Source organism: Euphorbia lathyris, chromosome 2, assembly GCF_963576675.1.
Source record: "Euphorbia lathyris chromosome 2, ddEupLath1.1, whole genome shotgun sequence".
Classification (NCBI taxonomy): Eukaryota; Viridiplantae; Streptophyta; class Magnoliopsida; order Malpighiales; family Euphorbiaceae; genus Euphorbia; species Euphorbia lathyris.
Genome location: NC_088911.1, coordinates 139,938,517 through 140,010,605, shown reverse-complemented (window position 1 = coordinate 140,010,605; position 72,089 = coordinate 139,938,517). Strand labels below are relative to the sequence as shown.

The window sequence follows — 72,089 nt, the reverse complement described above, 5'->3', positions numbered from 1 at the left end:
TTTTCCCATAGTCTATATTTTTCTCATATTCTTTGTTTTCTGTGTTTTTCCTATATTCTTCGTTTTTCTTATATTTTTGCAATTTTTCTTGTATTCTTCGTTTTTCCATATTCTATGTTTTTTTGTCTTTTCCTGCATTATGTGTTTTTTTTTGAAATTTTCCCATTTATTTGAGTTTTCCCTTTTTTTGCGGTTTTCCCATTTTGTCTCTTTTTCCCATATTCTCTATTTTCACCATCTTCCCCGTTTTCCAATATTGGGCATTTTTCCATATTCTACGTTTTTCTTGTATTATGCGTTTTTTTATTCTCCTTTTTTCACATATTTCTGTATTTTTTAATTTTCGCATTTTTTTCTATATTGCTTTTGCTAATTCGAATTGAAGGGTGATATAAAATCGGTCTATTTCCGGCATCATATTTGGTGATTTTCTTATATTTGCATTTTTTCGGTATTCTGCATTTTCCACATTTTCCCGTATCCTCCATTTTTCTCGTATTCTGTGTTATTCCATATTCTGTGTTTTTGTGTTTTCTCCTTTTTTCTCGTTTTTTCACTGTCCCATTTTCTATGTTTTTTTTATCGTATTCTGCATTTTCATTTATAATATGTTTTTCATGTATTTTTGCCTTTTTCCTTTATTCTATATTTCCCCATATTCTGTTTTTTTCTCGTTTTCTGCGTCTTTCATGTTTTCTGCTATTTTTCATCTTTTACGTTTTCTGTTATTTATCGTCTTTCATGTTTTCTGTTATTTTTGCGTTTTTCCTATTATCTGCATTTTTCTACGCTTTTCCGTATTCTACATTTTGTTCTGTTTTTCATATTTTCTACGTTTTCTCGTATTCTGTGTTCCCCTTTTTCAAGGTAATTTCATGACGCTCATAGGGTTTTAAGAAGGAAGAAAAGAATGTTCTGCGATGTTATCTCGTGCAATAAGACGCTCTTTGCTAGAATGAGTGAAAATATGACATTTGTCAAAAAGTTCAAGATGAATTAATACTCCCATCGAATGTGGGAGTTAAGTTGTGTGCCAAAGCATGAAAATGGAGAACATGTTGGGTTGATCCAACGCTATTTAAGAGGATAGCCTAGTTGGAAGTTTACGATATTTGACGGCCATATCTTCTCTTTGAAGTTGGGCTAGTTAGTCGCTTCATATGCATGCAAGCTAGTGTCAGTAGCGGGGAAGCGTCAGCTTAACTAAGACTTTTTTTCCTCCGAGTTATAAGTCTAACTTGATCTTTTTCGGTGTCAAGACTCTTTTCTTATCTAAGTTAGGTTTCTTAGTCTAGTTTTCCAACTTTCGAGGTCTAATTCCCGTTTTTCGTATTTTCTTTTTGTTCTTTTTTTTCGGATTCTTATTTTTGGTGTTTTTCACCCTTTTTCCGTTTTTTTTTGTTTTTGCATTTCTCTCTCATGTTGTTTTGATTTATAGATGAATTGAGTATTTTTAGAATGTAATAAAATATAATTAATAAAATATTTAATTGTTATTATTTAGAGTGAAAATGAAATGAAATTAAATAGATATAAAAGTGTTTCTTTTGAACTATAAGAGTAAAATTAATCTTAAGTTATAAGTAAATTTGATCAAAATACAAGGGTTAAAGATGACATTTTAACGAAAAATCGATATATTATATTAAGGGAAAAGTACGAAAAAAATATCTGTGGTTTGTCCATTTTGCAAAGAGAGGTATGTGATTTAAAAGTTTACAAATAAAAGTTTGTGGTATGTTTTATTTACAAAACAAAGTATTACAATTATACAGTTAAGTTCTGATTACAATTAAAAACATTCTTAAAAAAATTATTCTTACGTATCAGCAAAACATAACCCCCGAAAAAAACAACTTTCTAAATCGAAATAATAAATAATATGGTGGAATTTTACGTTTTTTATTAATCTGACAGTTTATGAACCAAATTGATATTTAAATTCATTTTACACCGTTTCAATTTGATTTTGGGATCTGCGTTTTGTCAATATATAAATATAATTTAAAAAAAATTTAAAAAACGCGCTTATTGTCATCAATGACTTAAAAGTTTAATTTTAAATACTTTGTTTTGTAAAATAAGCATACCTCATACCTCTATTTGCAAACTTTTAAACCACGGACCTCTATTTGCAAATAAGGTAAACCACGAGCATTTTTTTCGTACTTTGCCCTTATATTAATCTCTTCGATTTTGTTCATATATGGTTGGGATAAGGTATAAAAATAGCTCTAATGTAGATAGTCAAGAGAAATTTTACTCCCGACATATAAAATTGTACATTTTTACTTCTAGCGTCAGCAATCAAGAGCAATTTTACCCCTAATATTGACAACTTGGGTCAATTTGAGGAATAATTTATCAAACTATATTCTCAGTCATGAATTTTGTCATCACCGTTATACACGTGCATCTTTTTATCGCTCGTCACTACCAACACACAAGTATATATACACATGTAAAAAAAATCAAAAAATCATATTGGATTTTGTACGAGTTGAGCAAAAAAAAAATTCAAATATTTTGTTAATTTTAAAAATATTAATTTATAATTCTATTATGAAATTACAGTAAAAAACTTTTGTTTTAGTTACAACTGATATATATATATAACTTGTGCATTTTTTCGAACACAATATCTGTGTTTATAATAATGCCTGAAATTGTCCAACTTGTCAATATTACGCGTAAATTTATAGGGGTAAGGTGCAAAACTACCCTTTACGTTTACAGCCAGGAGCAATTTTGCCCCTAACGTTTAAAATTGTGCAATTTTACCCTTAACATTGACAGCCAATAACAATTTTACCCCTAACGTTATCACGTTTGATCAATTTTAGACATTATTGTAAAACACAGATATTTTATATCTTATTCAGCACCAATTGCATATCAGTTCGTTTTAAAAAAAATTCATATTTTCTGTGATTTAATAAGAGAATTGGAGGTTAATATTTATTAATTCGGTGAAATATTTTGATTTTTTTTCCAACTCGTAAAATAGATAGTATATTTTTTAATTTTTTTTACGTCTAATCATATGTTTATGATCTGTCTCTAATGAGTGATAAAATAACTCACATGTGAAGTGTAGATGACAAGATTCATGATTGAAAAGACAACTTGATGAATTATTTCTAAAATCGACCCAATTTGACAATGTTATGGACAAAATTGCTCTTGGCTACCAATGTTAAAAGTAAAATCGTTAGAGATAAAACGTTAGGAATATTTTTGCACCTTATTCATTTTTAGATGATAAAGATAAAATTACTTCTAACAGTCAATGTCTAGAGTGGTTTCTTTCTCAATTAAAATCTAATGTATATGCTAGAATTCGAAGTTGAAATCTCTCCGTCGTCGCGAGTTAATTTTAATTGGTTAATTGTGATTAGGTTATTAATTCTTAAAAAAACCAAAACCGATTGTGATGTGAAGCGTTGAAGTGGACACGTGTACGATAAGTATTCACGGGTTGTCGTTGATGGATGTCACGGGTTATAGTAGAATTAAAGAGACCTTAGATTCTTTTTAATTCCTAATTTATTGAAGTAGACAATGTTGTTTAGTGAAAATAATAAAAAGGGTAATTAATTTATTAGTTCCTATATTTTGACAAAACACACTGTTTAGTCCCTATATTTTCAAAAACATACTGTAAAGTTTCTAACGTTTTTCTCAGTGAACTGTTTAGTCCCTAACGTTTTTCTTGGTGAACTGTTTAGTCCCTGCCCTTAGACTCTCATGAAGATTCCGTTAGTCAATTTGGATTTGCGTTCTTCTTTTCCTTTATTTTTCTTTCATTTAAACTCTAATGCATCTGAAATCAACTTTGAGTGTTCTTTTTCTTGATTTTCTTCTTCATCTTTCAAATTCCTTCTTGTTCTCCATACAAATAACTTCTTCTTCTAAATTAGACTTCCTCTTCTGAAGTTTGAAGGTAAATAGTAAAGGGTAATTTCGTCATTTCCGAATCATAAACGATAAAAAATCTAACAAACAGACGGAAGGACTAAACAGTTCACTGAGAAAAAGATTAGGGACCTTACCATGTGTTTTTGAAAATACAGGGACTAAACAGTATGTTTTTGAAAGATGAAGAAGAAAATCAAGAAGAAGAACACTCAAAGTTGATTTCAGATGCATTAGAGTTTAAATGAAAGAAAAATAAAGGAAAAGAAGAACGCAAATCCAAATTGACTAACGGAATCTTCATGAGAGTCTAAGGGCAGGGACTAAACAGTTCACCAAGAAAAATGTTAGGGACTAAACAGTTCACTGAGAAAAACGTTAGAAACTTTACAGTATGTTTTTGAAAATATAGGGACTAAACAGTGTGTTTTGTCAAAATATAGGGACTAATAAATTAATTACCCTTTTTAAAATTATATAATGATCTTGAACCAACCATAGTTTATCATTTGGATCTATAATATAAATATAAATGTAGAAAGAATAACAATGTTGCTTTCTGATATTGAAAAAATATGCCATTAAATGGGTTGGAATTATTCTGTTTTCATATGTTTTGTTTGATTTTGCATTCTAAATAATAGAAATTATAATTAAAAATAGTTAATTATTGCTATTTAAGGAATTTTTTAGTTAAATTTAATATATAATTATACATCTAAACTTGTAAATTTTATGGTTTGACTTGTATATACTTGGACATATCCCACACCTAAATTTGTCACTTTTTGTCCTCGGTATGGAGTTATCAAATTTGGAGTTAATGGAATCTCTTATCGCCGAGTTTGAAGTTAATGGGATCTCTTATCGTATTGAATATGAAGGTTTGCACATTGCTTGTACGAAGTGGGGTAAGTATGGCCACTCAAGAATCGGGTGTATCTCTCTAGGGATTACAGCAAGGGTACCGATACAGGGTCAACCACTGAATGGCAAGTCTCTTGCAACAGAGGAGGACGATTCGGCTATGAACACAAGAGTTGATGGGGGAAATGCAACATGAAGTGGAGTATGGGCCCTGGATGATGGTTCCGAGGAGAAAGTACTCACTGCGATGAGTCAAGTAGAGTTCAACGATTAGTCATGTACCTACGGTAGAGACCCCTGTAATTGTCTCATAACCCCAACTTCCAACTTCTTCTTCGACCTCGAGAGTAGCAAGTACTTCGACAGTTTTGGGACAGAACCGGGAATTAGTAATGGTAGAAGCTCTCCACACTAGTGTCCGAATTTGAGCAGAAAACCCTCTAGTGTGATATAATGCCAAAATGGTTTTGCAGCTCTAACTGATGGTCCGAGGGAACCCGTGGTAAATGCAGAAACGGATGGGATAATGGTTGGTCACGTGAAGCGTTGCCGTGCGGATTACGGAAAGGAGAACCTCTATTAAGTTCCATTAGTAGTGATAAATTTGTGTTTCAAACACAACCAGGATACTATGGTGTCCAACCAAGGTTCTTAAGCTTCAGACCTCCGATACACACGAATCGCAACATGAATTGAAAGTGCAAGGTGTTAAGACGGTGCCATTGCAAGATAAGGGAAACCCTCGAGTGCGCTAGCTATGGGATCTGCAGTGTTTACCTTCTTTTGATGAACATCATCTCTTGGAACTATTGAGATATAGGAAGTACCAAGTTTTTTCGTTCGATTCGGTATATGAATTCTTTGTATCATCTTGATATTTTGATCTTAATTGAGCCCTGTCTTCCAGGATCGCGGGCCCTTACGATTTGTCAGAAGTTATCCTTTTCTGTAGTGGAAATTGTGGTTTTAGTGGAGGTATTTGGGTGTTTTGGCATTCCCACATCGTATCACTAGTGGTTTGTCATATGGAATCCCAATTTTTGCACTCTCAAATTACTCTAAGTGATGGCCCCTGGTCGGGAAGGGTTTTCAACATCACCTTTGTCTACGTCCATCCCCATATGTCATTTAAGCGCCAGTTTATGGAACAAATGATTTTCCTAAAATTCCAGGTTACCATTCCATGGCTTGTGATTGGGGATTTTAATTGTATTAAGTCTTTGGAGGAGAAACAGAGCAGGTAATTTGGGTGTTCTGCGTCGATGTGCTTCATTTATGAGGTGGATTGAGGATACGGGCTTTGTGGACTTGGGGTTTCAGGGACATGTTTTTACCTGGTATAGAGGTGTGACTGTAAGGACCCGAGTGGCATGTCGATTGGATAAGGCCCTATGCAGTACTAGTTGGAGGACGACCTTACCGAAAGCTTGCATTGGCCACCTTCCCTGTAATAAATCGGATCATGTACATTTGGGTCTCTCCCTCTCTGGCTTGATTCTAGCTCGGTCAGCCCGACCTTTTCATTTTTAGGCAGCCTGGCTCCATTTCGGTCGGCTTGTCTCTAAAAATTAGTAGTCATCCATCAGTATCCGGAACAACCTCTCTTTCCTTAAACCGAGACTATGTGCGTGGAATTCAACTCTTTGGTTATCTTAACTATAGGAAACAACGAGTTTACTGGCTAGCGTTCAGCGGGCGTTGGCAATTCGTATCTCTAATGGTTTACTACGGCTCGAATGGTGTTTGCGGACTGTACTTGATGAAATAATTTGCCAAGAGGATGTCTTCTAACATCAGAAGTCGCGAGTCAGTTGGCTTTTGTATGGGGATCGTAACACACAGTTCTTCCATCTCATTACACTTGTTCGACGACGGCGAAATCGAGTGGAAGGCATTCAGGAGCCTAGGGGAGTGTGGTGCTGGGATAATTTGATGAATTATTTCACAAAATTGACTCAAATTGAATATTAAGGGTAAAATTTCTCTTTGTTGTCAAAATTAAGAGCAAAACTGTATCATTTTAGACGTTAAAATTAAAAATTCTCTTGACTGTTTAGTTTGAGGATATTTTTGCACTTTATCTCCATTGAAAATTTACAACATTTTAAGTAATTTTAGATGACAAATAAATCACTGTATGCAAGTTTAGAGACCAAAAATTCACTTAAAAAAAATTCATGTGATCAATAAATCACTTTTAAAAAATCCAAAACTACCCAAACACTCTGTAAACTCAGAAAACCTTGATGTATTAACCTCTTATGATAAAAAAAAGGATAAGAACTGAATTTTCCCTAACGTTTCAAGAGAATTGCCACTATAACTTACGAAATAATGTAAACTTTTTAACACTAAAGTTTCCAAACAAGATCAATGTTAGGCTTGCGTTACCGAAAATTTGAAAGACTCGTTTGGAATGTCTGAAATGACAATTAAATAACGTTTCCAAGCAAGATTAATTTTAACTTTATATTACGAAAAATTTGAAAATGTTGGTTTGACCGTTATTTAGCTGTCACATCATGACATTCAAAACATCAATTATGTCTAAGATATTTAACGTCTTACTAACATAGTTACAAAATTCCGTTAAAATACTAACAACAAAATTTATCACATTTAAGTTAATAATTTTTTTTTTTTGTAAATATGTCTAAAATATTTACTGTATTATTAATATAGTTATAAAAAAATGAACAAATAGTCAAATTGGCCCTTAAATTTGGCATGCAAAGCCAATCTAGTCCAAACCAATTTTTGGGTATCAACCCAGTCCCTAAATTTATGTTAAGAATCAAATTAACTCATGATCAAATCATCCCTGAAAATATAATATATTTTTTATACCTAAACTTTACTATGTTTACATTTTGATACCTGAAATGTATTTTTATACTTAAAAGGTATTGAAACCGTACTAATAAATGAAATCTCTAAAAATCTCTTGAAATAGGAGTATCAGCCACGAGCAATTAATTCTGATAGAAAGCATAGAAACAGAGGCAAAAATCACTAAATCTTTCAAAATAGTATTCTTTTTAAAACACTTTTAAAATAGTATTAGTATACCGATATAATGTATAGACACATGTTTTACGGAATTTATTCTTTTAAATAATATTTTCCAAATTTCTAGCTAATAAAATAATAATATTAAGTAATAACATATAATACAAATAAATTTCAGATATTTTATTTATAAAGAGGACGTAGTTAATTTTAGATAAAAATTAATTGAATTTATAATTCTATTTTTAATTTAATTTACTAATGAAATAATTCTATTAAGTGATAAAATGTGAGAAAAATAAATAAATGCCAAAATTGCATCAATAAAAGAAATCTCTAAAAATTCATCGAAATGGGAGTATGAGTCACGAACAATTAATTCTGATAGAAACTCATCGAAACGGAGACAAAAACAACTTACTGAACCCCTCAAAATAGTATATTAGTGTATTGATATTTTGCATTGACGCATAAGAAACGTGCCGATGCGAATGCGGCTGTGCAAAATACAATATTTTTATGTATAAAATTAGATTTCAGATATCATAATATAAATATGATAAAGTTTAGGTATAAAATTATATTATACTTTCCGGACTAATTTTATCATGGATTAATTTAACCGTTAACGCAAACTTTAAGAAGTGAGTTGATACCCAAAGATTGATCTAGGCTAAATTGACCATTCATGTCATACCATTTATTTATAAAAAAAACTAATAAAAAATGTACAAAACTGCTTCAATTTATCGATAAATTTATTTTAAAGGTCCGATGTGACAGTTAAATAAACGCAAACCAGTTTTTTTTTAATTTTCGACAATGTAATGCTAAAATTGATATTACTTGAAAACGTTATGTTTAAATCTGCATTATTTGATACTTCTATTGAAATTTTAGGATTAAATTTAGACATTTGCTCCAATCAAACCAGTATTTTTTAAATTTTTAATAGTATATGGTTAAAATTAATCTCATCCGGAAATACTAAGGTCATCAAATTTAAATCATTCCCTATCTTAAAGCTAAATGTAAACTTCACTATAAACTTTGTGTTAAATTTTGCACAAATCCCTAAAAATAAACATTTCTTTTTGCTAATAATGTTTTCTCTAAAGAAATTTGTAAAATTTCAAGTAAAGAAAGGTAAAGAAAATTTTAAGAATTAAAATTATTTAATATCATATTTACTATTAAATCAGATTTTTAATTTTTCAAAATTATTTTTTTAGAATTTTTTCTTTCTAAACATCAATTTTTTTTTTCAAAAAACAACATCTAAATGACTTTAAACCTAAAATATTGAATAATTAAAATTGTTTAAATATTATTTAATTCTTGAAATTTTTTATTTGGAGGCCGTTATCAGCCAAATTTAACAAAGTTAATAAAACATAATTTAAACCATAAGGTTGCGTTGCGTTTGTAATAAAAAAAATATCATAAGTACCAATCTGTAAACCCGTGAAACCATACAGTATCTAGTTGTAATTAACCGTATTTTTTAATATATAAAAAAGTGATGTCGGGTAACAGGTACCAGATATTAGTATTTCCCCGTCACGAATAATGGTTTTGATCTCATACTATACTCTTTTATATAGAGTACATGTAGTCTCATTAGGATCAGATAGTGTGGAACACATGCGGATACAGTACCCATTACCATCCCTACTCCAAATACCTCGTAAGAGTTTCCTGGAGACAGTGGCGGATGTAGGGGGTCCCCCCCCATCATCCCATTAAAAAAAAATTGAAGTCCAAAAAGAAGAGTTAAGTTATAAAAATAACCCTAATGTTTTGGGTCAGGAGCAATTTTACCCCTGACGTCTAAAATGGTACAATTTTATCCCTAATTTTGAAAGCCAAGAGCAGTTTTACTCCTAACATTGATAAATTGGGTCAATTTGAGAAATAATTCATCAAATTGTCTTCTTGGTCATGAATCTTGTCATCTACACTTCACACCATGCGTTATTTTATGAGTAACAAATCACAAACATATGTTGAGATGTGAAAAAGATAAAAAAATATTAAAAATATACTGTCTTTTGTACGAATTAGACAAAAAAAATTCAAAAAATTCACCGAATTTATAAAATATTAATCTCCAATTTTATTATTAAATTACAAAAAACATTAATCTTTTTTAGAATTGCTCTTGGCTACAAACATTAGGGATAAACTTGCACCATTTTAGATGTTAGGGATAAAATTGCTCCTGATCCAAAACGTTAGTGATATTTGATGCATAATAACCCGAGAATCCCCGAAATGGATGATTACGAGTCGGAAACATTAAAATTTATGTTTTTTTATCAAAAAAATCATGAAAATAATGCATGATAATTGAACGATTTTGCATTTTTCGTTACCAAAAATTGAACAATTTTACATTTTTTGTCTAAACTTTTTTTTACGTAGAGTTTTGTCCCCCGCTCCCTCAAATCCTGATTCGTCACTACTGAAGATGTTCTTAAAATCAAAATTTGCACAAATCCGTAAAAAACAAACACTTTTTTTTTGGTTAATAACGTTTCCCCAAAAAGAACGTTGTAAAGTTGCAGAAGTAATAAAAGGGTAAAGAAAGGCCCGTGAATCCTCATAGAAAATTACAAAGTAACTGAAAGTTATCTGTCAGTAACGCCGTCAGAGAATTGGGAATAAGAAAACGTAGAAAAAACGAAGAAAAACAGAATTTGTTTAAAAGGTATGTTTAGTTATTATTGGCGGAAAATATTGGAAAAGAAAGAAGGAGAAAGGTTATAGCTTTTTTGCTAGTGTCACATGAAAATTCTGTAGCTGTAGCTGACAGACTTATCATATACAGATGATCTCTCTCTGGGTGGGTGGTGATGGGGAGTACTGTGGGGCTTGTGGTTCACATGTTTTTTCTAACTTTCTGGAACTACCTTTTTGGCTTAATACATTATTTGCCCCCCAAACTTATCCAAAATGGTTGATTGGCCCCCTGAACTTTCAAAGTGTCTCGATAGCCCTCTGAACTTGCATAAAATGTTCAGTTAACCTCCTAAACTTGCATAAAATTTAATCAATTAATCATTCGGTTGTAAAAAATTAAGTTAAATATGGAAGATATCAAGATCGGGGTATGCGATTACAATATTAGAGAAGAAAATGTTTTAGAGTTGAATAAGTAAGAAATTATTTTTTAACATGTTTTAATCTATTTTGTGAAGTATGTAATAACATTTTAAGGCACGTGTAACATATCTTCCGCTTTTGACTTACTTTTTTACAACTAAATTATTAATTGATTACATTTTACACAAGTTCAGAGGGCTAACTGAATATTTTATGCAAGTTCAGGGGGTTACTTTAAAAGTTCAGGGGGATCAATCAACTATTTTGGACAAGTTCAGGGGTAAATGATGTATTAAGCCTTAATTCTATTTGTAAAAGCTTATTCTTACTTTTTACTGTTCAACAAAACTACTTTTTTAATGGCAAAAAGCATTATTAAGCATGATCTTTCATTTTTTTTTTTTTGTTCATTAAGCCCTTTATCTTTTATTTAGATACATTAAGCCCATGGTCATTTATTTTTGGTATCATTAAGTCCTTAATCACCAAATTAGTAAGTTGTGAATATCTAATTCTGTTAAAAATACGTTATTAACTTCGTCTGTATTTAAAATTATTAAAAAATAATATTTTTTACAGTTTTCCTTTAGTCATATTACACATCCAAAACTGCTATCAAACAGTGAAAAAATACAAATTTCGAATGCAGATGCAATGAATAATAGTCTGTTAACCGAATTTTATGTTCAAAATTACTTTTTTTGGTCATCAAGGGCTTAATAAGACCAAAAATAAATGATCAGGGGTTTAATGCATCCAAATAAAAGATAAAGGGCTTAATGAACCAAAAAATAAAAGATCAGGGGTCTAATGATGCTTTTTGCCTTATTTGGGTAAATTACACTCATGGCAAACTTTACCCATTTTAACATAACCACTGACCTTTACATTTTTTTTTGAACATCGGTAACCACTCAACGCCTCAAAACGAACCTTGATAGTTTCAAAATAAAAATTCGAAGAGTTAATAATATTCTAAGGAACTTCAATTTGTGAAAATTTTGTTAGTGATTTAGGTGTTGTTTGGTTAGGAGAGAGAGTGATTTTTTAAAGAGAGAAAGCTCCAAAAAGGTGATTTTGGAAAATAAAAAATATGGGTTCATGATAAATGTCGTTATGAACAAATATTTTCATTTTGAGGTCATTAACGGTCATTTTGATTAGTTACTTAAAGTTGAGTGATCACTGGTGTTAAAAAGTGTAACGTTCAGTGATCATACCGTTAAGCATTGAAGTTCAGTGGCATGGATGTAATTTATCCTAAAAAGATGGCTTAATACATTTTTAGTCCATTGTACTTATCTAAAATTTCAATTGCTTTCTATACTTTTAAAATATTCAATTTACCATTGAACTTATTTAAAGTGACATATTAACTCTCTAAAATTCACGCGGCGGAGTAAGTATAGATTTTGGAAAACTTGAAATATGTACATTTTAAGCAAGTTTGGAAGATAATGGATCACTTTAAGAAAGTTAATTAGGTTAATAGGTTCATTTCAAAGAGTCAATTGGTCACTTTAAATAAGTTTAAAGGGTTTAACTAAATTTTTTCAAAATATAAAGGCAATTGAGTTTTTTAGACAAATATAGGGGCTAAAGATATATTAAGCCAAGAAAAGTCAAATTTACTTCTATCTAATAGAAAAATATGATAACAGTCAAATTTAACGTATATGTTTTTTTTTTATCATTTAAGAAGAAACATCACAATACAACGCATCAAGCAGCAAATCAGGAAATCTATGTGACCAAATTGAAAGCTCATCCAAAAAATAAGATATACCCGCAAACTAATGGGCAACCTTATTAGCAGAGCGACTAATATAAGTGACTTTAATGTCATTAAAAGAATTAAGCAGACACTTACATTCATCAAGAATAAGGCCATATGGAGATATGAAAGAATGTTGTTGTAAATGTTCAACCACCAAGGCGGAATCAGATTCGACTTTGCAGTTGTCCAAACCAAGCCTCTTTAGCCAACTGAGTGCTTCCTTTACTCCCAACGCTTCCCCGTCCCTAGGTGCAAAGTTACCTCGAATACGTTTGGAAAACGCATGCTGAAAAACTCCATCTATGTCTCAGATAATACCCCCCAAACCGAGCAGACTAGAACCCGCAATAACAGATGCATCGACATTGAGTTTAAACTAAAAAATGGTTGGTTTATTCCAGCGAGACGTGACCCGACCTTCATCCCCCACAGTACCGCCACGATAATTCGAAAGTTGCTGGTTTTTCCTGTGCGCATCCTGGCATTCTTGGATCCCTAGACAACCAAGACTAAACACAATATTAGGCGGTAACCGGACCCCTTCCCAGATAAAACGATTTCGATCAAGCCAAACTCTCCAAACAGTCATAGCCCAAACAACACATTTTTCCAGCGTTAGCCTTTCAAACACGAAGTTCATCTACTCCAAAAAATTATCAAACTGAAAACCGGTGAAATTTATAGCATTTGATTGATTCCAAATAGCCACAGCATGAGGACAATAACACAAAGCATGCATAACAGATTCGACCTCACTATTGCATAGCATACACATAGGATTAATGTTAACTTTTCTCCCTAGAAGTGTAACAGATGCAGGAAGAATACCTTTCGAGGCCCCCCCATATCAGACTACGAACCTTTGGAGGAGCTTTCAACTGCCATAATCGGTTCCAACACCAGCTCAATGCATTAGAGGCCAAACCCTGACAACCACTTATACACACTCTTTACTGTATAAAACCTGTGGTGCTTAGGCCTCCAATACCAGTTATCCAAATCAGACAAGTTAGATATAGGCGTACTGAGGATACTAAGACAGTCCTCCTCATTAAACACATCACAAACAACATCCTCATCCCACCGCCGACGATCAACCTCAAATAACGAAGCAACAGGGGCTTCCGCAATACCAGCATGGACCACAGTAGTAATTTTTCCAGTCGCATTCCCCACCACCCACGGATCAGTCCCAACTCTGATGTTCAAACCACTTCCCACTCACCTTCTGCAGCCTTGCTTTAACAAACTCTGCGTATTACAGATACTCGACCAGACATAACTTGGATTTGAACCCTTGGGCGCGTCAAGAAAGTCACAATTCTTAAAGTAACAGGCTTTAAAGATTCGAGCAACAAGTTACAAAGGCGCTGACATGAAACGCCAACCCTGTTTACCAAGCATTGCGAGATTAAACTCGCGAATGGTCTTAAAACCCATACCACCACATTTCTTTGGCTGACACATCAAATTCCATCTCATCCAACGAATTCCCTTCCCATTAGAGCACCACCAAAATGAGTTAAACATTCGTTCAATGTCCTGACATAGTTGTACAAGTAATAGAAAAACGTTTGTCGCATAGGTTGGGATAGCTTGAAGGGCTGATTTGAGAAGCACTTCTTTACCAGCCCTGGAAAGAAGTTTAGAACACCATGATTGCAATCTAGCCCAGGTCCTATCCTTGATGAATCTCAAAATATCAGTTTTACATCTGCCTACAAACGAAGGTGGACGTTAATGTTTTAGGATTAGGGGAGTGCATATTTAGTCCTTATAATAAAAATAAGTATAAATTTAACCCTAACATTTTCAAGGAACATATTTTAGTCACGTGTTATCGAAAATTTAAAAAGACTGGTTTGACTGTGATTTAACTGTCATATCATACCTTCAAAAACAAAAAACTTGTTAAATGTTAACAACTAAGTTTATCACATACAAGTAAATCACAATTTTTTTTATCAAATTGTCTATTAGCTCATGCACTTTCTAGATCACTTCCAATTCACATAAATAGCTGATTTGCTATATATTTTGATCCTTGTTGTTACAGTTTGTGCCACGAATACTAGTCCGGTGAAATATAATCTATGCCATAATGGTGCACAGGTTCAACTCTTCGAACACAAACAATTTCCACAAGAACAAGAAGCGGCAGGTGTGGAAAAACGTATAATGCCATAGCAGCAGATACTTGATATCTACTGCAAATGGTTGCAGGACAATATGAGGCACTAGAGTGAAGTAAGAGATCTACCACACTTGCTGCTGAGCATGCTGCTGCTAGAATCAGAATTGACAAAACCTGCCATAAATATCAATCAGTTGTTGAAAGTTGAATTGGATTCTCACAAAAGAAATAATTCTGTCAATAACAACTAACTACAAACAAATGTTTATGAAAAACTTCAAATAAGAGCTTTTCGTGAAACGCTCCAAAATGCTGAGTATAATATCTTGATTATTTCATTTTTTCTATTATTGAAGAGCTCTTAGTGTATCAATTATATGTTCATGAACAAACTCGATTATAATGTTTATAAATATAATTAATGAGTTGTTCATGCGCGAAATTTATGAATTGAATTAACGAATTTAAGATATATTTTTTAGGATTTACTATTTATGAATTGAGGGTCCAAAATTTATAAATTATGGTATAAAATCATACATGTATAGAAAATAATGACATATTGAGAATCAAGTTTTGTAATATGATTTAATTATAATTTTATAATTAGATATAATTTTTCATGGAAAAAAACTCAATGTTATAACCCTAGTTTTTTTTTTTTGGATAGAGATGTTATATCCCTAGTTTACCAGGCCTGCTATTGAGTGATTTTACCACTCAACTGCTCAATCAATACAAGAAGCTAACCTCGTGACTCAAAATCTTCATTTTGTGAATCGGAATTCGTGAATCGAACCGAATCATAAAATTCGGATCAAATTCAAAATATTATAAAACCCAAAATCTTAATCATGTTTAACTATAAATATTAGTCTAAAAATACAATTATAATGTCAAAATAGAAATTATATCAAGTTATCAATCAAGCACTTAATATGTTTGCATTGTTGAGACTTGATAACATGACTCTTCATTTAGTGTTTCCTATTTTGTTTTTCTAATGAAGGAGAGTAGGAGGATTTTTTGTTTTTGAAATAAAAAAGAGAAGAAAGAAAAAAAGAATTGGCTGAAAAAAGAAACAAAGAATAAAAGATAGAAACATATACGTGAATCATCAGAATCAATGGACTCGGCCAACTCGGCCGATTCACCACCTATTCAACCGATTCATGTTCAATTCAGCTAATGATTTCAAGTCATATCATAGATACGACTCGAAATCAGGAGGACTTTTTGTTTTTAAAATAAAACAGAGAAGAGAAAGAAAGAAAAAAAACCTTTTGCTCGGGTCCGAGCTTCCTAAGCTCTATGTTGTTGGAGAACTCTGCAAGGGTCTTACCACTACCTTTATTTACTATTTTTTAGTCTTTGGAGTACTTTGGGATTATACTCACCGAGAATTTGTGCTTGTGGGCTAGGGCTGAGAAAGAAACAAAGAACAAAAGATAGAAACACATACATGAATCGCCAGAATCAGTGGACTCGGCCAATTCATCACCTATTCATGTTCGATTCAGGTAATGATTTCAAGTCATATCATAGACATGACTCGAAATCATACAGAATCGATACGAGTCGACTCACACGATTCTAACAACAACGGGCGTGCTTGATTCCTCCCCTACTCCATCTTGAGGGGGGATGGGGAAAATTACACTCTCAATCCTTCAACAATCAACATTTTTTACCTTCTTCCAGAATTCATCTTTGACAGCCAATCAGTTAATTCTGTTAACAAGATTATTTAACTCTTTTTAATTCTACTCTCATCATACTCTCCTGGCTATAACTCGCGACCTCATCTCTCAGATTTTGTTTTCATAATCTGTGTTCTTTCCTTGTCATATAAACAATATCAATAAAACATTACTCATCTTTTCTCAATTCAACTGAAAACAAAAACTCTCATTTGCTTGGAAGAAATGATAAAAGAATATCCGAAAATACATCAACAAAAGTTTCCTATCGGAATCCAGAAACAAACAATACAATCGATCAAGATACACAAGGAGGATCGTACCCAGATGATTTTGCACTTCTCGACAAATATAATCTCTTTCGTAACAGGCATAACATTAAAGACAGATGGGTAACTATTCCAATATACTTCCTAATTGCCAATGACAAGTCTAATTGGGGGCAATCACTTGTAGCTACTATATGTATGTACAGAGGCAACACAGGAATATTCCTTGGTACAAAACTGTAGGAATTTTCTATACAAGATTTAATAATGAAAAAACTCAGATACATAATACTCATTCACATCTTGTAAGTAAGCTTCACGATTCACATGGACAGAATATTTTGAAATCTAGACCTGCACACAACAACAAATGCTCGAGTTTAGCCATCTATTTAGAAAGGGATTAAATCTATGAAGCACCGATACTTCAAAGAGGTCAGCATACGCGTATCCGATATTCCAAGGACGGAGATACGGCTAGGAAGTATCCCTTTTTATCTATTTTAATTAGGCATATGCCGGGGATAGGCTGGGATACGCCGGGGATACTTTTTCATAATTAATTAGCTAAATTGGAGGGGGTTTTTTAAAAAAACTTTAAAAATATAAGGATTATATAACAAATTAAATAAAGTAATATCAACCCACCGCCCATTAACAAACTTTAAAAATATAAGGATTATATGACTTATTAGTTAATATTATAGATGTTATTTGTGGTTTTATAATGACTTTATGAATGTGATTTTTGGTTTATATATTTACGTATCTTTTAAATTTTTTGTAATGATATATATATTATTAATTATATATAAAATTTGTCGTATCCCCGCCGTACCCGTATCTCATATTTTTTTTAGAAATGTCGTTTGCCGTACCGTACGCGTACCTGTATAAGCATTAAACGCATCGTTGTTCACTAAATTTTCATGGTTGTCTCAAAATGGTCACACAACTTCAGTTTCTCATAATAAAATCATTCAACTTTGAATTTTGTCTCAATTAAGCCACTCTGGCACTTTCAAAGCAAAAAGATATCGGAAAAGGTGATGTTCCTTCCTCATCAACACTACTCAACTTTCACCGCTGTCGAAACGAAATGTGGCTGCCATACTGACACGTGTCAGCTAGGTGGCGGACATGTGTCACTTTTAAAGTTGACTAGTGCTGACATGGAAACCACATCATATTTTCGTTGTGTTTTTGCTCTTGAAGTCGCCATAGTGACTTTATTGAGATAAAATTTAAAGTCTGTAGGAGAAAGAAATGGACTAGAAATTAATAAACATCTACCATGTAACTTCTTTACTAGACAAAGTTGACATCTCAAGTTTATTTTGGGCTTAATACATCTGGAGCCCCTAAACTTGGCCGAAAAAGATGATTGGCCTTCTGAACTTACAAAATGTCTCGTTAACCCGCTTGTTTAAAGTGACATGATTAATCCCCTAAGTACATGTGGCAAAACAAAAAAAAATAATTTGGAAAAATTGAAATGTATATCACTTTGAGCAAGTTCCAGAAGCCAATAGATCACCCTAAACAAGTTCAGGGGTATGTTACTTTAAACAAACTCCAGGCTAAGTTTACGGGCTCTTGACGTATTAAGCTTTTATTTTGGTTCATGTACTCTCTTTTGGATTTCCTCACAACAGACGAATGAAGACTATCCTTTTCAGTAGGGTTGCTGGGGATCCGCCAGAATCCACAAAAAGTTCTCCATGGGTCGGGAACAAATTTCTTTTTATCCCGATGTTGAAATTCCCAAAATTATTAATAAAATTATATATGTTTTCTTTAAATATTAATAGTAATTTTACTTCATATTTTATTTTATATAAATTTTGTTTTCAATTAATATTTAAAATAAAATCCCCGCGCAGAGACTTTTTTCCCGATTCATATACTGGGACGAGGATCGGGATTCCCCGAAACATTCGGGACGGAGGAACCATTCCCCGATCCCACCTGTCCCGTTTACAACCCAACAAGTCAAACCAGGACTATTTGCCAAAGACATCAATCTATAACATAAACTTGGGTCTGTAAGATTCCCTCTTTCTTATGCCAGAGGTTGCCGATTGGCATGAAAAAATGGTTTGGAAGCAAGATTTGTTACTTGATTAAGCAAATCAGATGATGAGCACAAGTAAAACAACTAAGAATTTGAGAATTGAGACGTAAACGCTTTACCTGTTCAACAACTATACATTTTCAAGCAGAAATGCTTATGCGTCATCATATATTGGAGCTGCTACCAAAAGTTGAACTGCGAGGAATTGATGCAGGTACCTGTTGTTGAGGAGACCACTCCTCTTTAGACATCAATTCGGTATACGTTCCATCAGTACCAGGTGCATATGGCTTTGTTACCATATTTTTCATAATTTCCTGAATAAGATGACGACCACCAGCAGGCTACAAGTTCAATCATTGAAATTAAAAGTTAAATTCACACTTCAAAGTTTCAAGGAACACAATTAGGTTAGAACATTGTATTTTGGAGATTCCTATATATATGGGGGTAATCGTACCAACGATGATCATTTAAGTTTGGACAATGTCCCAATAAGGTCATTTTGATCAATAAAGAAACTGATCTTTACATTTTGTACCAATAAAGTCACTATGAACATTTTCGGGAAATGCTGCCTAGGATGCTTAGTCAATTCAACTAGGCCACATAGGCACTACATGTATTAATTTACTGCCGCGTGGCACCCATTTACTAGGTTAATTAGGTTAACTGAGGTTAAATAAAGGTTGGGAGGTAATAAAAAATGGATGTCACATAGTGGCCTGGTTAAATCGACGAAGCGTCCTAGTCAGCATTTTCTGCGAAAATCTGGGCTGAACTCTTGTGACTTTATTGAAATATTGTCCAAACTTAAATGCCGTTGGTGAGATTTACCTTTAAAGAAAAATTATAAAAAAGTTAAAAAATGTAAATTTACCAAAAGAAATCATAAGAGAATACTAAAAATAGAATTGCATATTGAATCAGACACTAACCTTTGGTTGGTTTTGTCCAAAAGTGTTCAATGATCGATCAATTGAAGAGAAAACCTCAAGAGCCTGGTCAGTATCACGCTTGCATTTTATTACACGAGCTTGTTCCTTCGCATCCGATGGTTTACTCTTTAAATAAATGATCAGCCGTGAATATGGAGCTTTTGGGTGGTCTTTCTTTCCATGAGTCAATTCCATTGTTATTAAGTCATCCCAAAGCACATCCCACAGCACTGAACATGGATCCCTTGCTGGGCTGAACTTCCTCTGACCAATAATATTTGAGGGTTGCTGAAAATAATAAAAAGGTTTCTCAGTCATACTAAACCCTCTTGAGCATCAAGTGTACTCGACAACTACGGACTTGAAGCTTGTTACAGACAATGGAAATAGAGAGAAATCCATGGGATACCATGTAGGTTAAGAGCCTACATGAATACATTTTACTTAAGAGCAATTAACATATCTACAGGGTTCTCCTTCAATCAAGGAGACATTGTCGGCCCACAGCATCCTACAACAGTCTTATAGCAGCCTAAGCATGCTTACATTTATTACATTGAATTATCATGTAACAAAGCTGTATTTTCATTTCTCATCAAGGAAACTTACTTGCAACAACATTATTCTCCGATGGGTGACCATGACAATTTTTCCTTTAGGAAGCATAAAGTGATCTTCATAAGCATCGGATAAGGCAAATTTCCCACGCACTTTAAAAAGATCAACCTGACCAAAAAATGAACCGGATTCTGCCAACTGCAATATAACCTTCATGACAACAAAAGATGCAGAGCCTCAGAGTGATGATCATGTAAAATAGCCAGAATAAATGCAAATAAGACCACATGAACATGTCTGATGATATGACTTGTCTGCACTTAGAAAGCAAAGTCCAAAAAGAATAATGGGAAAAGAAAGGAACGATGATTTTCTATGAGTCATCCATAAGATGTTGAACTCAAAAAAATGTGGTGATAGTGGTCAGAGATTAATATAAAAGATGCTGTTGGGCCTTCAGAGCCGTCTTGAACATTTTTTGGGGCATGTGCTAAATGAAAAAATTGGTCCCTATTCATTAAAAAAATTTATTATTTTTATATAACAATAATGTTTCTACAAAATGAAACACCAAAATACTTTAACTTGATTTTGAAATAATAAATATAATAAAAATAATTTAATTAGATATCGTATAATAATTAAAAAAAAATGGGCCCCTTAAGACTCTTAAATCGTTAGACTTTAGATATTTGCTCGATAAATTAACATTCACTAATTTAAGACATAATAAAAAATTAGTTAGATATTATGTAATAAAAAAAACTTGGGCCCCTTAAATTTGGGGGCCCTGTGCCAGGGAGCTTTTTGTACTCCCTCCTCCCTTGTGCCTTGACTATCAACTTAAGCTTTTAGTCCAATTGGTTTATTGACATGTTGCAGTTTTCTCTTCTGCAGTACCTCATGACATGAGCATAGAGCGTCTTAGACCAAGTGTTTGAAAGATGGGCCTCTGCTGTACATGCCTCAAGCCCAAGGGGTATTCGCGTGCGGGGGTGTGTCAGATATTAATTTAAAGGCCTAATGCCTCCCCAGCCCCCTTAACTTGTCCAAATTGGTCATTTTACCCCCTCAACTCATCGAATGTCCTATTTACCCCCCTTAACTCCATAAAAGTGGTATTTTTCACCCCTTACAATTCGTTATCGAAACCTAAATTGATAACTTTTTTTAAACGTTAAACCTATATTTATGCTATTTTGTAAGTGGAACCTAAATTGATACTTCCCCAAAAATCATAGGCTTATTTTGGTACATTATCCCTACATATAATGTATTTAACTTGTTTATATTAATGTTCTTGTTATTTGTATTTTTTATTCGTTCTTTCTCTTTTCAACTTTTTTTACTACTATAAAGGGATAAGAAATACCATTTTTATGGAGTTAAGAGGGTAAATATGATCATAAGTGGTGAGAAATACCACTTTTATGGAGTTAATGGGGTAAATAGGATATTCGATGAGTTGAGAATGGGTAAAATGACAAATTTGGACAAGTTAAGGGGTTGAGAAATACCATTTTTATGGAGTTAAGGGGGGTAAATAGGACATTCGATGAGTTGGAGGGGTAAAATGACCAATTTGTACAAGTTAAGGGGGTTGGAGAAGCATTAAGCCTAATTTAAAAGATGTTATTGCTTAAGTTTTTAGTTCAATTGGTTCATTGACAATAGCTAAGCAAAACTATAGTTCTCAGTGGTGTATTTAAATGCAACTACTCCTACTATGAGGAAGCATAGACGAGTAATGTAACAAATTAAGATAAAAGAAAGTGAAAAAATATGAGGAAAATGTACATGCAGATGAAGAAGTACCTGTCCTTGGGATTTGTAGTCACTGTAAGGTCGAAGCAAATTGTCACCGCTAATTACACGAGGCAGTCTCCGGCGAAGAAGTTGCTCCTCAGAAGTTATTGCAGATTGTATTTTCATTCTCATAGCATTGGCACCTTCTGTAGTTTTAGACAAAAGATCCAAAACCCCACTAACAGGTTGGGCAGCTGCACCTATTATTCCTTTTCCAACACCCTGAACAAAACCTTCAACACCAGAGGATTTTGCTCCTTCAAGAGGCTTTGTTAAAATTCCAGTGACTCCTCTAAATAAGCCCTTTGCTAAAGCTCCACCTCCCTCTCTGATAACATCACCTAGGTCCTCCACGCCTTTATTATCCTGATAGGAGAAAAGTAAATAACACGCAAGGGACCGAAACCAGCATATATGAAATGTTCATTTATATGAAGATCAACAGAAAAGTGTCCAAGTCAGGTTTTCTTAAAGAGGAGAAGGAACATTTTCCTGTTCCTTGAAAGCATATATTTGATTATTAAAAGTAAATCTTAATATACAACTTTAATCCATCAACCTAGCCTCCAAACAGGAAAAAATGTGTGGTTTTAATAGAAGGTTTATCAGGAAACCTTGTCTCGTTCAGAATTTCATCATTGTTTTTCGTTTTTCAGTTAAGTTCATCTCAAGTGGCTAATATAATCAGAATACTATGCTCCGGTAATGATTGATGCCTATACATGTGATCCCTAATTCTGCAATCCAAAAATGAGAGATCATGATTTTATAACAAACCTGTCTTTGTCGACCTTGGATGAATTTTTTGTCCATTGATAAGGCTGCTACGCCTTTACTCATATGTCCAAGCGCACTGCTTGCATTACCCAATATATCAACCCCGGAGAGAAGTTGAAGAGGTTGGCCAAGAAGGTCCTTTTTAACATTCGTATAAGCAATGCTGATCATAGCACTCTGCCTCATACAAATGTTCTCATGAAACCTTTGGTTTACCCTCACCTAATTAACATATACCAAAAACAATGAGTTCAGCCTTTTGGAGAAAACCTAACAAAGGCAAATCAGTCTATGCAAAATTATCAATATCTTCGAATTGGGACCATAGGAAAAACTCTAGAATATCAGTCAATTGGCTTCAATTAGAAAATTCAAGTGGGAAATTTGACTGAGCAACGACAATAATTTGGAAAAGAATGGCAGACTCAACATATAGACCAAAGTTTATATTTCAAATGAACCCCGAAAACTAGACCAACACCCAACACCAAGTCGATAATAGTATTGAACTTAACAAGGGCTTCCAAGAAACATGATGTGTATTAAAACATCTGGACAAATTAATTTATAATTGCCTGTAGCTTTCAGCATTCCGATCCTGTTTCCAACTAATAAAACAATACTTAAATGGGCTCCATCAGTTAACTTCAAGATGAAAAACCTAAAAAGGAAATCAAACTTGCAAGGAGAGACGAATCCAAAACTTACTGGCATGTTTTCAGTGTTTCCTAAAGCAGTCATCAAGGATGACCAGAAACCAAGGACTCCTCTAGGCCGTTGACCAGGCGACATAGCCATTGACACTTTGAATCGGACTTCTGAGATGCTCAGAACACTGGTTCCAAGAATATTATATCTATTATTAAGTGACCAAATAGAGAGGGAAAACGCAACAATTTTGGAGATAAGTTGTTGCATACCCGATTTGAATGATTGGATCAACTGAAACAGCTGTAGTTTGAGTATCAGATAATCTACTCAGATTAATCTGCTGGACCATCTCATGAAGACGCCATATAATAGGCTCATGAATGTTGATTAAAAAAGCAGCACTGTCGGGGCCCTGATAAACACCCAAAATCAAAAGGAAAAAAAAAGAAAAAGACAACCATAAAGTAAAAAGATTAAAGGGAAAGAAACTCACATTGAAACCAATATATGGATATACGCACAAGTCTAAAGAACCATTAGATTGCAATGTCATTGAAAACTTCAAGATATAATCAGCCTCATCACCAACTTTCTGTGGTCTGAAGAGAACTGGCATTGGAGTTAATGGCAATTGGTTATCAAGTTGTATTCCGTGCATTCTCAATTTGAACCTATAATTCGAAACAGCAGAAGGTACCAATTTTAGTAGCTGTGAGCAATTAAATCAAGGAAAATGGCAGAGATCCATCAACAGCAATCAACTAATCCAGCCGAAGCAACAAAGCCACTTGATGCAACAGAGTCGCCCAAAGTTGCAATTTCAACTTTCCAATTTATAAAAGTGCGCTTCACACATAGGGAAAAATAAAGGAAAAAGAATAAAAAAGAAAAACCAAGTTTAAAAGGTTCAAATGCCATTAAGACTTCAATTGAGAAGAACAGTTGAGAGATCAGCTTAAAATTCCTCTAGACGCCGGCACTGCGCTTGTTATTTAAGACTGATGAAAATTAAAACATTTTGAAAACACCAAGTAAATACAACTATACCTAAAAATGCCTTCATATGTACAAATTTGTGTACACATGAATAGACAGAAATAGAGAGAAGAGACTTGAGTTTTTAGACCAGTGAAGAAAAAAAAAACATTTAAGATGGGATTCTGCACAATCAAAGGAGAATCAAGGTAAGAACCTCCTATCTTTAATGGAATTGCAATTCCAATCTCTCATAATCTAAGAGAGAGAGAGAGAGAGTTTTAGGTGTTTCATGGCAGTGAAGGTAGCATTTGTGATCAGATAATGTAACAGTTCTATACTTGAGAAGTTGAAGGGAAAAAAATTCAAAAGAACATCCTACCTACTCAACCCAGAACCCAAGCCTGTAGAATATGCTAGAAGAAGATTCTGCACTGAGAAATACAAAATTTCTTCTGGTGTGTGGTCAATAACAGATATTCCAAGCTCTGCAAGCTCAAGAATAACATGGAATTCAGAATTTGTAGTCGATGATAATTGCTGTTGTTCAGAGGCACCGCCACTAAGCTGAGACAACTGCAACGGGACACCAGCATTTGTTCTTTCCGCAGATTCGTTTTCTGGCATCCAATCACTGATCTTCACAATATTTATTTTGTCTTCTTTCACAACAGTAACACGCAAAGCTCTAGCAGGTCCACCACCCATATGAATGGGTAGGTTATCAGAAATATCATCGATATTGTAAATCAATGACCTTGATGAGTCAGTTCCATCTACAAATAATTCTAACAAGTGCCGTCTACCAAGATCTTCCCACAAGAATGAAGCAGCAGCATTAGGAAGAAGCAGCTTCCATGAATCACTGAAACCATCTACTTGTTGATAGCGAATAGGTAAAATCAATGAACGATTTTCAATCCTGTGACATAAACTTGGTCATTACTACCACCTAAAAAATAAAGCACAGCAAGAATTCTTGAATAATGAAATTTTTTGAAAGTCTATTTGTTAATAACAGGGAAAATCTTCATTTGTATAAAATGATTATAGAAACAGAAAATTAAAATGGTAATAGACACATTAGGATATCCCATGCAGTTCACACGCACAAAAGAATATACATAAAGCTGTGGAAGGTTCTAAAATCTTAAATGACTGTCAGAAATAATAATAAAAACTATTCTTGGGCCTAAACTATCAACTTAAGCTTTTAGTTCAATTGGTTCTTTGACCGTAACAGAATCACTAGGGGTTTGATTAAGAGAAATTCGGTGGTATAGAATATATTTTGGACCTGTAAGGACTGGAGGAAGAGTTTGGACGGAAAATAACTTCAAAGCGTGAGCTTTTCGCACCACTTCTAACTTGTACTCTCAGCTGCATTTCATCACCACCAGTTTCGTTCTTCAGAGAAACGCGCATCATACCTTCATTGCGAACACTAAATGGTGTGCTCCAATTGTATCCATCCACCCGCAACTGAAAGGAGAAAGTCAAAAGGTAAAAAAAATATGCATACGATCAATAATAAGAAAACATTAAAATGGACAAACCTTCAGTAGCTCAAGTTTGGTAGATGACTGCCATCTGAATGATTTTGGAGGATCAGTGGGATGAAACCATTCGAACAACTGAGTGTCACACTGCCGTAGACAGATACTGAAACCAACTCTATTGGTAAACTGAGTGTGTGGCTGGAAATGAACAACCTGAATATCATCCATTCCACAAAATTAGCAAATTACCACAGATTTTTTTAGTCTAAAATAAATGCATATTCCTTAGTTCTTTTTGCCTCCATGATCTTCTCAGGTATTAAAATTAAAACAGTAAATAATCATCTTATTATCATAATGTCGGTGGCAAAGCAACACAGCTAAGAGGAGGCGCCTTAACAGATTTTAGTCCTACAGGAAACAGATTCCAGACTGATGAACTCTTAAAGTTTGCCACTATTCTGTCACTACTACAAGATACGTCAACTTTCAGATGTGGACATGCAATTACAAAAACAACATTGGAAACCCTGGTCTCTCTGTAAACCTTTTCAGAAATAGGTCCCTGACCTTAATTACCACAGATGATGCAGCTTGGAGATCATTGTTTGACTACTTAGAAACAAAATAGTCACAAATTCCAATATAATCTTCAGTGTCATACATCTCTAAACAAAAGAAAAATAAGGCCAATGATCGATTCCATATTAATCTAATCCTCAAAAATAAGGAAGTGTTAAAAAGTTATGAGGATCGCTCAATTCCACTTCTAAGACATTGAAGGATACAAGAAACCTTGCATCATGCAGTCACTTATTATTCACTGGTAAGATGAAAGAAGCAAAACCAAAAGGCATACGCCAGAATAATGAGCAAAACCTTTGTCCTTTCTGAGGTCTTGAGGATAGATGAAATATTGTAGTAAGATCCATCAGAACTAAATGCCTTGACATCAACCCTTTCCTGAAAAGATTGTTAAAATACAACCACATAAAAAGATAAAACAAAAGAAAAAAAAAAAAAAATCAGGCCATTGAACAAAAAATGAAGTCTTGCCCACGAAGTTATATGTCCATCCAAATCACCTTCTTTTCCAGATCAAGTAGAGCAATCCCAGGACTGTAGACATCAGAATTATGAATAGCAACAGCAAGTCCAACTCGAGGAGACATATATGCATCTTTCTGTGATGGAAGAGACGTAATCCCGCTCCGTCTAGCCGAGTCTTGTGGAGAAAGCATGCTAGGCAGAGGGCTAGAATCCTCAATTAATTCAATCACTTGAATATTTCGCTTTGAAACAGTATTCCTCGTTTCCATTGAGTTTGTGGGAGTTTTCAAGGCTGATTTTGCAGACTTGACTGCTCTAGAGAGAAATACTGAATCAGTATCTGGACTATCCACTAGCTCAATTTCTACCATTCTATATGCCAATGGTAGAGATGAGTCATTTACAATCCAATATGGAACAAAAAACCTAATTGTTTTAGGTGCAGCCACAGATCCTCCCATGTCTCTATCAATGCTCACCCGCACCCTCCTGCAAGTACAAAGAATGTGGTCAGTACATACTAGAGGTGCGCAAAATGTATATGTATATTCTAAAATTTCTGATGACAAGTTACATCAATTTACTGTCATCCAAGCATTTGTACTCATGTAATAAAAATATTGTGCAAATGTATTCCAGGAATACAAGTCCCCTAATTTTTAACTTTTTGAAACAGGGCAGCAATATGTAAAAATAATATAAACTAGCTAAGGACTGAAACTAGGAGAACCTAAAAGAATCATCTGATTTCTATGTTGAATTATATGATGAGTTAGATCTTGTTTAATAATGCAGTGATTCAATTCATAAGTTCACAAATTATTTTATTAAGTGCAGATTTAACTGTCAAAAGGGTCATGGTAGATTGTTAACCAGATATTCTCTTTGTTGAATATAAATACAAAAGAAATGATTAAATAGAAAGTATTTAAATTTTTATCAATCCACTCTTAGAAAGACAAATCCATTGCAACAGAAAGAGAAAGCAATACCCTAAATTAAAGTGAAGCCTTTGACCAAATATATCGGGATTGCTACACACATATTTTCTTCTCATTATAGAAAATACCAAAGACATAAGTTAATATGCATGTGTTAGATATTTTAAAAGAAATATTTTCAGTACTGCAATTAAATCTTTCAAAACATACTAGCATGGCTTTTATGCTATTGCAACGAGTATTCTGAATGCCTACCAACCTTTTGCTTTGCTGGTGGACTATCCAAAATGATGAGACATGGTCACAGGAAGTAAGATCCAGCACAAGAGCAGGGTCCTGATATTAAAATAATGCTTATTAAAAATCAACATTGCACAAAATTAATTTCAGAAGAAAGAGATACTTGTATAAAAATGAACCCTTTGCTTAAAAAGACTTTTGTAAAGAGTGCACAGTTTCTTACAACAAGTATTACCTTTTCCAAAATCCAACCACCTTGAACAAACAATGTAAGATAGATGGGTTTACGGACATCTACTGAATATATATGTGCCCCCTCACGTGAAGAGATTATACCAACATCTCTCTCTACACAACCCTCATTGTCTGTTTTTTCCCAGACTGTGAATTCAACTGGGCAAGGAAGTTGATTTTCCAACTTCAATGGCGAGTTGATAGATATTCTCCAATCATAAACAGGATCATTCAGTTCAGTGTGAAGAATAGAGGCATCAGCACCTATGCTGAGCCAAAATTGTTTACTAGCAGTACTGGGAGAACAATGAAAAAGAGCATCCTTCTTCTCAAGCTGGTTCAACTTAAAAGCACTGGGTGTTTTACTTCCCTGCTTGAAAGTACCCTGTCTTGTGAGCAAACCTTGATCAATAAAAGGCTGCTCCTTTTCAAGTGTATAGCCTGAACCAAAAGCAACTGGTTGGCCCCACGAATATTCAGGCTGACAAAGGTCACCACATGGGCGAACCTGTAAGCAATTGTCAGAATACTTCGATGTGCTTTTCCATGGTAAAACAGCTGATGATCCAGGATTTACAGAAATCAAATTGCTATTCTTGCTATTTAATCCTTGCCCAGTTGACTGTTGCCTCATACGAATCCATCGCCTTCTACGCACAATGTCACGAGCAGATTTCGTGCTAGATTTTGTTGGAGGCCACTTCAAACTTTGCAAATCAGGTCCATACGTCCAGCCATCTCCATCAACAGGGGATGATTTATCTACAATCCATGCAGAAGTCCATTGCCATCCAGGAGGAAGGGAAGGTTCAAAAAAATCCTTCAACAACACAAGTCAGTACCACATAATATAATTTTAAGATAACTAGAATATGGAGAAAAGGAAGTACTTTCCCAAAAATACTAACTTTTGATGAATTTGAGAAGTCCCTGTTGCTCCATTGCCCTGAAAAACTTCTGGAGCCAGGCAACTTGTTACCCCAACCAGAGACAGGATGATAAGCTTGATTTTCAAAGATTTCATCTATTACAGTGTTAATGTTGCTCGACCCTGAAGAGGAAACTGAAGGTGTATGACAGACGGAAATTTCCAACCTAACATCTGAATCATTAACTATTGTTGCAAGACCCCTAAAAATCACATGCTTCTTGCCATTTTTCATGACAACTTCCATGGCAACATAATCACTCTCGAACAATTTGGGAACAACAGAAAGTGGAAGCAATGAACGGATACCCTCCCATGCACCATCTGGGCCAAATCGAATCCAGAAACCTACGTCTCTATGATGAGAATACTTATTTTCTTTATCTCCATAAAAATTTGGTACAGTATTCTTCTCAAAGTAAGTAGTAGAAACTAAAAGGCATCCATCATCATGTAATTCTTCAACATTTTCTTGCTGAGCCTGCAAGAGTAAATAATATCAGCAGCAAACCAATTCACTACCAGAAACACTATAAATTGTAGGCAGAAACTCCATCACCATGGACACAAAAGTGTACAAGTAGCTGCCCCATGTATGAATGTATTAATAAACATAACTCACCCTTCTTCTCAGAGTATATGAAACAATATTCGGGCCATTATTGTGTTGATGTAGCATCCTTGATGAGGCCACTTTCTTCAGCATAACTGTCCCATGTCCAACAGGCAACGACAGTGAACCAACAACTTCACCTGTATCCAATTCAGGGTACATAAAATCCTCCTGAGTCCAGTTTGGCTACATAAGCTTAGCTATATTGATTACTAATCATATAAAAACCACGCATGAAAGAAAAGAAAAAACAAAGTAAGACCATCAAAGTTGGTCCTTCCAGTCATCTCCCATATCATGTAATACAGTTATCAGAGGCATTAAATATTAAAAAGGGTAAAGTTCAAATAAAACCCATGTGGTTTCACTAATTTTCAGATAAAGGACTGTGGTTTACTTTTTGTCAAAACGAGGATTGAGGTTTTCAACTTTAACAAAATAAGGATTTTTTCGATTGATACTATTAAAATCACATTTGACGACTTCAAAAATGACATATTTTAAGAACTACTAATATTCTAAGCAGCTTTAATTCTTCAACTTTTTTATTTTGAGATTGTTTAGATGATGTTTGGTAAAGAGAGAGAAAGTTAATGTTTAGAGAGAGAGTTCCAAAAAAGATGATTTTCGAAAAATCGAAAATGTAGTTCCATAGAAAATATGATATTGAACAACTTTAATTCTTGAAAATTTTCATTTTCAGGTCGTTAAAGATGGTTTTAGAAGCATTAATCCAAGTTTGAAACCTCAATCCTTGCTTTGACAAAAAGTAAACCACAGTCCTTTATCCTATTAGTGAAACCACAGGGGTTTTATTTGAACTTTACCCTATTAAAAAATATGGATTCACACTGCAGCGGTGGATGGCACCTAAAAACAGAACCACAGATTTATTGACTTCATTGCAACTTTATGCGATGTATATTTGAAGGTTGAACCATTAATATGCATACCCTTTCCAGCTTTTGCTGCAAGATTTGTGACCTCCAGTTCTAACTTAGCCTGCCCCTGCGAAATAAAAAATATTTCACCAAAGCAATGCCATTAATTCATGAAAAAACTGAAAAGGAAATCTAAATATCAACCCATCTCAAATTCAACGTTGATAAAATGCAGAACATAATTTGAAGACAGGTATGGTGAAATGATAATGGAAGTTAATATTGGAAATTTTATACCAATAAAGACAAATAAGAAAGACACTAATTAGAAGAAATTTTAAAACACCCTCAAAATGCAAGGGGGAAAACATCATCAATATTTGCAAAACCCCCACAAAACATGAAGAATAGCAAACTGTACAAACATGTATAATTGCTCATTAAAAGTGAAGGTTTTGTTCCCTTTTTGAAATAAAAAACAATGTAGTGATTTAGAAGAGTATATAACTTAAGTTCCATATTCTGAAATCAGAATGAGAAAAATGAATTGTACATTATATTCAATAGAAAGGGTTGCCTATTTACGAAGGTGTGAAGTTCTAACTAAGGAAAGAACATCAATCTCTCTAATAATTGCTCCTATGATTCTTTCTATATAGTATGTAATAGCTATATACATAATGTAACACACATTAATACCGTCAATTTCTTTTGCAGAACTAGTGCACATAACATGGTGGAAATTTTTGTTTTCAATCAGCAAGTTTGCTAAAAAATACCAAAATTTCTGTATCCATTCATTTTTTTTATCCAACAAATTGGAAATCATTAATCTATTTTTCATATTTTTAGTTGCACAAGATATCTCTCTGCGATCGCACTAAAAAATCAGCACAGTACGAAATACTATGATGATCTGTTCAACCACTTGATGATTAAAAGCTACAAGAATTTGCAGATTCTTATGGAATACCAATAAAAGTGTCTCCCATCCAACAAAGGCTAGTTAAACTCAAGCCTAAGCAGGTCAAATAAAGAGATATATAAAAAAATAAAAATAATAACAACAAAAACCGAAAAGTAGCAAGACTACATGATTTGTTATTGCAACAGAATTCTTGCATCATCAATTCTTGGGGACCAACTAAATAAGATTGCAATGGATACTTATAGCAGTTTCATAATGAAAAGATGGCATCTCAAGCTAAATGACATTGGAATCCCAGCATAATATTTCATGGGGGGAGAGGGCAGGGTATGCAGTCATCAAAATGCAAATTAGACGCAAAACAGGCATAAAAAAAAAAGCCATATCTTATCCCAAATTTTTTGTTATTTGGTAGGCATAAACCAGAAAACGCTGCAACAGTAAAAAGTACCGTGCGAGGAATTTCAAATATGAAAAGTTCATTCCACTTTGCCATGCCAACATTGAGTTCTGAGTTTGAAAGCACTGGCTTCACACATTTTGTCCGTGCACTCTGAGGAAAATGCTTTTGCTGCTCTGTACCCTGACTATCAACAACAAGGCGTAGAGCACAAAAGAAATTATGGCTATTACCATCATCGACAACAGGTAAACCCTGTAGAATGCCAAAATTCACCTTTATTCCAGTTACTGAAAATATTGACTTCTAGCATGACGATCTAAAACATTTAGTAAAAGTTACAACCTTAGCTTCAACAATCTGGAGAACAACATAAGAACGTGCTTCCCTAGATTCATCTGCTACTTTCAACCTGTCTGAAAATCTTGGTGGTGGAATCCATATAGAAGCAGATCCACCATGATGTAATTGGTCAACTACATTCCCATCACCTTCAACCTTTTTCAGATATATATCAGATCCAAGTTCATTCTCTACCATTACAGTCTGAAAATCGTCCTCATCCAATGCAGAAAAAGTTGGATCCTCTTCATGTCTATGGTGACTACAATTCTCCTGCATTTGTAACAAATTTATGAAACATTCAGATGTATGCACAGGATTATAATAAACATATATAAGATATAAAAATAATGCACCTCATTTAGCTTTATCGCTTTATAATCAAGTTCTAGCTGCTTTCTCCAAGAAAGAATTGTCCCCACAAAAATTTCAAGGTTGGCTGCACTGAAGTTTATGTTCACAATACTGGTTGCAGCAATACGAATTTTCTTAGCAAGTCTTGATGGGGAATGTATATTAGTATCATATGTTTCCAACCTTGAAAAGCACAAATCAAACAAGATCAAGAATCAGATTTGCTTAAGGTAAAATGCATACAGAAAAAAGGTGCTCCAAAAATGGAAAAACCAATCATAGTACTTGAATATTCCATCAAACGGTTCCACAAGTGGTTCCCATGCTTCTAGTTGCGTATTAAATGTTGATGCAGCAATGGAGGAAATGAGTACAGCATTCATTGCCTCTATTCGACCATGTGTGGCAAGCTTTATATTGCTTATTGTAGTATCAAATAGAGGTGTCATCTGAAAGAAGTTACCATAAGAACAGAATAATAATGCAAAAAATTAAAAATAACTAAAACATCTTCAACTAAAGCTGTTCCAAAGTCCATATACCATTCCACATAAACTGTCTAAAATGGTCAAGGAGAAGTATCTTAGCTTCAGATCAACAGTTATATTTTCCCGTGACTTTGGCTTCACAGTATCACCAATTGCAAATGCTAACCTACTTGAAGGCTTTTTAAGATCAGAACGGGCGAGAAAAGTACAGGCCTGCAGAAACATAGGATAAATTAAAAAAACTAACTTCCAGAAAAGTTTAGTAAGTTCAGAACCACAAGACAGAATTACATAGATGCTGAACCCTCAATTATACTAAGACAAACATTCAGCAGAAACTATCATAATAATACTAATCGGAAGCAACACCTATAGTGATGAAAAATTATATAAAATCATTGCAGCAAAATACTAATCTCAACCTGATTTTCAACTTTCCAAATACTCCAACTCTGAGAGGCCTTTGAGCTTGAAGATCTTGAAATTGGCACTTCAAGTACACTTGCTTGGTTAACAAGATCCATTCTTGGGCAGCAGAATGAAGCTAGTCTAGGTGCTTCATCTATTCTAGTGACAACACAGCCTAGTGAAGCGTATCCTGGAGGAGAAATTGGATACCAAAAGAAAACTTCATCTACACCTTTCCCCACAATATGTGCAACTTTAGTAAACTGCACAGGCCTCAAAGCGATTTCAGGATTATCTACTGCAAATATTAGGCCCAAAGCAGGTGGTTCCAAGCTGCAAAAGAATCAGTAATCCCACATATAGATCATAGAAAAATTAGAATATAAAGATTCTTTATCAAAGTCAAAAAGCATCAGAAGATTAAACAGATGCACATTTGAATTGTCTAACCCTTCAGTAATGCAATCTCCTAGTATAGCATAACCAGCACGTGCAATAGGTCGCCATATTGAAACTGGTCGCCTTACATCACTGCCTTTGTCCCACCATATCCTCTCAAAATTGGGAGTTGATATGTAAAAATTAGATGCTTTTGCAATTGATCGGATGACATCCCATCCAGATGAATTTCCATCCTCTGTGCCTGTTTTCTGACTGCTATTTCCTTGGTCAGCAGTAAAATCTGATGCAGCTTCTTTAGGGTGCCGGATAGAGTTCCAAAGAAGAATGCGACTCAGGTTGCAACTACTGACTCTGGGAGGATATTCAGTTGAGGAATGGGCATAAAAAGAAGCAATAACATTGTCCACACGCCAAATACTTAACCCAGAAGTAGATGATAGATTTGGTGCCACACTGAATATGCATTCTGAATATGTTGTGGATGCTACAAGGTCGGACCGTAGGCAATAAACAATGTGATTTGGTGGTAGTTGGCTTCCTATATGTGCAACACAACCCATTGCTGTGTAACCAGCTGGTGCAATAGGCAACCATAGAGAACAATCACTACTAGAATCCGTATGGCCTTCAACCCCTAATCCTAGAATTCCAGAGAATGAGGCTATGAGATTGAATCCAATTGGTTTCCTCACACGTCCATATGTATTACTTACAGCCATTACTGCTTGTGAAGGGGGAATTGGCCTACCACATTGGCAAAAAAATCCATAAGGAGAAGGAAAAGTTTAGTGAGAGAGAATGAAATAAAATAAACACATGATAAATATAAAGAGATATAAAGGAATCCTGAAAGAAGGATAAGAGAGTTGGACAAATTACTAATATGAATAGCAGATGAAAGCAAAATCACTAATCAATATTGATTTTTAAAAAAAAAATCAACATAAATCCACACAGTAGTATATTTAACTATCAAATATACTGTGTCTCGCTGGTTTTCACCAGGTCAATGACTGACCAAGTGAATTTGGTCAATCACCATTAGATTTAAGCTTATTAAAATCCTATGGTGAAGATTAAAATCATCGTAAGGTTTAGATTCACACCTCCTAGATCTAATGGTGACCGAGCAAATTCACTTGGTCAGTCACTGACTAGGTGAAAACTACTGTGTCTTCATACAATCCCATTGAAAAGAAAGCAAAAGAACTATTCAAATTGAATTAGAGCAGTATAGAAGAGTTGTTGACAGAAATTAGGTCAAATTAAAATAAACGAACAAGCTCATTTTTCAGCCACGGAGTAATGTTGTGTGCAGCAGCCAATAATAAAATTAATGTGCCCTTAGTTGATAATAATCATTGACAACAGTAACAATGCCTGGCCACTTAATAACTATTCTGGAAGGCAGTTACAAGTGATAATTTGGGTTATCTTGTGATATATATTTATATATGTATATATATATTACATATGATTATATATTAACTAAATGCAAGAAAAATGATATCATGTGCATTAATCGGGTTGTATCTGTAAATTGTTGTCTTGTAAGAAATTACCACCCCCAGTTATAGGCCCTTATGTACTTTTTATTATAAATTATATGAAGGTAAAAGGAAGCAAGTATTTCCGGAAAATTGGTCTAAAGAGATCGGAGGGTTCTATCTAAACGAGCCCTTAACTTCAAGAGATTGAAGGGTCAGAGTAACGAGAACTTAACTTCAAGAGAGCAAAGGGTTCTTCTAAACCAGCCCTTAAACTAACCAGAAAATCAGTCCCTTACAATAACGAGATCCTAGGCCTATAACAGAAAGACCGAAAACTGCTCATTATCAAAGACCGAAAAACTGCTCATTATCCATAAAAGGAAAGAGTAGTATCACTTTTCAATAACCCATTATATGGTTTTGAAGCATTGAAAAAAAAAGAATTGCACAAGAAATTTTAACTACAATAAAATAAAATGTACATTGAACCACATAAATACTAGAAACCATAAAAAAATAAAAAATAAAAATACATACTCTATGTCATCTAAGAGACAAGAATCCCTTAGCCAAAATCCATATATTCAGTTATAAAACTTGGAGATGACTAGTTTACCACGTTGTTCTTCAAACATGTCGATAAAATGTTTCTTCCAAGAACTTGGATCGTCTGAGCAACCAAACACAACTTTTCCATTCGATTTTTCCACTCATCTCCAAAATTGACAAAGGCATAAAGAAACTTCATGAACACTCATATGTATATGGAAATGAATTTGACTCCGTCCAATACAAGGCATCTTTATCTCCCTTAGTTGATGAAGCCAGTGGAAACATCCATTGCAGTATATAGCTAGTCCAGTGATACGTGTCTAAGTAAATTCGATTCTTCTACAAGATTCGTTCTTGAGTGAAAATATGAAACACAATTTTAACTTAGATCTCTGAAGGTGATAATTACAGGGACTAACAGAGGGAGCTAGTAAAATTTTATAATGGCGGGGCTAAGTATTGTGCCCAATTAAGAGTGAAAAGACATAAAACACATAAAACCCATAGATCTTTTCCATGGGCCACACCTCACGATTTTTGACTGTGCACGGATTCTACAACAAATAACATCGAGAACATCATTCGACTCGCAACAATCGAATGTTATTTATTCTAGAATCTGTGCATAAGCAAAAGTCCTGAGTTATGGCCATGGAAAATGACATCTATGGGTTTTATGTGTTTAAACTCTCAATTGGGCTCGATACTTAGTATTAAAGGACTAACTGGCTTCTCAACCAAGGCATGACTATAAATCGTTGAAGATAGTGGCTTTCAGATTCGACTAGGAGGTATTTATGGGGATAAAGATGTCTGGTGTTGGATGGAGTCAAATTCATTTTTATTTACAATTGAATCTTTGTGAAGGTTCTTTATGCCTTGTAAATTTCAAAGATCAGTGGCAAAATCGAATTGGAAAGTTGTGTTTGGTTGCTCAAACGCTACAATGATCCAAGTTCTAGGAAGAAACATGTAATCAATTTGTTTAAACAACGTGAGGTTTCAAGTGGATTTCAAGATATGGATTTTGGCAACCGATTCATGTTCAGATCCACAGTTCACTCTACATGATCTCGAATTGAACGAAGTGGCCACCTTTCATATTAGCAAACACTATCTAGACATAATTGTTTTGTGTTCTCAGTGTCCCCAAATCCAAGCACAACTGCATGTAGCTATAATGGACATTACAATTTGGTGTAAATTTAACAATTCTAGGCAAAGTGGCAATCCAGGCATGCTCTTGCTCAGTTGCTCTTCTATGATTATCAACTATCAATATCTTTTGTCTATGTGAATTTTTGTCATATTTTAACGACGTGTTGTGTTGGAAATTTAACTGGGTTGGCCTTTGTTACAGTATTAATTAGATGTAGTTAGTAGTTGGCATCATAGTTGTTAGAATCGTACGAGTCGACGCGACTCGTACGATTCGATTCATGAAGAATTCGAGTCGTACAACTTCATGAATCGGCCGAGTCACCACCGATTCGGCCGATTCACCGAGTCACCCGAGTCAGTCGATTCAGGCCACCATTTAAAAAAAAAAAATTCAATTTTTAACAACTCAAAAACGTAGAGCAGAAGAAGATGACTATTCACTTTACAAAAACAAAAAAAAAAAACATACAAAAGTTATGAAACACAAATAGTTTCAATCAGATGACTCTTCACTTTACAAATTCCAAAACCTTCCATCTTCTTTTCTATTTTCTATGTTATGTCTGTCTCTACTTTCTTTTATAACTTGATATAATTTCTATTTAGATATTAAAATTGTGTCTTTGGACTAATATTTAAAGTTAAATATGGTTAATATTTTATTTTTTATAGTATTTTGAATTTGATCCGAATCTTACGATTCGATTCTATTCACGAGTCCCGATTCGCAAAATGAGATTTCGAGTCACGAGTCGAATCTCGATTTAACAACTATGGTTGCCATTTAAGGAAGTAGTTGGGGAATAAGTAGTTGGGAATTAATTGTGGTTTGTAGATAAATACTTGTATTACCCTTGAGTTAATTAAGAAAATACACTTTCAAATAACCCTTGTGTGGTTACATGGTATCAGAGCCAAGCATTTTGGCTTAGGAAATTGTTTCTCTGAGTTTGAATTGTTAACGGCGGTCCGGGTTGGAAGTCGATTTTTTCAACACCTCCGTTCATCTCACCGCCCCCTCCATCGGACTCCTATTTCCGGCCACCAGAAATGCCGCGCGTTGGCCCCACGCGCCACCGCCTATTCCGACGCGCCACCCACTCGTCGGCGCGTGACAGCTCCGTTCGGCGTCGTTCTTCTTCTGCCGGTCTCGCCTCTACATTTCCGGCCCATCTATGTCGTCGGTTTCCCTTGGTGATAATTCCGGTCAGCCTTCTTCTTTGTGGTAACTCCTGCTTGTGTTCGGTTAGACCCATATTTCTGATCTGGTTTGTCTTTTCAATTGAGGTTGACAATATTCTGATTCTCTTTGGTCTATTTTATCTTTATCTTGGTTATTTGGTTAAAATATCAGTAGTGCATTTACTGTTCATTGAAATTTTGTGGTAATTGTCATTTGCTTGGATTGACAATGACTGAGGAAAAGGATAAGAAAGTCATGACTGAAATTACTGTTGGTACCACTCGAATTACGGATAGAAAATTGACTGGAGTTAAGGATTACACTCAGTGGAAACGTACTATTACTCGGTACATTAATAGTGTCGATTTGGGGGATCATTTGAGTAATAATCCTACACCTAGAGATGAGCAGGGAAGTAGGAAGAAATGGATGATGGTAGACTATAAACTTTTTAATCTGATTCAGAATACTTTGGACTCTACTATTGATGACATTGTGACTCATTGTGATACTGTCAAAGAAATGTGGGAATACTTAGAGTCTATGTATGCTAGTAAACAAGACTTGACTCATATTCATAACTTACTGTCTTCATATTATCGTCCTTTGTTTTCTACTTCAGTTCTAGCTTTGGATGCATTCTACTGGTTGTGTATGTTGATGATATCATAATTACAGGAAGTGTTGTTGCTCGGATTAAGGAGTTGAAGGAGTTCCTTGGTACTTGCTTCCAGACAAAGGATCTTGGTCCTTTGAAATACTTCTTGGGAATAGAGGTATCTCGCAGTTGTTTAGATATGTTGAAAGATGCAGGTCTAATTGAGGGAAAGACTTGTGATGCTCCAATGGTGCCCAATGTGAAGTTGAAGTCTAATGATGGTGACTTACTCAAAGAACCTGAGAAATACAGGAGAATTGTTGGCAAACTGAATTATCTCACAATTACTCGTCCTGACATTTCATTTCCTGTGCAGATCTGTCAGACAGACGCTCTACTACTGGGTAGAGTGTATTTGTTGGGGGAAATCTTGTTTCATGGAAGAGTAAGAAGCAAAGTGTAGTTTCTAGATCCAGTGTAGAATCTGAATACCGAGCTATGGCACAGGCTACATGTGAACTTGTGTGGTTACGTCGTCTACTTGGCGAAATTGGGTTTGACCAGATAAAACCAATGAAGTTATATTGTGATAATAAAACAGCTATCTATATTGCAAATAACTATGTGTTTAATGAAAGAACAAAGCATATAGAAGTTGACTGTCATTTTACTCAAGAGAAGTTGGAGGATGGTACAATCACAACTCCACATGTCAGAACCAGAAGTCAATTAGCAGATGTGTTCACCAAGGCTTTACCATGAACTCTAGTCAATTACATTTGTAACAAGCTGGGCATGATAAATATCTATGCTCCAGCTTGAGGGGGAGTGTTACAGTATTAATTAGATGTAGTTAGTAGTTGGCATTTAAGGAAGTAGTTGGGAATTAATTGTGGTTTGTATATAAATACTTGTATTACCCTTGAGTTAATTAAGAAAATACACTTTCAAATAACCCTTGCGTGGTTACAGCCTTTAAACAGTCATGTGATGGAAAATATATTCTTCCCTAGATATATTGTATATTGGTTTATCATGGTCGTCGTATTATGGCTCAAATAAAACTTGACACTCAAATACTTAATTCTTTACTAAAGATGATAGGATATAAAACTACATGAATAACTTGCTCTTTACATGTTTGTCTTTACTGCATCGCATTTTAGAACTCAAAGAGTCTTGTTGCTCGTTCTTAGCAACTGTTAACCTTGTACCTCAAAATCTTTTAAGCATCGACTCTAAGCAGTTTTCTAGCCTAACATATCTTGTTGGAAGTGTTAGGGGCTCGTTAAGAGAGAGATCTTATAAACACAAAATTATAGAAAACTGAGATTTTTTTGCTTCTTTATTTTATTCATGTCTTGTCGAGAATATATATTATTTAGCTCAGTAAATCCAATAATGTAAACATAGCACCACTGAATCTAATGAAAATCCAGCCAAACTCAACTAAGAAGAAACCTTTGTACAACTCAAGATAAACTTTACCTTGAAGTCACACAATCGCCCAATATAACATAATTTGCAGGAGCTTGAGGTCTCCAGAAGGTAAGGTTATTGAGAGGCCCACTTCCTGCACCAACATCCAAAATGATGTTAAGAGAGCAAATTATTAATAAGTCTCATAAGCAGTTCTAGGAAATGCAGCCACAATGTGAACAAAACTGAGATATAAGAAAGGTAAATTATAAAATTTCATCCATCTAAATAAAACACAACCTTTTCCGGCGACCCAAATTCGGTCATAGTTAATACAAGGTGCCAAAGGAATAGAGTTTCCCAATTGTAATGCTGCAACTGCCTGATTCTGCAAGTTAAGCAAAAGAGAAATGGCGCTCAAGGAAAGATGGAAGCAAATATCTGTTGATATCAGAGATATATTTGTTTTCTCCTTCACAGAAGTATATCCCCCTGAAATATCGACTGGGTCAAGAATCATGAGACCAGAACCAGCCTCAACAGTCAAATCCTTCACCAGGGCTCGGACCCAGGTATCATTGTCTTTTGATGCATACCTATTTTAGTAAAAGAAAATAGTCATAATTGCATCTATAATTATAAATGAGTATGATGACAACATTCTCAACCCATAAATCAAATGACTAAAAATTACTAGTAATTTTGATAGTAAATATCAGCAACAGAAAAGAAACACATGAAAAGTGAAAGACTGAGTTGAAAGAAAAAAAAAACCATTGCTATAGTAGCTATATGTATATACTTCTAATCTTTGATTCATCAATGCCACTGTGATATTAAGAAGAAACATGGGCAAGTCAAAATAGTAAATACGAGTAACAATGTGGGAACACCACCTCAGGTAATGTTGCCCCCAAAATGGTAATGTCCTCACAAATATAAAAGACAAATAAACCACTAGCAATTGGACGTGCATTCCACAATTTCTTTAAAGTATTTAACTTTAGAATCATCCTTCTTAAAATTTATTTAATCTAAACACCAAAAATTTGAGAAATTGTGTCATTCATTTATATCTTACTTGTTCATATAAACAATGTACATCAGTTAGTGGTTGTAAAAACATCCACGCACTCCCATCATTTTTTTATGCAGAGGAAAATATAAAACCATTATATGAATCATAAAAATAAGTAAAATAAATATAGTGACTCAAATATAAATGAATTAATTTAAGAATACATAATGATATAATTATCAAATAAAAAAAGAAAAGAAAAAAACGCAATGGATGGAAAAGAATCCTCATATAGGACTCGGCAAAAAATGACAACAAAAAAGGGCATATAAAGCACAATTGAGAAGCAATGCAATTCCTTCTGAAATGTCCACTAGCATAAGCCAATATTGAAGCCAAAACCACTTTGCCTTTTGATGTACCCCCCATCATCATAGAGCATCCTGATGTTGGGGAAGATTAAGGAAGTTAAATTAGGGATTTTATCTTTGAATGTTTGTGGTCTCTAGTTGATTTTGATGTTAAATGTACATATGAAAATTTCCCTTAAAGTACCCTCTATCTTACAGATCTATGTTTTCTGGTTTTACTATTTCATTTAGTGTAAAATAAACTTTAAGGATCAAAGCATTTACAAATGTCAACTATTGCATATACTCTTCTGTGGACTTCAGATTTATATGGCCACCATCCAGCAAAGAGAGCAGTACTAGAAACAGTCATCTGAGTGCCAGTATAAAAAATTTACACAACATATTTTAACTTTTTAAGGAGAACCAAGCTGGACTAGAGCATGTACCAAATAGCAAAAGCAGCATTGACAATAGAAAAACCGGGTAAATTATCATGAACAAAAAAAAAAAGCTTTTGTCTTACATGAAACTGAAATCCAATTTAGCACGGAGAAGCTTTTCACCATATAATGAATCATCCAATGAAGATTTTGTGCCATCATAAAAAGTAAACTCAGGAGAAACCACCTGAAAATGGAAACAGTAAGAAGTTCAATCTATTCAGAATGAACACAAATAGAAAACTTAGAAAAAAAGAATCCTACTTTCTATTATAAATCAAACCACTAACTAACGTAGTAAGAATTAGGGTAAATTATTTAAATATCCATGAGGTTTGGTCAAATAAGATAAAACCTTCCAATTTTGAGGGGGGTTTGCCCATTAAATTTTTCTTCCTAACCCCACAAGGTCAAAAAAATTATTTTTTTCCTAAAAATCAACTTCTTACTTTTGAGACTAGCGGAAGTTGTCAAATTTCAATCTTCAATGAAAATTATTAGAAGATTTGCCAACTAAATATAGCCAAGGGTGCTTCTAAAAACTAGAATATTGATTGAAATAAGAATTTTCATTTAATTTAGTCCCAAAAGTAAGAATTGATTTTAAGGGAAAAAATAAAAAAGTATTTGAGCTAGGAAGGTTGCGAAGAACTAGATAATTTGAAGTAATTAATAAGTGTAAAATGTGACACTATGTTGCTTGAACACTCTTCTTTAGTAGCGTTTCTACGTTTCATGTCTGTGTCATGTCTTTTTTACGCCTGTATCTGTTTTCGTTTGAAAGCTATTTTACGAAGGTTACGTTTTAGAAATAATGCTTCCCGGTGTCCGTGTCCGTACAACATAGTGACATTGAATTAATGGACAAAAACCTTCAAAACTAGCTGAAAGGATCCTCCTAATGGACAAACTCAAAATAAAAGGATGTTAATATTTGTTTTTGAAAATATAAGTACTAGTGTATTTGAACAAACCTCAACAAGGATGAAATTATTTACCCTAAATATACTATAATTCTGCCAATAAGACAACACTAACTATTAAACTAACCATCAACTCCAATTGTTAGAATAACTTGGTTGGAATTTTTTCTCAATCTAGATCATCAAAAGTCTGATGAAAGCCCACTTCTTATTGCACGCACTACAGCCACACCACACTCAAGGGATTGGTTTAAGAGTAACTATAAGCCACTCTAATCAGCAGTGGCCAAATGCAGTGGAACATTTTAATTCAGAGAAATAGCTTTTTTCATGCATCTGCATTCTACACTTTATCTTTTGTAATTAATGTAAAGCATGCCTAAGTCTGCTAGAGCAAGCTTAGGCTGCTGGAGGGCTGTTGTAGGCTGTTGTGGGCCTACAATGTCTCCTTTATTGAAGGAAAAACCTGTATATATATATATGTGTGTAACTAATATCAGAATCATAGAGTGAAATACTAATACAGAATGTTACATCTTTTAAGCAGTAAGTTACAAATTTCTGAAAAGGAGGTAGCTCACAAGCTTGTGAATGTTTTCTTGACTTTACATACAGCAGAATAAATGAGAGAATTAAACAATCTAATAGAAAATACTATACATCCAGAAGCACAAAATGTGAAGTATTTAAATATGTAAAGCAGGCAGCATGCCCAATTAATACCGCATCATGCAAAAGTACACAGCTCCCAGAAAATGACAAGACATATACTGAAAAACCATAGCTCGCAACAACAACAACAAAAAAAGGCTCAATAACCTTTACCTGAGCCTCGAAAGTGTAACTTTGCACTCCGCTTGTATCATTTTGAGAGTCAGAAGTACTTGAAATGTCTGATGATTCATGCGTATCATCCAAATTCGTCTTCTCATTACCAGGTGAAGAACTATCCACCAGTATAATGTCCACACCATCTTCTACGGAGGTTGAGTAGCTGCTATCATTACTCAAGTATGCATACTTCCTCAAAAGGAAACCATTCTGATGGAAAAGGTATAACGATGTGTTACAACAGAGTCAGTGTTTCATTCATTTAGAAACCAACAAGCAATACCTTAAGCACATGCCCACAAGTCAACAAGAGACGATTTTAAGAAAGACAACATAAAGAAAAGGTTGTCAATTTTCCCTTTTCTATCCTTGTGCGTTCTCAAGAGGAGAAAAGGTTAATAATTTGATATGCAGGAGTTACAGTTGATGACAGCTAGAAAGTCTCAATACTAAAAACAAATTGCCCAACATTATCACTTCAAGATGTTCAAATAATTCTCTAAACAGAAAATTAGTTTTTCAATATCTGCTTGACAGTTACAGGTTTGAAACAGAAACAAGTATATGAAACATTCTCACAAGTTGATAGAGAAATTCAAAGCCAAAATATAAAAAAATGTAAGCCCACTGGAAGTTAAAATCACCATTTCTCATCAATCTTCCTTTCTAAGCATACTTGTTTCCCACCTCATGCATGTAATACCAGTATAATAGAGAGATAAGAAGCAATCATACAAATTAAATAATCAGCATAAAAAGCAGGGAAACAAACTACCTCAATCTTTACATTAGAAAACCGCAGCCTCTTCCCCCGTCCAACAATTATTATTGGTCGAAACCTCCTTGAATGAAATTCCTTTGCATTGGTTTCTTCACTTAGACATATAACTTTTCCACAACCATCGTAGGTATATTCATCAACTCCATGGGCATCTACAATTAACTGTCTATTTGGAGATAAGTGCACAATTTCTTCACTCTGTTTGTAAACAGCTTCCGAAAGTACTATGCTATTGGTTTTACAAATGGGATCCTTCTTAGGATCCATTGATTCCTCCCTGCCAGTTATTGTCCCCAATGCTGGCACAAAAAACTCTCCCACAGCCAGAAGAAAATCTGGTACAACAAGAACACGAGGCTGCTGAACTCGAACCACACATGATTGGGAGGAAAGACGCCATCTATAGTCCATCAAAAACATCGTTGAATAAGTTACATCCAACTCAATGCTAGAATCGACGTTTACCCTCCTAAGACTACTACTATTCAGCAGTTGCGGGACATTTCCAACAGAACCTTGTTTAGAAGCATCACTAGATGATCCAAGCATTAGGCGCATTTCACTTATCGTATCAGGACGAACATCCAAGATAGAAAACCTAGGGATAGTTATGTACAGATCTGTTTCAGACAATGAAGATGTGCGGTATGATACCCACAGACCTTCCAGCTGCAAGCACATAATCAAGACTTGTGAAGAATAAACCAAGAGTAGATGGAATTATTAGCACAATATTCATGAAGGTATGCATCCATATGCATTGTATGGGCAACATTACATTTATCTTTAATAAACAAAAAGACTTACAGCAAGATGAGCTAGAGGTGACTCATGAACACCATTACAAAGCTCCAACAGTGCATAACTGATATCAACAGCCATTATGTTAACAGTTTGTGACAAAAGGATCTGACTATTCATGTTGACCTTATCTGCCAGCATTCGCATTGTATCTATTGGGCCATCTTTGCTACCATGAAAACTTGGAGGAAGCCTCGGTTCTTCACATAAATTCATGAATGTACAATCTAGAATTACATTGTATTCTTTATCAGACATAACAGCGTGAAGGGAATCCACCTGCTCAAACATGAATGAGAAGAATTACTACACAAGTGCAACACCTCAATTTGAATGATTTTATGATGTTCTAGGCTAAGCATTCCACTGTGTACAACTTTACAGTCCCAACACTTCTTCACTTGTGTACATCCCCATGTATTTCCATGTCCACCCTTCCTAGTTTTTTCATCTTCATTTAAAATAAAAATATAATCATTAGTTTCAAAGAAGACCCTTTCATGTGTGACTGAGTCAACTAGAAGTAAAAAGCATTTGTTCTTTCTTCTCACAAAATTACGGAATCAGCATTTTTCCCTTTTTACAAAGTAGTCAGAAACAAAGTACAAAATGCAATTCCATGAAATGCATACAACTTGCACAAACGAATAAAGAAGGTGAAGAGAATATGAAAAAGCGCTTAACAATTCCAATTTATTTGACCCAAATAACATGAAAAGCTAAGTAAACTTTTTAAGTTAATTTATGAATCACAAGGATTAGGATATGCTCCCTAACCAAAGGAAATAAAATACAACAAAAGGCAGAAAAGAAAAGAAAAGAATGTCTTAGACCGCAGCATGTCCAATTAATATTTACCTTAACTTCAAGCGAAAATGTTGGAACTTTCCTGAAAACATCACGCAAACTGCGACGTACATATATATCTAGTCCTTTGCCTTCCCGTATCATAGGCTTACCTAAAGAACCATCAACTCCAACCGACATGTTGATCCCCAAAATCTGAAATTTAAGACATTGAATTACAATTCAGAAACCGAAACTCTAATTCACAGACAATCAAGTAAAAATACACAAAAACATACCTTAGCATGAAGAACATCAATGTGAACAGCTGAAGGATCTTTCTCTGGGGAGCCATGCCAACTTAATTCATTTGTCACCTCTAACTGACCCAAATCAAGTTGAATGAAACTGCAAGCATGACCAATAAATACATAAGTGATGACTTCGAACAACTTAAAGAACTGAAAGATTCACGGACACACAAGACTTCCAAAGAAAAGCAAACCTATCATCAGGAATTTCAAAAGATTGCAATTCATACTTGGATATAAAGCTTAAACTCAGTCAAATGAGAATAGCACAAAAAAAGATCATTTTTTGGCATATAGGACATGTCAGCATATAGTATCCATCATTATAGTATAGTCAAACTAAGATCCACAAGGTACAAATACAGTCTTATTAAATATTCACAACAGCATTTCTTCTTAGTGAGACACAAAAAAGAAGTATGTTCTTCATCAGATAAAACCTTCACAAAAAATCTCATATCCAGTTTTCTACTCACTACTAATTTCCAAGTACTCATACAAATATCACATAAATAACTTCAACTAGATTACAAATCTGCATACTCTTTGCTCATGGAATTCTTGGGAACAATGATAATTGGAGTGTCAAGAGACAGGTCCAGCTTTAATGCAGTGGCCCCATCGATTTCGTCTTTCTGAATCAACCACTCAAAACCTCCAACTTTATCAACAAGTTTAATCGCTTCTTCAGTATGTGGAGTTGCAAGATCCATAAAGTACACACTTATCTGTCAAGAACAATTTATCCAAAATGTCATCTCTCTCAAAGGATCAGTAAAAAAAATTCTTTCTACTATCCCATGTTAACCGTGATTTAACTCCTAATCTATGCTTGGTATATTTGTAAGACTAAGTCCTCTAACTATTGCCAGGCACTATTTGCTCAGTACACCCAAAAAGGTATATCATCAAGTACCTGATATTGCTCCAATGCAACAGTCTAACATTATTATATCCTAAGTCATAATTGATTATGTGATTCTGAATGAATTAGTGTGTCCACGAGTAGTGACAGAGTGTGCATATGTTAATTGTTCTTATAAGAGAGCATGACCATAGAGTCTTTGGGTCTAAGATAGTCATATTTCCATAAATTCAATGGTTCAACCATTCTTGGATGGTAGAAACAAATTTCATCTTCTGGTAAAATGGACAAACTGAAAACATAGAGTAACTATATAATATGATACACCTATTTCCAAATATACTGCATTGAAGCAACCAAGACTCAATAGTTAAACTAAGATAGGATTCCTTTTTATGGAAACCTTCTTTTGGTGTTCATATGGTGTTCAGCTTATGTAGCTTTTATTGGTGCTTCTTTAGTGGATTTTTGCTACATAAGAAATTTGCTTGGTGGAAAGAAAAAAAACAAATATGCTGAAGTTCTTTTTCTTCATCATTTTATTTTTGTTTTCCTCACACTTAGTTTTATAAACTTTAAAAGGACTCCTTTTCATAAATGCAAGTGGACACTAGCAGAGACAGATGCAATTTATATAACAAAATGCGAAAAACTTGAAAACCTCAAGCGTTATGAGTTTCTAACCATCCAGGAAGGGCAAATTTTATTTCACATCCAGAAAATAAAAAATAAAAAATGAGACACTGAACCCATATAATAATGGATCTATTCCAACATACCTCTTGGACAAACCTATAGAGGAAAATAATGCGCACAGCAGATAGTCGGCCACTCAAACTGTAATCATATCCTTCATAATCATCATCTTCACTACTATAAGAATTAAACTTGAACTGGAAAGGAAAAATAGAACATCAATGCATAATTAGAAGCCACATAATACCAGAGCCACCAGTAAGTCATGTGATTACCTGTATAAGAGATTCAAGCCCTGGATTACGTATATCACAAAGCCAACTCCAACACTGATCTGTTCCCAGTGACTTATCACAGAGTCTGAAATTTCCTAATGTGCCTTCAACAGAAAGAGTGCTTGGATGGACCTTCAAGAAACAATTAAACGAAACCAGACAAAGATACATAGTAGGATGAGTATCTATGATTGAAGGGAAGAAAAGGTACAGTGGCTACATCTAATATTTGAATTTTTATAATCAAAAAAATAAAAAAGGAAAAGAAATGCAGAACTGAGCTATATCCATTATAAAATTCATAAGAGACTCGATTTCATATGTATTGGAAGAGATAAGTACAGAAAGGGATTTCTAAAAGCAATATACTCCTCACCTTAAGTTCCAGCAGGAAACTCTCTTGCACAAGCACAGCAAGTTGAGAACCATCCTCTTTGTTGAGAAAAACAGTCACACTATCAACATTCATGTTTAAATAAAATATAACGCGGTTTTTACCATACCCTAGCAGCCCTTTAACACGCTTACTGTCTTCAATTTTTTCTTTGCTCATCGAAGAAGATTTATTGGAGATTCCATCCATGTCTGTGTTACTTGGAGCAGGAGTTGCGTAAAGTAGATCAAACCCAAAACCAATTAAAGCAACAAGAGTAGGTCTATTACAAAAGAACTCTAGTTTGGACATGCGTATGCTCATCTGGGAATTCAAATATATACATCAGTATAAGTGCTGAGACGGAATTATACATTATAGCTGAAATCTAAATTATTAGTCAAATTACCTGCGTATCTACACCATCATAATCAGAAGAGGTGGAGCTCCTAGTTGAAAAAGTGAAAGATACAAAATCCAAACTATCACCACCCTCTACCTCATAAAATATCTCATTGGAAATGCCCTTTCCTTGTAGCAGGTGCTGTTCATGAATTAATGCTTCAGCAGACTCAAATATCTCAAATCTAGGTGAACAGAGACCAGAATCTGATGCAGATAAAAAATCAGCCAAAGCATCCTTAAAAGCATCATCTTCATCATGAGGTACAGGTACCAGAGACATATCTCTCCCTTGAAAGTCAAGAAAGCTAGGAGATCCAAGTGGCTTTTCGTTCTTCAGCACAGAGCAGGCCAAATACTGTGGATTTGCAGAATGACGACCTTGAAGTTCATCTTTAATCTTCAAAGAGCGCAACTTCACCTTTACTGTCAGGTCATCTTCCGATTGCATCATGTGTACCTGCTTAGCAATATAACTAAATATGCAATAAGAACAAATTACAAAGAAAAAGTATCAAACACGTAAATAGTTCAGTATGTCATATACTTGTAACTGGTAACTTGCAACATGGGGGAAAAGTAAAGGGAAAAAAAGCCTAAGAAACTGCTTCATTAAAGCCCAAAACAATATTAGCCTTCAGATGCAGACATTGACTGAAAGCCTTCAAGATGGCACAGAAACCCATACACACACACGGACATACCATGACATCATATAATAATATACTAAGAGTATAAAGAACCCTTAGATATGTTTGCTCCCACTTTATGAAATACACGGTTATGAATCAGTATTTGTTTAAACAATATGTTTGGTGCAGTCAAAAACTTCTCTTCCATGCTTTTATCATCTCTAGAATGTTTCTGATTTATTTTCTTGTTTGTGATTGCATCTCGGGTAATAGGACCCTCATCCTACAATCATACCCTCTTTCTTGGTTGAATTTCTTTTTATTACCAAAAAGAAAAAGAAAAATTAAACAAAAGATTCCATGCACTGTCTCATGTCACTCAGACATATCAAGTTCAACCCGGAAATCTCTCATAAAAGTAGTTTTGCAGTGAAGCAAACCGGCCAGTCAAATGGCTTGGAGTACTTCTCAGAGAAATATTAACTCCAAACTCTACATTCATAGTCAAGAAACCATCAATAATAAATACAAATTAACAGCACAAACCTTTCCCCCACCGGCAAGAACCTCAATAATTAGAGTCTCCTCAAGTTTGTCAAGGTCATCTGCAATCTGCCCAAATGATCCAATGTTGAAGTGCTCAATTAGCATATACTGAAAGCAATAAGAATCACAACAGGTAATTGCAGCAATGAAGTTAACACTGCCCAACACTTAGCCTATTATATATTCTGGCTGGATGAATTTTTTTCAGATATTTGTACATTTAATTTTTATCTTGTTTTCTGTCTAGAACATGGGTTACATCTAACCTTTCCATACAGACATAACTTTGTCTCCACAAGTGCCCCATTAATGATAAGATCAGCTGTTCTCAGATTTAGCGTCTGGGTTTCCCCAAATTCAGCTTCAATACCACCTCTTTCTCCAAGTAACTCAACCATTGAAGGAATCTATGTAAAGTGAATTTCAATTTCAGTAAAGCGCCTCAATAACAATTAATTTTACTTCCTGAAAAGATAATTTTTGAACAATTGCACTATCATACAGAAGATTCATATGTAGCCTGTATAAGTCCTTTAAACCAAATGCCTTTCTCCTCCTCATCGCAAAACTCTAAAATCATGGTGCTAGAAGATTCCAATGCCTGGGAAAAATAACATTATCAACCAGACTTCTAAAGGAGAACCAATTCCCAAAACCACAGAAGTAGAATGACATCATAGAATTGTAAATCAGATTAAAGCTTAGCTCTCTTGCACACGCGCGCGCAAAAAAAAAAAAAAATAATAATAATAATCAAAGCTAACGTCAAAGGTTGCATAATAGTTAAAACTTGCAACTATAATATCTTCAGAAGTGTACAAAGAGCAAAAAAGAAAAATTCTCAAAGGTGAGATCTCCAAGCAAATTAATTATATTCATCAGCAGCAACACTATATTTCAGGTCAACACCTATATATATTTTAGACTAATATTTAAAGTTAAACATGGTTAATATTTATTTTTTATAATATTTTGAATTTGATCCGAATCGATTCACGAGTCTTGATTCACAAAATGAGGATTTCGAGTCACGAGTCTAATTGTGATTTAACAACTATGCACATAGTCAATAGCAATTGGAGTATTTGATCATCTTGGGATGAACAAAATCAAAGTATCTCTCCCAAGTTTTTTCTGTATGAGGTGAGCCCATGAAAGAACAGGAAAATGGTTGGCAATGTATGTGTATATTGGAAACCAAAATAAAGAAAAACCTCAAGCTAATGTTTTGCAGAATGAGATCCACACCATTCCAAGTGATTTTCCAAGTTCCATACCACATATATGAACATTTTATTACTTGGGCTTTTCGATTCAAATGGTTCAGTTATAAAATATATAACTATATATGTTTTGACAAAACCAAGCACAAAATAAACCTCACAATTCAGTTGATTATAGCAGCAAAACTAAATAACTCACCTGTTGAATGTCCATTCCCCTAAAACATACAGCGATACAGAATGCTGAACCACCGACGTTTGAGGAAGGAACCTCATAGACCTGTCTACCAGCCATGCTGAAAAAGGAAAAAACTATTGTTAAGAGCATAAACGTCAAACTACATCATTGGGGGAAATCATCTGTAGAAAAGCATTGAACAGTATAAAACTCAAACAAAAACATAAAAAAGAAGTTCAATAGAAGTAGAAAAAGAAAATATTCAATGGAAGAAGAACATAATTGACACATCAAATTTACAGTCCCTATATATAATTATATACAACGCAAAAGAATACAGATTGCAAACCTGATGTAACGCTGGTAGTTCTGAGAGCTTTGAGATTCCATTGCATAAAGGTATGATCCAGATAACACTAGAAAACAAGGATTCCATGTAGCCACTGAATTCCCAATCCCCTAAATCAATAAAAATTTATCTAGTAACTATTTGGCAATGTATCAACCAGCATACTTTCCTTTCAGTTGAGAACATAAAAGCCTACCTTCCAAACAAGGATTCTAGCTTCAGTAGTCATTTCTGCAGAACTCCAAGGTGCAAATTGTGTTTGAAAATTATCAACAGCTGACTGACTACAATTATCCATTGTCTCATATAGCATGTTCAGCAACTCCATAAGTTTAGAGTACCTTGTTGGTGAAAGGTGAATCCCAAGATTTGGCACTTGAACCGATATGCGGGTTGATGGATAACTAGGGTGAGGTACTTTGATCTTCATAAAATAGATTCATAAGGATCACAATCAAAGAGTCTCATAGTCACAAGTCTCAATAGCAAAACACGAATAAACTATTTCATAAAGAACTGTCAATCAACATGCAAAAGGTATAAGCAAGTCCAAAAAAATAACAAAAAGTGGTATAAAAATTTCATGAATCTTCAATATATGGTTGATGATAAGTCAAACCATACATGAAGTACATTCAACATGTCAGATATTAATATGAATTGCTATCGATTTAAGATTTTAGTTCAATTGATTCCATGACATGGTATCAGCTCCTCTTTGTAGTATGGGCCTGTATTGTGCACGCTTCAAGCCTAGTGGGCATTCGCGTGCGAGGGTGCGTCAGATATTAATATGAAGTGGGCCTTTAACTATAAGCTTTAGCTTTTAGATCAATTGGTTCCATGACACAACATATGAAATTAGCAATATCTCAATCATTACCTCTCTTGCGCTAAAACTAATATGAGCATCAACATGTTACTTGTCAGATATTAATATGAAGTGGACCTTCAACTATTAGCTTGAGCTTTAGTTCAAACGGTTCCATGACATGGTATCAGAGCCAGCTTGACCAAGTGGTCTAGGGTTCGATTCCTGGCAGCAGGACATGGTAATACGGGCATGTATTGTCCACGCAAGCCCAGTGGGCATTTGCGTGTGGGGGTGTATCAGATATGAATATGAAGTGGACCTTTAACTATCAGCTTAAGCTTTTAGTTCAATTGGTTCCATGACATTACTCAATGAGGTAATTAGTTTTCAATCAATAAAATGAACATCACTAATACGACCATGAATTATGAACTCTAATTAACACCATAATAATTCTCCCAAAAAGTATTTAACATATGAATAAGGAGCAAGGACGATTATGCATAGCATTAATGTCCAAGAGAAGTATTTTACATTAAAGAGACAAATCGGGATATATTGAGGAAAAGAACAAAGATGCCTTACCTGATCAACTATTACCGCCATACCACACCTATCAATGAGAGAATAAAAACTGCCTTTTGTTTCAGGACTGCAAGACGCTATTGCCTGACTATTAACATTTGGTATGACCACAGTGGGCTTCTGATCATCAATAGCATAATTTGTGAAGAATGCAGCGATATCTCTCCCAGATATGTAAAAACGAGAATAAAGGCTCTGCCTCTGTTCATCAGAATGACTTTCCTGCACAAGATATACATATTAAGCAAAAGGTAAAAGTTGCTTAGAGAAGTCTACCAAGAAGCATACCGCGGTGTGCAGCGTAAAATGGCCAAAATCCAAGATGAAATGCATATCACATTCTGAAGAGCCAACTGTCTTTATAGGAATACTGACTTTTGGAGCATCCAAATCAATGTCTAGGGCAAATCTGAAAATACCAAGCACACCCATTTTGTTAAAATAATTACATACACCAAGCTGCACAGAGAACAAGAAAGGGGTAAAAGGAAAACAAACGTAGATCTACCTGCAGCTAATTATGAAAGGCCATTCAACAAATAATTACAATTCAACCATATCAAGATACCTCGAATATAATATATGCCACCATGCATAAGCCGTATCATGATTAGTTAATCTATTTCAAATATTAATATGAATTGGGCCTTCAACTATCAACGTACGCTTTTAGTTCAAATGGTTTCATGACATGGTATCAGACCCTCTTTGACCAAGTGATCAAGAGTTCGAATCCTAGCAACCTCATTTGTTAATTAAATTGCAAGACAGTTAATATGGGTCTGTGTTGTGCACGCTTCAAGCCCGGTGCGCATCCGCATGCGGGGTGCGTCAGATATTGATATGAATTGGGCCTTTAACTATCAACTTAAGCTTTTAGTTCAAATGGTTTCATGACAATCTATAACCAATCAGTTGAGCAATCAGAAGAGTCTGCACTTCCCTCAAAGATAAACCCTTCCAAATAATATTGTGCCCTATACTTGTCAAAAGAAAATATCAACCGCTTCCCATCTTCAAGACTCATCAGTGAAATAATATCAGCAGAGAAACATGAACGTTCTTCCAAAATTTTGCTCAAGTTACTTTCTTGGTATGATAAGAATTTTCAAGAGAAGTAGTGGGGAAACCAACAAACCCATAATTGCTTGTATAAACATGAAATGCTGATCCTTCTGAGTCACTTTAGAATTTTAACAATAATCTTCAAACAAAGGTCACACTGAACATTCAGTAAAAATAGCAATTAAAAAAAATTAGTTAGTTTTTTATGATAAAAATTAAAGATCATTAGCTTGAACCATATTATGTTTAATGGACAACGGATCATTCTAGGCTAGCTCCAGTTACAACGGCCCAAAGGATTGTTAGTTTATTACCTCTTGCTAATGCACAAACACTTAGGACTTACTATTTGTTAATCATCTTTTGGTTTTATACATACCTATATGATATATCCGACTCAATGACTTATTAATTCAGTTGTCAACATCCCAACCTTGAGACCTGTAATGAGAGGTCTTTGAGCCATACAGCTAACTGTTTATCCTCAATTAGTGGACTTTTATTACATTAATAAGTAATTTTAAAATCATTGACAAGCAAATACTCAGTGATTATAGGAATAGAATTGCAAAAACAGACATGAAATGAAAAAAAAAAATATAATAATTACCTGCTTTGTTCCTCTAGAACCATCTGAAATTGCTCTTGTGCTCTGCGAGTGACTTTCTCAATCTTCGTCTGCACATTGTATTGGAATATAAAAGATCAGTTTGTTGACAGTTGTTACAGAATAAAACAATGTAATAAATGTAAGCATGCCTAAGGCTACTGGGACAGCTACATGGCTGCTAGTAGGGTCTCTATTTTCGCTTGATTGTAGGAGTATTTTAGGGAGAACCTTGTATATATATATATATATATATATATATATATATATGTGTGTATTGCTCTTAAGTAAATCATATTCATGTAGGCTCTTAATCTACATGGTATCCCATGGACTTCTCTATATTTTCATGGTCTATAACAACAGTAAAGTCCCTCAATATTTTGACATCAAATACCTGCAAAGCATTTGCAGTTTCCAGAGCAACAATAGGGCTAACTGCATTACTCCTCTTCACAAACTCAAAAAAGCGATCAAAACTTTCCATTAGAACCTGTAAGCAAAGAAGAAATCAGGAAGCTTCACACGAGGAAATTATGAACATTTGAAAGATAACTAGTAAAAAATAAGAAGAAACAAGTAGTAAAAATACATTGTCAAAATTCCAAATGCAGCATGAAGCAGAAAACGGATATTTTTATGAATTTTGGTGGATAACAGGCATGACGTACATTTTCCCTAGAGTCTAATATATGATAAATAGCAGGAAAGGAAGGAGAACAACTATTAGGCCATTTCCTATTCCCACTTCTCTCATTACTCTCCATGCTCACATTCCTGATTCATGAAACCAGTAGGCCAAAAGAAAAATAAAATAAAATATAAACCAACTGATTAGCAAACCTAGATTACCAAAAGAACTTGATCCAAATCAAAAAAGATAATAATGGACAATACAATAAAGGAATTCCCCTTTAAGAATGATCATACTGTCAATACAAATGCAAAATAATATAAATTGACTATTATTTTCATTGATACTTGTTCCCGCCGTCTTTCTTTCAGTTATCTAGCATTCCTTCCGAAAAATAAGACCATATTAACCCATCAAAAATTATCAAGAAAAGTTCGCCACAGCAACAACACAAAGAGCATAACATCCAACAACAGTGCAGCTGCAACCAATGAATCCCACCACTATATCAAGCCACTAGTGTAAGTATAGGTCAGATCAGTTGCCTATTACACACCGATTTAAGTTGCAAGGCACCTGATATTGGTAAAAAATCAAAAACTGGTTCCTAAATCTGGAGGACATTCAAGGTTGGCAAGGTGACTAATAACAATTTACATTCTTCCAAATTGGCCCGTCAAATAATTCAAGCTTCTTAAAGTGGATAATTGCAAGGTAGCAAATATTTCTACCAGTGGAAGAAAGCAACTTTATGGTATGAGCTTCAAGTTCTTATAAAGCATTAATTGGGGGGAAAAACACTTGATATAAGCTTCCAAATAATATACAGAAGCATATGTAAGCACTTGAAATGAACAACAAGCTACATGTTGATTTTAAAAAAAAAGGAACATGAATATTCCATTCACCAATTCCATACCTCTGAGAAAAATGCAATGTTTCAAACAACATAACAAATAGAAGCTTCCCAAAAAGATTAAGAAACTACTCTATGCAGATTGATGCAAAAATAAACCAATCCGCCACCATCCCCCTCAATAATTAAGGAATTACCATAACATGGCAAGGAGAAATAGTTGCTGACAGCCTCCAGTCAACATTCTCCCCAACTGGTGAGCGCACAAAATTAGCAGACAATGCATTCACCTTCTGCTCACTAGATACACTCTGAAAAAGAATTGCAAAAAATAGCATTAGCCCAATAAAAAGTGTGAAACACATGCAGAGCCAAAATCTAAACTGGTTTAAGAAAAAATTCAGTCCAAAATCCAATCAAAATGAACTCAACTAAAATATTAGAAAATATTCATACGTGAGAGGATTTCAAAAAAAAAAAGATAAACCCAAAGAAAAATTAGGATGCCAAAAATCCAAGTCCAAAACCCTCTTTATTATCAACTGAAAGTTTTAACTTAAAAGTGCATTAAAGTCTTGCTATCACAGCCAACAAACCTGAGCAAGTGAACCTCCTGGTGCAGATAAACCATAAAATTTCAATAACACGTCGCAGTGGGTGCTACGGTTTTTAAATTTTGTTTGCACATGTAGTTGCTCAAATCTACCACAAATAATCTCAGACTGACTAATATCAATGATTCTTGCAGCAGCCTGGCCAACAGATACAGTCACCAAATACCGAATCATATTCTGTGTGTCCTTTCCTATATGATGCGTTAACTCCTCATCCGGCTGGTAACTAAGTAAATTATTAATTGCCTGCCATTCTTCATTAGTCAATCTTTCTTCTGTTAACTCTGATCCTTGAGAAGTGTCCACATTACCGGCATTTTCAGAGTCTGTGTACCTAATGCGAAATGCAAATTCTAGACAGATAAGCAAAAACTCAAACTAAAAGTATAGATTTCGCATGTATATGCATCTCAAGAGACGCATGTATATGTACATGTAAGCATAATTGTACAGATACACACACACACACACAAATCAAAGCTGGAGGTGAAATAAAAAGACCAACCAACCATCCAAATGAAAACCAACTATTCTTTCGATGCTTCCTCTTTTCAGCTGCTTCCTTCGATTTTACAGACTCAACCTTGGCATGAGCAAGTAACCTAAATCAAACACAAAAAAGTTAACATATAGATATATAGATAAACTGAGAGCAGATTGAACAATTATGGATGGCCTTCAACAGACTTGAATGGCCTTAAAAATGATGCACAGTGCAAAATACTCCAACAACACTTAATTTATCGCCTTTATAGAAAAATATGTAATAAGAATCTTAGCTGCAGATTAACACTAAAACCAATTTAGTAATATAGTCAGAATAGTAAAAACATATGCTGGCACTATGCCCTATTCTAGAGGGGTGTGGAACATAACATTCCAACTATTCTAATGAATTCTGCAGAGCCAAAGTGATAAAAAAAATGTCAGAAATGGATGTAAGAATGACTGTCAAGAATATGAAATGATTGGTTTACCTAAGATCCCACCGAACTATTATTTGATAGAATGGCATTTGGGGAAGAGAGTACAAGTAAACCCATATTTTCAAACGGAACTGATGAATAAAATTTGGAAAGAAAAGAGAGAGAGAGAAACAGAGAAGAAATTTTAGAACCGTAACTGCAGTTTAAACATTCACCAAACCATCATAAAATAGTTTTGTTTAACATGCAAAACAGGGAAAAAAAAACATAAACAAAACAAAACAAAAAAAGGTATCATAAATCATGATATATTGTTTGATGTGCATCCATCATTATTCAACTTTTAAACTATAATATGGTAATAAAACAACTCAAAAACGCATGCATAATATTAAGATAAAATATGTATTTTGCTTTTCCTGGCTTGTTAATGTAGAGGTATTGTATTAGAAAGAGTTGATTGTATTATGCAGTGTTATTTTTTTATCTTAGCAGTTGAAAACATATTTTTGAGCTTTCATACTGCAAAACTTATTAAAATCAGGAATAATTCTGATAATTCAATTCAGTTCTGTTTATTTTACTGTGTGTGCATCAGAGAGAGAGATTTAATACAAAACAGATATCAGAAGATGCACACTCTAGCATGGCAGATATTTTCGCTGATTCACCAGCAATCAACTTTCTAAAAAGGAAATAAGTTATTTGCACCTCCATAAAAGAATGACTTTGATATCCACATCTTTCTCCATTTCTCTAAGCTCTGAGACATCAGCATTAGCTGCTTGTTGAAGTAAACCAGCATATATCTGAACATAGCGATGACGGAGCCGACAAAAATGCTGGATCCGTTCCCATGACAACCGATAGCTGAAGCAGAACACAATTACAACTTACTTTCAACTTCATAATATGTTTCGAGTGAATTTGAATACGTTTCATTTCATCACATATAAAGAATACATGCAATAGACTCTAATTAAATTCTTCTACTAAATGCTTTGTATCCTTTTTCCAAAATGTAAGTTCATCAGATAAGCATGACTGTAAAATCATTTCCTTCTGCTACAGACAAGCATGACCAATTCAAACATATTGAATGTCTCATTAAAAAAATTGAACTAAAAGAAAAGAGAATTCTACAGAATCCTTAAAAAAAAAAAAATCAAATATCAAATAATCAAATACATTCAGAAATAACATTAGCATACCACATATGCTTCTGCTGCAGAACAGCTTGAGCAGCATAGCGCCACCATGCACGAGGCTCCTTTGAAACAGGCACCTCCGGTCTTAAATGAGAAATTTCAACATACGTCTTGTATCTTGAAATAACTTCCAAAAGTCTTAACCAATCATGATATTGTGTCTGAGAGAAAACCAAATGCAAATGAATTTAGCACAAACCTACTGTTCTAAAAGCAATAAGTTCTACAATTACCTTGCACATAAAACAATAAGAAAAAGAGAATGATAAAACCCCAAGCCAAAGCTAAAGGCTAACATATTCAAACACAAGAAAATAGTCGAATTTGTATGTTTCTCCACATCGAACACCAAGCACTTTAGAGAGGAGATAAAATTACATAATAAACAATTAAACAATGAGATGAAAATGTTTCCACCTCTGTAATTGCTAATGAGACATCACTTAAAACAAGAGAAGCCTTCTCAAATGGAATTTCTGGGTCAGTTCTTTCTTGTTTTCCAAGGCGATGATATTTAAGGACACCATTAATCGGCGAAAGCAAGTAGTTGCGATTCACAGCCCATTTAGACACCATTTCAGAGCCTGTAGAAGGTTCATTTATACCATCTTCAAATATCTGACGGATCAAGAAAATTGAAAAAGTTGTTATGGTATTGTAGTGAATCTTTGATTAAATGTTCTAAGGAAAACCAAGTAACTGCACATATGTGCAGGCTAATATCACATAGAGCACAAACCTCAATCCATTCCTTGGGACTGAGATCTTCCCATCTCTTGTCTATGTTCCAAGGAAGGCTGTTAGAATCATGATAAACAGCAAGTCTTTCAAGCTGCAATGACTGTTTCAATAAAATATATGCATTAGCAAAATAATTTTGACACACTGAAAGATTAACTTCTATAAGAGGAACTAAGAAAATAAACAATCAGCAATAAAAGAAAACAATGAGATCCAAACAGCAAATCAATATAACAATAGTAAGTTTACTTCATTATGCAGGGAATAAACTTCGTGGCCACCACATTACAGAAGTTTAGCAGTGAGTGGAAAACAATATATAACTCAATTCAACTAATACCTCCTGCCTACCCCTTGCTTCAAAATCAAGTGCTGAAGTAGTTTAGTAAATACATTAAGGGTACTTCAGCAAGCATAGGCATTATAAACGCATCAACTTAATAGCATTCCAGCTCCTGATGCCCCCAAAACAACTTCTAATATCATGTTCCTTTAAACAGTTTATCAACTACATATCCAATCTTGCTGCAAATGCATCCCATGGAAATAAATAAAACTACTTTATCCAGTATCCTCCTCATAACAGCAATTCAAGTTTGGATGTAGTTGGGCCGCAGAAGATACCTCCCATATGCATGCGACAACCCAAGAAAATACATTAAAATATGCAAACAAATATATGGATATAAACAAAGCTGAAAACTTGCATTGAGTATCTTTGCATTTGCTCAGAATTATAACAAGATTCGATTGGATGTTGTTAAAATTTAAGCATTCCCATGAGAAACATTCAAATCCACGTTCTACTTCCCTAGCTTTATATTTCAGCTCAATTAAGGAACAAGAACAAGCTAACCTTCCTCAATCTATCCAGTGCACCACTGGTATCAAATGTTTCATTTCCAAGCTCATCCATTGTAACAGCTGCTAGCTTGGCTAGAGTAACACCACAAGAAAATGGATTCCCTAGATTACTGCAAATAATTCACAGATTCTCCAAATAAAAAAGAGCATGTGTGAAACATAAAAGTATTTGATATTGCAACATAAGGACTAAAAAGAGAGCAGTAATAAGTTTAAGAGAAAAACAGACACCAACCTGGCTGCATCCTCGTATCTTACATGCACATTGCTAATTGAAATCTTAAGATTACCAATGATAGTGGAAATCAAAGAACCTAACCATGAATTTCCAGGAGGAGGCTGCAAAAGAGAAGATACCAGGTTTACTGGCTAAGCATGCTAACCATCTTTGTGCATTACTTAATGATTCATAAATAAAGAAATGCACACAATCCCATAAATAGGAAATAGAATACTCTTAGCCAGTTCAAGGGGTAAGGAAAATACTTTTTGTGTTAAACTATTAAATTTCAGAAGATCAAACATGAGTCAACGGAGAACTCAAAACCTCTGTTCTTGAGAGAAAGGAAATGAACAACTGCCACTAAACCTATTGCAAAGGAAGTCCATCAATCTCTTTCAATTGAAAATTTCCACACAAGAGCAGCATCTAAAACAATTAAAATAAATCCTAATTCAAAAGTCAACAGAAACAAAAACAAGGCACAATAAAAAAAAATTAAAAAAAAAAATTGTTTCGACAAAGAGCACCATGATGATAAAAAATACATTATATAAGAGCAACCCCCTGTGTTTTAGATAAGTAACAGAATTGAATCATCCATTGACACATCCAAGAATAAGAAATAGCCATCGGAATCACGAGCTCAAAACGGTTGGCAATAATAGAACGGTTAAATAGAGTCTATAGCAAAAGCAAGTAGAATATAGATGACTAAAAGGTGAATTAAAATGAAAGAACATACTTTTCCCAACTTTGACTTAGATAAAGCTTCAACGATGGCTGATTCAGCTTCCTGTAAAATAAGCAAAAAAAGTAAGAAATACAAGCCCACTAAAAAGAAAAGCTCCAAATTATCTTAATCTATACAAAATGAAATGGACATCCAGAAGACTAACACTATAGCACCAACAGATCCCGACACAGAATCTTAGATCACAACATTTAGGCAGGCGTCACAGAAATGCAAGATTCCATTTATTAATTGGAATCTACTTTGCATGTGCAGTTAAACAAGAAGAAGGTGATGATGAATATGATAATCGGAAAAGTAAAAGATTACACCACACTAGGGATGAATGGTGAAGTCAAAGAGCAGCTAAAAGCATAATATGTAAATAAAAGTTCATAAACCAAAAATTTATAAGAAATAGGCACTTTTGCCTCTCTTTTTTAACTTAGCAACAAGGCATTATACTTATACTAAATAGGAAATAAACCAGGTTAGAAGCATGGTTGATAACAAAACCATGACACCAATCATATATTCCTCATAATAGATATAATGCACAATTCTGCTCATTAGTAAACAAGCATGAAGGAAATAATAATGCATGCAAAAGTATGGAAAAGAAAAATGGGGAAGAACAGGGAAACAAAAAAAAAGAGAGAGAGAGAAAGGATATACCTCTATCTGTTGAAGCTTAGCTTCAAAAAGTTTTTTCCTGTCCTCCTCCTGCAGAAGACAAAGACAATGAGAACATCAAAACTCAGACAGAACCATATAAATATATATATAAGGATCATGGTTACTGATTAAGCAAGTAAATAAATGTCTGCTGAACTAAACATAAATCACCATCTTACCGTGAGAGCTCGGCTATCAGAAACAGGATGAGCAAGAATGAATACACGATCAATGAGAACAATAACAGGTTCTTTACCCAAACTTTTCCATGGAACCTGTCAGTTTACGAGACAAATCAAGGAAGCAATACTTAAAGCATGAGCATCTGATAGAGAAACATATCATAGCACTTAAAGATAGGTTCTGCTCATTTTGAAAAATTATTATTAACAATTCCATATACTTTCATAAACTACAAGTTGATTCCCAAGCTACAATGATCAAATCTTACAATCATTAAGCATGTGTTGGACATATTAGAATTTCATTTGCTTGACATTTGACATTTTCTCCCTCTATATCTCATACTGCTACTGACTCGAAAGATTTACCTTGGTTTCACCAAATATGCTCACACACCTTTTAAAACATAGCTAAGGTTGAGAGATGCAATAAAGGAATTTAATTTTGGATGCTTAATAGAAGATATTTTCTGCATTTCACAATATTCAAGGTACTTAGCACAATTGGTCTATGGAACTAGCTCCCTAACCAACTAAGCGATAAGGAATCCAAATTTAAAAATAAAAAATAAATAAATAAAAGATTTCCCCATTTGCCTAAGTATTTTTTTCCATTTTCCAAACAGGTATATCCCAAATTCTACAAACATAAAATATTTCCATGAACAATCAAACTAAGCAATTCATAAATTTTCTTTGAGGAAAAAAAATGATACCAACATTACTAAGTCCTTTTTGATAAAGGAAGGAATTCTAAGAATTTAAGAAAATTTACAGGAAAGACAAAAGAAAAACAAGGGAAACACAAATGCAAAGACCATTAACTGACCGACCAATGGCACAACCTATCACTAATGTCAAGGAACAACTTGTACAATCTGTTGACTAATTCTCTCTCCCATTCAAGTAGAATGCAAAAAGTGAGAAAAAAATCTAGTAAAGTACAAATAACATTGAGGGGTAGGACTGGCTAAGTGGTAACACTCCTCGCCTCTAACCACGGGTCCTAGGTTCAAATTACCAGGGTGGAGTGAATCTAGAAAGAACTAAAACGCAACAAAAAAGAATTGTGTAAAACAAAGTACAAATAACAGTAACCACCTTCAATGTAATAGTACCAACAAAACCAGCTTTCACAGTGACTGGAAGTTTCAGTGCATTAAGTGCTTCTGCCTTCAATCTCAAATCTTTAAGAATAACATCACCTGCAAAAAGTGGAAGGAAGCAACTAAAGAGATAGAAGATGTACCGAAGAGGAGAAAAAGTGGGGATGGCTGAGTGACATTAATGAAAACATAACTTTGGCATCTAGGAATCATTGATACATGAATGATATCACAATTAGTATGAGTTAAGAACATAGTTATTAAAGGCACATGGCGCACTAAGGCGCTAGGGGTCCTGGAGCCTTGGCGCGCGCCATAGCGAGACAAGGGGCACTTACAAAAACAAAATTATAAAACTATAAAACTAACATAAAAATGTAATGAATACTAAATCATGACAATATTCTTAAGCATAAATAAATTTTAAAATGCAAAATAAACCCCATGTTAGAAGGCTAAAGTTGAATACTAAATCCTAAGTTCTACTCCTGATCAATACTCTCCAAATTCATCACTACTGTTGAATTTGAATATCCTTGGCTGCTTTGTTTCTGTTTGAATTCGTTTTCTGTGTTTTGTTCTACTAAACTTCCTCTTATAATAAGACTTGTCTCTTCCTCTTCTAATTAATTCAAAACTATGTCACCAAGGCGCGCCTTGGCGTGTGCCTTTGGCAACTGCCCCTTGGCGCAAAATGGTGCACCAGGCACGTGCACAGTGGTTGCACCACGCCATGGGGGTATCATGGCGCTAAGCCCTGCGCCTGCGCCTCGTGCACCAAAGGTGCGCCTTTAATAACTATGGTTAAGAAAAAGATTGCTACTGGAAACAATCCGATGATACAAACTACAAGATATTGAAACTCGGCTCAAAATCACAGCAAACAGCCATACTGAATATCAAAGGACATACCTTTCCAGACACTGATCCTTAATGCCTCTACTGAGAGCCCATGGACATACTCTCCCAAATATCTGCGAAGCAAGTGCAGAACCTGCAAGGGAAAATATCCATAAAATTAACTGTTTAACATAGTATCTCAAACACATTTATCAGACATGATAAGTTAATAAAGCCACCACAACTAATAACTATAAAATCCTAAAAATCTAATCCAAGTTAGAAATAATTACAAGGCAATTATTTTAAGCTTCATACTGATTACTATGCTCTAAAACATTCTCATCCCTCCAATCCATCGAGTTAGCTGTCCTATCATGTCACGCAACAACAGCATTGACAAAGTTAAGTCCTATTATCACACAAAGCTCAGGATACACATATGATCTAATCTAGCCTCTATCACTACGTAAGACCTCTTAATTAAATCAACACATCATCAAATTGATATATAGATTGAAAAAAAAATGCCAGAACCGCTCTAGGAAATTCATGCTGAAATTTAATGTTGCATTATAATCCCTTCACCGTAACATCTCAAAATCAATTGTAGTTCCTTCCTACTCTAATGCCTAAATAGAGAAAACGGAAATCACACAACTGCAAAAGGAAATGCGAGGTCCCTATGGAATAATACCAAAAACTAATCAAAAGACAGTGAGAAATAAATAACAAACGGACATCCTATGCGTTAATAACTTACATGAGCTTCGAACATGGTGATTGACAAAGCTGAAAAAATCTACGAAGATGATCGACGTAGAAGAAGAGCCATTGACAAAGAGCGAGAAAATAGTGTAGGATTGTTACAGAAATGAAAATTGATTTCTAGGTCTTGCTGAAAATCGGAACGTCCGGTTGCTTCGATCTGTAGAGAGGGAAGAAAATGGCAAGAGAAGCGGACGGTTTGAAGGTTGGAGAAGGAAGTGACAGAAAGGAAGGAAGAAGAAGAAGAAAATAATGGTCTCGGTTCGTTCTTTAGAAATGCTGACGTGGACAAAAATTACGTACAGGCCTATTTGTTCTTTTGTGTTACTACAAGCAGTACATTATTCTCTCTCCTTTTCTTTTTCTCTTACAAATTTAAAATAAATATTTAGGTAAATACTACTATGATTTTACCTAATATATTATTTAATTTTAATATTTTAACAATATATTAGTATTTATTTATTTATTGAGTTTTTTTTAACTGTACGGATTAAATCTCAGACACCTACAGGATATTCTTCCATTAATACAATAGGAGAATTAAAAGTTTTTGCCCAACAGGCTAACCAGTGAGCTACTCTATTCCCTTCTCTATAAACAAAGGAGAATGAGCATAAAAAAAAATAGAGAACTAAAGTTAATTACATCAATATATTAAAAACAAATAGAGGATTGGGGGATGAAACCATCTGACAAAGCTTCCAACACTGTTTTAGCATCTGATTCAATATTGATAGTCGTGAAACCATATTCTCTTGCCCATTTAATACCTTCAGATATTGCTTGAAGCTCAGCTTCCTCAACCGAAATGCAGATACCAATAGAAATGCCCGCAGAGGCCATTACGTGTCCATTCGAGATTCTAGCAATTAACCCAGCTCTTGCAATACAGTCATTACCCTCCCATGCGGCATCACATTTAATTTTTGTGATGATGGTATGAGAGGGACACCATCCCTCGTAACGGCCAAGGGTTACATTACTAGAAGAGCTGGGACGTACCAGTACTATCAACGAAGGTAGCTTGGCTCCATTCTGCTAAAAAAAAAAAAAGAAATCGGACCTTATCAATGAAAAGATCTGTCTAAAGCCAATCATTATTGTGGATGAATATATCTCGACGGTATCATAACCACCACAAAATGACAATTGAAAATTTAAGCTCATAACCCGACAAATTATCCATATATGCTTCTAACCAATCCAATGTAGTTGTTGCCCTTATTTTGTCAAACCGAAATGGCCGACCTAACACTTTCCATACCTCTATCGCAGTTGGGTAGAGCTTGAAAATGTAGGGTTCATCTTCAATCGGGTTAGCACACTGGCTACAATTGTCGCTAATATTAATTCCACGTCACTACAAGTTGAATAAGCATGGTGGGATACCTTGGCAAAATTTCCAAACAAAGTGCAACACCTTGGAAGGAAGATTTATCTGCCAAAGCTTCTTCCAAAAATCGTCTTTAGTTCTCGATCAACTCACTAACCTTGTTCGGTATAGATGGTAAGAGAGACATTAAAGGCTTCTAATAGGTCAGGTTAAGCAGCCAATTGTCCTTCCAAATATCCACATTCTGCCCATTACAAATTCTCCGGCACAAACCTTTTTGCATAATTTGTCTAGCCTCCATCATATTTCGCCAAAAATAGCTCAAGAAGATTGAATGTGAAAAGTATTTAGCTTTGATCACATGAGAGCAAAGAGAATGAGGAAATTCAATTAGGCGCCAGCAATGTTTGGAAATAAGAGCAATATTGAATGATTGCATCCATCAAAAACCAAGACCATCAAATTCATTTGATTTACACTAATGCATCGGTCTTTTAGCTTCCGTATCCCACCAAAACCGGCTAATAAGACCCTGGATATCCGAACAAAAGGAATCGGGTAGAATAAAGCATGACATGATGTAGGTGGGGATAGCCTGGACCACTGTTTTAATGAGAACCTATCTCCCACCTGCTAATAATAAATTTTCTTCTCAGCCTTTAAGACGGCGTTGTATCCTTTCCTTTAGTGAAGCAAAAACAGCTTTTTTAGATCTTCCTATAACACTCGGTAACCCCAGATATTTAGGTAGAGCCCCTGTATTTCGGACATGTAAAAACTCTGTTAGGCACACTCTTCTAGGTTCTAGCATCCACTACTAAAAAAAGATCTCAGATTCTTCATAGTTAATCATTTACCCTGATACTCTTTCATAACTGTTAAGAATTCTCTTAATGGTTGTGATCTCCTCAATGTTAGTTCTATCAAAAATTAAGATTAAACATTTTATTATCAAAATATGAGAACTAAATAATATGTTAGGTAAGAATGTAAATATTAATAAATTATTTACATTTTCTCAGAAGAAAAAAAATTACCTAAATATTTTGAGGTCTTAAAAAGGAAAAAAAGATTAGGGTGAATAAATTATTAGTCCTTACATTTTTACATAACGTACTGTTTAGTCCTTAACTTCTATTATATTCAACAATTTAGTCCTTCAAACATTTAAATTATTAAACAGTTTAGTCCTTAATTTTTATTATATTCAACAATTTAGTCCTTCAAACATTTGAACTATTAAACAGTTTAGTCTCTCATTCCATAAAGGACTAAACTGTTGAATAGAATAAAAGTTATGCATTAAAAAGTGTATTATTAAAATATAAGAACTAAACAACGGCTTAATTTAACAAATGTTTTGCATTTAGAAAAAATAAAATAAAAAGTGAAATATTTGGTTTAGTGAGAAATACAAATAAAAATGAATTATTTTTTTAGTATCTTTATCCATATTTTTTTTTTTTTGTTACAATGGAGGGGCTAATATGAAGAAAACATTAAAAAAACAGACCGACCCTTTAAGACGGGTCATTTTGGAAAACCCAGACCCACAAAAATCAGAAAAAAAGAATGTCATAGATGCCTGCAGGAGGCGCATTACTCGTGAAGACCTAAACTCAAACTCTATGCGTAGCTTGTCATCCAATCAGCTGCCATGTTCCTTTCCCGTAGAATATGAACGGACTGCACCTCCCAATCTCTGTCATATAGATTGCGACACGTTATAACCACTTTATGACTAACAAGCCGAATTACTACCAAAGAGTCCATTTCGAATACTACATTGTGTTAATGTCTAGCCCATACATATCACCATTAATTTTGATCCTTTTATCTGCCTTTTATATTTTTAATCAAATATATTTTTGTTTATAATACAGCAATTTTTACGATAAAAATGGTTATGTTATTCTAAAAAAAAAAGGTATATAGAAGAAGACGGTGATAAAAATATATAGATATTATAATTGTTTTCTAAAATAGAGGACAAGGTAAAAAGAAGAATTAATAAATTATTGGTAAAAAATACAATTAAGTCCTGAATTTTATCTATTTTAAAGATCAAGTCTTTAATTAATTATTTTTCTATATTAAGCCATTGATCATTGATTTTATTATGGATTCAGCCCTTATTAAATTTTTCCGTCGAGTTTGGACGGCACGCATCTTTAGGGCAATTCGGTCCATTAACGTAGATAAATAAAAATAAAAATAAAAATTTATTAACTAAGATAGATAGAGAGTAAAAAGTAAAAAAAGAAATTACGGAAATCAACTTCCAGTAATCTTCCAAGATTGATCTTCTCTTATCCCATTTTTCGATTTTCACCATTAGAATCGTCAAATCGATCTTTTTCTTTCCTAAAATCGATAAAAAAAAGTTAAATAAGGAGTGAATCCGTAACAGAATCAATGATCAAGGTTCAGTATGGAAAAATAATTGATCGAAGGCTTAATCGTTAAAATATATAAAGTTGAGGGACTTAATTATATTTTTATCTAAATTATTTAACCAATGTTTCAAATCCAAGCTTGAAATTGGCGAAAATCTGACTTCTAGTATTGCACGGCCACAAAATATGAATATTATCATGCCCTACTCACTAGTCTAGTGGGACCACTATAAGATGCACAATAAATTAAAAGAAAAGAAAATAACAACAAATGATAATATATTTTATAAGTTGTACGAGTCAATTCAAGGACATTAAAGACCCAACTTTAAGTACGGATGAAAAAGAAAATCGGAAAATAAGGTTTCGAACGGTTTTTAATTTTTAAAATAATGGCTCATGATTATATTTACAGTTTTAATATTTTAAAAATCGCGGTTAACCGAAATTAACCGAATGTCAATTAAATATTAAAAATATAAAAAATACATTTATTTATATTTATATATATAAGTATATATTATCCAACTATAGTAATTAGTTATTAACATAGTTATCTAAATATATACCAATTATCTTTTTTTTAAGTGAATTGCTATTTATCGCTTTTTATTAGACAATTTTATTATTTTCTTTACATTTTTTTTTGTGAAAATATACGTTATTTTTTCTAGGCGATCACTGAAACCACTTGGCCAGACTTTTTTGTGACCGCTTGGTCAATGGCTAGGCGGTCATGGAAACGACTAGCCATTGGCCATGCTTTTTTGTGGTCGCTTGGCCATTGGCCAGACGATTTCCGTAACCATCTAGTCATTCATAATTTTTGAAAAAAATAAAATTGATAAAATTGTCAAATAGGAACAGTAACTAATAATTTGGGATGGTAAAAATATAAATAATATATTATATATTTTTTGTTTTGTTTTATTTTGTATATAAAACAAATTATAAAATGTTGCTGCAAAGAAAAAATAATTTTATTTTTCTTCTCACTTTTAGTTATGGGAAGACATAATATTTGTTGGCTAAATATATGAATTAAAATATAAGTTAAATATCTAAAATTATCTTGATAAATAAAAATAAATACTTTTTATTCATACAATCCATCCGCGGATTATTTTTTCATTTCTTTATTTTGAATTCTATTTTTACTTAGTTCATCCTTTCCAATTTCTGTCACCCCGTTCTTCATCTCCTTCACTCTCCAGTTCATATCTCCTTCACTCTCCAGTTCATAGTCACACACACAACACTTGCACATTTCCCTCTTCGCCGTTAATCTCTTTAACTCGTTGTTGACCCGTCGTTCCACTCACAATAAAAATTAGAATTCTTATTTTTATTTACTAACGGTTAAAAATTGATAAAAGGTTAACTGGCCAAAATAATTGGTTAACCGAGTAGTGGTTAACCGGACAAATTAACCTTAATGGACTGGTTAATCGACCGCGTGCACCCTTAAACTTAAGTATAAAAAAGCAATAAAATCAAGAGTTAATTCTTAAAAAAAAAACTCATGTGGTTACACTCCTTTATAAATAAATGACTATGATCTTTTTGTTGTCAAAACGAAGATTATATTTGTCGACATTTACAAAATCGATGATTTTTGGGTTGACATTACCAATTTGACCGTTAACGATCTTAAATGAAAATTTTCAAAAACTAAAGTTTTTTTTTAGAGAAGAACTAAAGTTATTTAGTATCACATTTTTTATTTTCCAAAATCATCATTTTTTGACCTTTCTCTATCTAAACATTAACTTTCTCTCTAATCATCAAACAACACCTAAATGACCTCAAAACTAAAAGTTGAAGAATTAAAATTGCTTAAAATATCATCAAACTCTTGTAATTTTCTATTTTGAGGTCAATAGCGCTCAGATTGATAGTGTCCAGCAAAAGTCTTGGATTTTATAAATGACGACAATCCAGTTCTCGTTTGACAACAAAAGAACCACGATCTTTCATCTATAAATCAATGTAATCACATGAAGTTTTTTTGGAATTTCCCTATTATTTTTTATTCATCTAGATAATTATGAAAATTAATTCAACACAAAGCATTCAACTTAGCGTGCGTGCATATATATATATATATATATAATATAAAACAGTAACGATGGAGCTGATGTGTCACTTCCTCATTTTTTTACTGATAAAAAATATAATATAATATATAATATATTAATTTTAATTATATTATTATATTTATCTATAAAAAGATTATTTTATCCGAACTATATCTAAGAGTTCTACAGAATTTAAATTAATCCCTAAAACCTTTCTAATTCTTTGCATATCTATATCTAAAAGTTCTACATAATCTAAATTAATCTCTAAAATCTCTTTAATTCTCTACATATCTATCTATATATAATATAAAACAGTAACGATAGAGCTGAGGTGTCACTTCCTCCTTTTTTAGTGATAAAAAACATAATATAATATATAATATTTTAAT

At 34.1% G+C, this 72,089-nt stretch overlaps 1 protein-coding gene across 1 annotated transcript; it reads right to left on the bottom strand.

Moving 5' to 3' along the window:
- Positions 1-16,744: 16,744 nt before the first annotated feature.
- On the bottom strand, positions 16,745-66,115 carry LOC136220119 (uncharacterized). The gene is made up of 64 exons (XM_066007819.1): positions 65,883-66,115; positions 65,192-65,273; positions 64,275-64,378; positions 63,171-63,266; positions 62,992-63,039; positions 62,329-62,379; positions 61,599-61,702; positions 61,356-61,473; positions 60,498-60,599; positions 60,176-60,376; positions 59,762-59,919; positions 59,262-59,420; positions 58,134-58,226; positions 57,607-57,958; positions 57,208-57,321; positions 55,918-56,013; positions 55,524-55,591; positions 54,137-54,257; positions 53,849-54,070; positions 52,646-52,873; positions 52,450-52,559; positions 52,122-52,218; positions 51,202-51,300; positions 50,966-51,106; positions 50,700-50,765; positions 49,529-49,981; positions 49,123-49,443; positions 48,747-48,878; positions 48,555-48,668; positions 47,454-47,638; positions 46,899-47,007; positions 46,672-46,815; positions 45,820-46,092; positions 45,007-45,681; positions 44,226-44,441; positions 42,561-42,664; positions 40,967-41,262; positions 40,736-40,820; positions 34,312-35,007; positions 33,876-34,194; positions 33,508-33,666; positions 33,251-33,414; positions 32,968-33,148; positions 32,615-32,884; positions 32,321-32,524; positions 31,014-31,068; positions 30,070-30,200; positions 29,428-29,928; positions 28,521-29,339; positions 28,305-28,381; positions 27,140-27,593; positions 26,934-27,017; positions 26,112-26,267; positions 25,853-26,037; positions 24,938-25,477; positions 24,074-24,251; positions 23,850-23,992; positions 23,638-23,764; positions 22,930-23,151; positions 22,162-22,518; positions 20,398-20,556; positions 19,789-20,076; positions 18,970-19,194; positions 16,745-17,130 (listed from the first exon to the last, which is right to left on the bottom strand). Exons 1-63 carry the CDS (start codon positions 65,895-65,897, stop codon positions 19,015-19,017), a joined length of 12,801 nt encoding a protein of 4,266 aa, XP_065863891.1. The 5' UTR covers positions 65,898-66,115; the 3' UTR covers positions 16,745-17,130; positions 18,970-19,014.
- Between the last annotated feature and the right edge of the window lie 5,974 nt (positions 66,116-72,089).

What these genes read in the sequence shown, in the direction of transcription:
- LOC136220119 (XM_066007819.1), bottom strand. An exon ending in AAGGATCAGTGTCTGGAAAG is followed by an intron (nt 64,379 to 65,191) that starts GTATGTCCTTTG and finishes CACTTTTTGCAG; the next exon opens with GTGATGTTATTCTTAAAGAT. An exon ending in ACTACAAATCCCAAGGACAG is followed by an intron (nt 20,557 to 22,161) that starts GTACTTCTTCAT and finishes GTTGTCATGAAG; the next exon opens with GTTATATTGCAGTTGGCAGA.